Below are 72,089 nucleotides of genomic sequence, written 5' to 3'. Positions count from 1 at the left end.
GCCCTAACTAGATACGATGAGGTAACTCTTTTCACCTCTATCCATGCACACACACACGTTAGTGATAGTTATGTTAATTTTGTTATGTTAATTCTGCAAATTTGCTTTATTTTTTTTTTCTATATGTTTTTTCTATATGCTAGCAATTTTTTTTAAAAGGCCCTATTAATTCCTCTTTGTCTAGATTTACTACTCTAACAAGATGGTTGTTCCTAGACCAAATGTTGTCCTATTGAGACAACAAAGAAAATTAAGTAGATATGATGTTTCTAAAAGTTTAAGATTCTAAATAAATCTAAAAAGCTAAGTATTTTACTTTTTTATGATTAAAAGGGGAAAAATTTTCTTTTGAAAAATGAGTTTCAAAATTTTGTTAGAAAATTTTAAGAGAACTAAAATTTTGTTTGTATCTTTACTTGAAAAGGTGCATCATTAAAGTTTCATTGATGAGAATTGAGAGATTGTGTAAATCAAAAGATGCATAAAACGAGGTGAATGAGATTCTTTTATTATGTGTTTCTATGCATTCAACCATTCATGAATTATTGCATTCAAGGAAAAATGGTCTTTTGGAGCATAAAGAATTTGATAGTCATGTTTTTCAAAGAATCAAAATTACGCTATCAAGATGAATCAGAGTTTCAAATTTATTCAGATATGTCAGATCAGAGTCACAAAATCTATATAATCAATCTAACTAATCAACAATCTATTAATCCGAGCTCAGATGCTCAAGGGTTCAGACATGCATATGTGCAAATATTTTCAATAAGGCTCGTTTTTAAAGCTAATCAAAGAATCCTAAAAAGAATACAAAAAACATGCAATGTTTCCCACCCCCAACTTAAAGATGGAACATTGTCCTCAATGTTTAGAATAAGCAAATGAGTTCAAGAAACAAGAGGTAAAGGATGTAGAGAGAAACTTCCCTGGTTTTTGTGATTGATCATTTATTTGCTTGAGGTAGAATTCCTTGCTTTTGTTTTGTTTTTCTGAGAGCTTTTTTTTTTTTTTTTTTTATTGATAACCTACAAAGAAAAGAAAAATAATGAATTGTCCTATCTTTACAAATTTTCAATGTCGTTTGCTTAACATTAGTGAAGAGGGGTGTCACATGTATGGGAGATTAGTCAAACACAAGTCCAATTGGACTTGGTTTACATGTCCTTCATTGTAGATTTTGAGTATGTGCCCGTTCACCTTGAAGATTTTTCCTGTTTCAAGACTTTTTATTTCAACTACGTCATAAGAGAAAACATTAGTAATTTCAAAATGACCTAGCTATTTGGACTTGAGTTTTTCAGGCATCAATTGTAATCTAGAATTGTAAAGTAAAACTTATTTTCCAATTTTGAAGTCCTTTCTTCTTAAGCCTTTGTCATGAAAAATTTTGGTTTTCTCTTTATAAATTTTTTTTTATTTTCATAAGCATCTTGTTTTAATTCTCCTAATTGTTGTAACTCTAGGAGTCTTCCCTTTCTGGCTTGGGTTACATTCAAATTACATTGTTTTACCGCCCATAACGCTTTATGTTCAACCTCTAGTGGAAGATGGCATGTCTTTCCATATACTGTTCTGTACAGGGTTGTTCCTATGGGCGTCTTAAAAGTGGTTCTGTAAGCCCAAAGCACATCATTAAGTTTAGGACTCCAATTTTTTCTTTTCAAATTTATAGTCTTTTCTAAAATATAAAAACTTCTCTATTGGAAATTTTCGCTTGGCCATTTGTTTGAGGATGATAGAGGTTGCAACACGGCGGTGAACTCCGTATTTCCTCAATAATGTCTCTATGGTCCTATTGCAAAAATGTGTTCCTTGGTTGCTTATGATGACCCTAGGAATTTCAAATCTAGAAAAGATATTATTTTTGAGAAAATTTGAAACAATAAAAGAATCATTTGTTCTAGTGGGGATTGCCTCAACCCATTTGGAAATATGGTCTACTCAAAGCAAAATGTATAACCAAATGAAGAAGGAAATGGACCCATGAAATCTAAGCCCCACACGTCAAATATTTCACAAACAAGAATGGAATTGAGAGGCATTTCATTTCTTTTTTACAAAGATCCAAGTTTTTTACACATTTCACCAGACTTGCTATGAATACGAATCAGCAAAAAGAGAATTCCAAAATAGTCCTGAATGTAAAACTTTTCTAGCAGTTCGTTTAAGACTAAAATGACCTCCACATGCATGCTCCTGACAAAACGACAAAACGGACTCAAATTCTTCGTTTCTCCTAATGATTTGATCTAAACAAAATTTTCATAGATAAGAAGGATCTTATACAAAGTATTTAGAGTCACTTTTTAGTTTAGACCTTCTAGATGAAGACATGTAAAGGAAAACTCACCAATCATAAGGTAACTAACCATGTCGGCGTACCATGGTAGGAAAGCAACCTTGAAAATGTGTTCATCAGGAAAGTCTTCTCTAATTGGAATTAACTCTTCTTCTTGCATGATTCGACTTAGATGGTCGACCACTGAATTCTCGGATCCTTTTTTGCCTTTGATAGTCAAGTTGAACTCTTGCAAAAGAAGGATCCATCTTACAAGTCTGAGCTTGGATTCTTTTTTCGTCATGAGATACCTAAGAGCAACGTGGTCAGTGTAAACAATTATTGAAAAATCGAGAATGTAAGATCTAAATTTATCTAATGCAAAAATAATTGAACGAAATTCTTTTTCTGTCGTTAAATAATTGATCCGAGATGAATTGAGTGTTCTAGATGCGAAACAGATCACATGGCACTTCTTGTCAACTCTTTGTCTTAATACCACCCTTACTACTAGGTTGCTAGCGTCGCACATGATCTCAAATGGCAAGTCCCATCGAGGTGGTTGAAGGATTGAAGTTGATGTCAACTTCTCTTTGAGTGTGTCAACGGCTTCTTTGCATTCCTTATTGAAATCAAATGTGGCATCTTTTTTATGTAGGTTTGACAAAGGAAGTGCAATTTTTTAAAAGTCTTTAATGAACCTCCTGTAGAATCCTGCACTACCAAGAAAATAGCGTACTTCCTTAATGTTTTTAGGATAGGGAAGGTTAGCAATGACAATTATTTTTGTTTTATCAACTTCTATACCTTTAGAAGATAAAAGGTGTCCTAAAACAATTCTATGAGAAGCCTTGAAATGACATTTTTCATAATTCAAAACTAAATTTGCTTCAATGCATCTTTTCAAAATCAAACTTAAATTCTGCAAACAATCTTTAAAAGAATTATCATACACAGTGAAGTCATCCATGAAAATTTCTATGTACTTTTCTACGTAGTCGGAGAAAATGCTCATCATTCATCCATCTGAGGCATTACATATCCAAATGGAATTCTCCTAATTTACCATAAGTGCATATAAAAATAGTCTTTTCTTGATCTTCCTATGCTATTGGTATTTGATAAAATCTAAATAAACCATCAAGAAAACAAAAATATGGCTTCCCAGCTAGCTGTTCAACCATTTGGTCAATAAAATGTATAGGAAAGTGATCTTTTTTTTTTTACTACCTCGTTGAGTCTTCTGAAATCTATACACATTCTCCAATCATTTTTCTCTCTCATTAGAATCATCTCACCTTTTTCAATTTTTACAATGGTCAATCCGATTTTCTTTGGTATCACATGTATCGGACTTACTCATTGGCTATCTGGGACTGAGTATATTATTCTAGCTTCAAGTAGCTTGAGGAATTCCTCGTGAACAATTTCTTTCACGGTTGGATTTAGTCTTCTTTGAGGTTGAATGATTGCCTTGGCTCCATCCTCTAGAATGATTCTGTGCATGCAAAGGTACGGGCTTATCCCTTTGATATCTTCCAAACTCCAACCAATTGCTTTCTTGTGGTCCTTCAATGTTTCTACTAGTGAGCATTCTTAAGAAGATGTGAGTTCTCTAGATATGATCACAAGAAAAGCTTTTTCTTCTCCCAGGAAAACATACTTGAGGTGAGAAGGAAGAGCCTTAAGCTCATCCTTTATACCTGAGATTCCACAATATCATTATGAGAAGAATTATCATTCAAATCAAAATTATTAGAAGTAAACAAAGAGTCAATCTAAGAGTTATCATCATCAAGATCAAAGGAGGGGGCAACCAAACAATCCAAATTTTCATCAATAGAAAACAACAATTCATCAAACATGTCGCATGTATTTATGGAACAAATAGACAAATACTCCTCTGGAAATTTCATGGCATCATAAATGTTGAAAAACTTTACCTCTCCATCAAATTCTACTGATAAATACCCCTTATCTACATCGATTCTAGTTTTTATTGTTTTCATGAAGGGACTACCAAGTAAAATATTAGACAAAAAAGTAGAGTGTGGTTCATCGATTTTCAAAATATAAAAATCGACTGGAAAGATTAATTCACCAACTCTCAACAAGACATCCTCTACTATGCCTAGAGGTAGTATGTATGACCTATCGGCTAGTTGTACGCAAACATCCATTTTTTCGTAGGCAATTCAATTTAAGGTCTAAACATGAAAAAGGTATAACATTTATTGAAGCATCTAAATCTAGTATAGTATGAGTAGTAATTCTATCTCCTATTTTGCATGGCAAAGTGAACATTCTTGGATCTCTACTTATTTGGGCATATCCTTTTTTAACAAAGCAGAAATATTCTTGCTAACAGTTATTCTCTTCTCTTCCTTCTCTTTTCTTTTCTTAACACATACATCTTTTAAAAATTTAGCATACCTAGTTGTTTGTTGTATAGCATTAAGCAAAGGGATGTTGATTTGTACCATTTTTAACATCTCAACAAGCTCTAGGTTAGTATCTTCTACCTTAGGTCTTGCTAATCTACTAGGGAATGGTGCCTTAGGCACATATGACACTACTTTAGAAGGAGAGTAATCACATACCTCGAGAAAAATAGGAATCCCCTTTGGTTAACTTACCTTGCTCTCGTGTTCTTTCATTACCTTTTCTTGCTTATTGGGAAGGGATTGAACCGAATTTGCATCTTGAGAGGAGGAGGAGATTTCTTTACCACTTCTGAGAGTGATTGCGCTTACATTTGCATGCTATGGTTGTGTGGGGAGCTTTCCAGAGGATTTACTCTTAAGCTTGCTTACCACAATTGCAAGTTGTGTAATTTGTGTGCCCAAGTTTGAGAAGCCTTCTCTAGTCTCTTGTTGAAAGGATTTGGTGTCTTGTTGAAGTTGTTTGGTTTCTTGTTGAAGTTGTAGTCTTTTTGCAAATTGTGGAGTTCCTGTTGAAATTTCAAAGAGTGGTCAGCAAGGGATTTCACTACATCCTCGAGAGACATACCTGAGGACCTTGAAGAAGATTGATTTTGGTTCTCATATTGCCCTTGAGATCCCCATTTGAAATTGGGATGATCTCACCACCCTTGGTATGTTTACCCGTTAGGGTCGTACTTCCTTTGGAAACCTCCTATTGCATTCACTTGAGGTTTATCTTGTGGGCAAGCTTCGAAAGCATGTCCAACCACACCATACGCTCTACATGTTTTAATTTGAGGGAGTCCTCCTTGAGCGACCTGAGTAAAAAGGGAAACTAGATTAGATACTTGAGTTCTCAACTCACTAACCTCTTTAGCCTGAACAACATCGTATTCGAGAGTCCTATGATCCAAAATTCTGTGAATTCTCTGTCATGGTTGATTAGCTCACTAGTTTTAATGGATGTTTTGTCAGCTAGAGCTACACTGGCAGCGGCATCAATATTGCTCCTCTCAGATGGAAATAATCATAGAAATACTGAATAAGGTATTGGGGTTAGAAATTTGATGAGGCAAAGGAAGCAAAAAATTATTTATACCTCTCCCAATACTCATATAGGGACTCTCCTACTAATTGCTTTATTCTATATATTTCTTTTCTTAACGTTTACCTCAAAAAGTAGGTAAAAGATGAACTAAACCAAGTTTCAATTCAAAAGGTATCGTAGTCTCCGGATATATTATACATAACGATTGTTGAGTGTAATCCAGTTCAGCAAGCTCTCTTAACGTTTGCTCTCTTGCTTCAGCCATAGTGTTTATTTGTGTTGGTTCTTCTTCTTGACTCGATTCTTCAAATTCTCCTTCTTCTCTTCTTATTCTTTCCTTTCGTAGTCTCCTCTCCTCATGGTTAATATTTACAACAAAATCACAAAGCACAAAAGGAAAGTTTAATCAAACTAACTATTTTTGTTTTTATTTCGTTTATGTTTTTGTTATTTTTTCTTCTTAAAAGAAATTCAATTATTCTAAAAGGCCAATTGCACGGTTCCTCAGCAATGACATCAATTTGTTTAGTACAAAATAGGTGTCTTCAATTCTATCTTACCCAAGCAAAAGAAATCTATAATGCTTAAACAACTAATAAAACTAATATGTAGTTAAAGTGGAAGTAGGAGGTCAATCCCAAGGGAACCTTTATTAATTGGCCAAAAATAACCTTTCAATTAAAAAAGATAGCAATTTGGGGAGGGGGGATTTGTTTGTAAAGAAACTAAGAACTAACTAGAATGAAGATGAAAGCAATATGTAATTCAATCTTACTATTTTATTTTTTTTATATGAGAATTGATAGAAAAAGATTCTTGGGAAATCTTGTTACTTGGTTTAACCCTATCATTGTTCTTGAACAATTACTTGAAAACTCAACATCCCATAATCCAATAAGAAAAGACCCTTAAAGGCCCATATAGCTAATTAGCATGAATCATATCAATTAGCCCTAATCCAAGTCAAAAACACTTCCATATAGCATTTATCGTGTTCTTTTCTTAGATTGCTTTAAAGACAAGGGTTATCATGATTATGACATTCAAGAAACACATTAGAGTAAATTTTAAGAATGGTTGAATGAATGTTCTAAATTAAGAGATTCAAGAGTTAAATTTGAAAAAAATCCTAATTAACACATCAAAACTTAATTTTTATAACCTATCTCACCATTATGCAATAGTGCCAAGCAAGAATTACATTCAAGAAATCAATAAAATCAAAACGTCAATTATCCTCCATTAATTTCTATTCAAATTCAGACCAAGAACATTCAAGAATGTAGAAAGTTCAAGAAAATATACAAAATAACTCAAGAATGTAAACCTAGAATTAACATTTCCCAAGAAATACAATTACCTAGCCATAGAATTGAGAAGTCTTGAAAGAAATCCTTGAACAATTGATGTAATCCATGAATAATTTCACAAAGAAGACTGTGAAATTGTAAGAAATCTCTCAATACAAGAACGAAATCATGGAATTTCTTTAATTTTGGTCTAAGGCTCTCTCTATCAACAAATGTGAATTTTTTTCGTTCTCCCCTCTCTGCTGAAAATGAAAGAATAGTTTAAATCTACGGGTGTAGCGTGCGATGATAGCATTGCAATGCAACAGTTGGGTCAAGGTCTTGACACTAGGTTGCATAAGGCACGCGCACGCGCTCGGACGATTCCGTCAATCTTCAGAGCGTTGCGACTCTGGGTGAAGCATTGCAGCACTACCCTACTTTGTAGCAAATTGGTGCATTCTGTCCTTCAACGTTGAGCTAGCGTCAGGTTTAGTTGTGTGAAGAGTGTTGCGATGCTCCAAGTATTGTTGAAGCTTGTTGATTTGTTCCTTTTGAGGGGCAATATGGTAATTTGTCATGGTTCTACTTCTAAAGTGATTTTTTAGTGTAGTTTAGCTCGATTTAGCTCCAAATTCTTCGAAATAACTCCATTTGTGTCGGGAATGAAAGGTACCTATAAAATAGACAATTTAAGCAAAGAACTAAAGTATAATTGAGGGAATTAACATACTTACATAGCTCTTTTAAGACCTATCAAGTGGAGTCAGATGGGGTTACAACGCTCTCGCCTGGGCCATTTTTGTCTTTTTTTCTACCTCCATTTGACCTAATTGCTTCTTTGGGCCTCCAAATTGATCAATTTTAGCTCCATTTTTCTACCACTTGACTCCACCTCTTGAATATCCTATGTATAAAATAAGCAATTAAACACATTAAATAGCATAAAGATTTTGGTTTAAGCTGAGCAAAATAGCACATTTTAGGTGCTATCAACGCCTTCACTAGCTCTATGTAAGAAAAGGAAAGTATAGGCTTACCATCAGGATTTATGAGCTTACCACTAGGATTTGAAATTGACCTTGGAAAGAACAAAATATGTCAACTAAAGAAGCCTCTATACGGACTCAAACATTCTTCTAAAGCATGGTTTGGACATTTGGGAAAGTAGTTATAAGTTTTGGGTTCCTTCAAAGTCAAGCTGATCATACCATTTTTTATAAGCAATTTGCAAATAACAAAATTCCTATTTTGATTCTTGATGTGAATTTAACCATTGAATCATTGCATCTACCTAAAGAACTAATTACAAGAAGCAAAGAAAAGAAGATTCAAGAGGCATTCACACTACATCTTCAAAAAGTAGAAAATTCAAAAGAAACGATAAATAATTTTGAGACCAAAGTTTTATATAATGTTAGTTCAATGAGTCAAGAAGATTATGACATGAAGATAGCATGGAAAAAGTCCTATAGTTTGGAATATGACACAATGGTAAAAAAAAATGTGCAGATTTTATGAAGAAAATGTTGTCAAGTGTGCACTGCATGGGAAAATGTGATGTCAAACCTTATCAAACGTGCACATCTACTTTGCCGCTTCCTAGAGTAGATATTTAAGACAATTTGAAGACTTTCTACATTTCTAATTTTTCATTTTGACTTATAATTTAGTATGCAATTAAGTTTCAAGTTTCTAGGTTTTATTTTCTATAATTTGCAATTAATTGTATTTGAATGACTTTTGAGTTTCTTTGTCTATCTATGATCATTTGGCCTATAAAGTGGCTTGTAATTCTCTTCAAAACTTAGATTATCCATAGTAAAAAAACTTGTGTTTATTCAACCCTTTGGTGTTGTTTTTTCTTTCAAATCTTGCTTTAGATTTGATGTTTAAATCAATTCATTGGATTAGTCTTGATCAAGCTAATTTTAGAGTGAGTTTTCTTAGGATCTAAGAGTGACCATCATAGATTCTAAGTTCGGTCTAAGTTAGCTTTCTTTGTGAGTGTTTATAAGGATCCTAGAAGGACCTCTAGCTTTGCATTCAACAAGCATTGCGGCGCTTATCAATTCTATATGTAGTCGACGTTATTCTTACAGGTGATGACTAAGTAAAATTGACAACTTTAAACAAAAACTTGCAAGTGTGTTTTAATCATGGACATAGGAACATTAATGTACTTCCTACGGTGAAGTTTGCAAGATCTAAAAAAGGTATCTTCCTGGAACAAAGAAAATATGTTATCGATTTACTTAGAGAAATAAGTTTTCTCGGGTGTAAGGTAGCTAAGACACCTATTGAACCAAATTTAAAACTAGAAGCTACGAAAGATGAAGAAGTAAAGGATAAGAATGGAACCGAAGACTGGTAGGACAACTCATTTTTTTGTCCCACACATGTTCAAATATTGCTTTTGTAGTAAGTATGGTAAGTCAATTTATGCACTCGCTAGAATTAGTTCATTTTGAAGCAGCATATAGAATCTTGAGATATTTGAAGGGAACTCCATGAAAATGCATATTGTTTAAAAGATAACCATTTTCAAGTCGAAGTTTATATCGATGCCAATTAGGCTGGAAGTATTGCAGATGGAAGATCTAGTTCAAGCTATTGTTCATTTGTTGACGATGACTTAGTCACTTGGCATAGTAAAAAGCAAGATGTGGTGGCCAGAAGTAGTGCTAAAGTAGAGTTTAGAGCTCTAACTCGTGGTATATGTGAAGGAATATGGATAAAAAGATTACTTGAAGAATGGAATATATCCCAAAAGGCACTTATACGTGTATGTTATGACAACAAAGTTGCTATCTCTATAGCCCATAACCCAGTTCTACATGATAGGATAAAGTATATTGAAATCGATAAACACTTCATAAAGGAGAGACTTGAAATTTGTGTCATTCGTATTCCATACCTTCCAATACGGAAAAAATTGTTGATGTGTTGACTAAAGGGCTACCAAAAGTACAGTTCGATAGAATGATATCCAAGCTACCAATGGAAGATATATTTATCAGCTTGAGGGGGAGTGTTAATTGTAAATTAGATAATTTTAGTTGTAAATTATCTATGATTATATTTTATTCTCATTAGAATTTTCTTTCCTGTTTGGTTATGTTTTTCTCTCTCGTCTCGTTTGGCCCCTTCTTTATGGGGTTGGTTTTTTTATTTCGTTGCTTGGCATTCTTTTGCTTTATCCCTCTAGAGTTGTTGCTTGGTTTGTGGTGGCCTGTGTTTTTTGGCTTGTCTCTTTGTTCTTGTGATTAGCTTTGTTAGTCATTGTGCCGTGACCCCGAATTGAGGGCCTTCCTTGTTATATAATTGAATATCTTTTAAAAAAAAAATCTTTCCTTTTATTTATTAAGTCTTTCTCCTATATAAGAAAGTTGTGTATCTTATAATTTAATTATTGTAATACAAAATATTCTATTCCATTCAAATCTACAAAAGACGTTCTCCTAATCGATCTTCCAAACACAAAAAATGGCCGAAATCTGTAAAGGTTAACCCATTTGTGAATAGTGAAGAAGAAAATCGCAGAAGAATTGGGCAAAGAAAATCGTTGAATAAATCACGCAGGAAACCTTTTTCAAATTAAAAATGGCAGTTTTGAAATTTTTAAGAAATCAAAATGTTTTTGCCAAATTTGAAATATCTTTCCATCAAATTTGTGATACAAATCAAATCACCTCCTCCTCCTCTTCCTCCTCTTCCTCCTCTTCCTCCTCTTCCTCTTCTCTTCCCCCTCTCTTCCTCCTCCTCCTCTTCCTCCTCCTCTCTTCCTCTTCTTCTTCTTCCTCTTCTCCTCTTCCTCCTCCTCCTCCTCCTCCTCCTCGTCTTCTTCATCTTCCTCTTCCTCCTCTCAAACTTTCCTCAAAAAAATTAAAGAAAAGAAAGCTATACTCTCAAACTTCTCCCACTTCAATTCTTTAAAGTCGAGACTATATAGAGAGCTCCCAACTCAAACATGTTCCAACATGTAAATGCATGTTCAAGAGTGCTTTTGAAATTGTTAAAATCTTTCCAAAATATGTTTATAATATGTTTAATTTCACTTTTAAATGTAAATATTATATCATCAAAATTTGTTTTGAATGATTAAAATTATGTTTCATAATTATTTTAAAATTATTAAAAGTGATCTTAATCATTTAGAATCACATCCAAACATGTTCTAAATCCAATAGTATAGTTTCCAGCCCAAATCATTGACCAATTCAAATCCTCAAGTAAATTAAGATTACGGAAAAATAAAAATTGAATTGAAACAAAAACTTGATTGGTTGACAATCTAAAACCAAATTTTGAAAACAAGAGATACAATCATATATCATGCTTTTAGATTTGTGTTTGGTAGTAATTTCAATTGTAGTTTAAACAATAATTCAAAATGTGTTATAATATATTTATAAATCACACCAGGTTGAATATAAATTTTTAATAATTAATTTATAAGCTCATCTGCTTAAAACATTGTACGATCAAATATTATATCACACATTTTAATTAAACATAAATGAAAATTAATTGAATTTTTGTTATAGATATTATATTTATTAAAGTATTTTCTATATATAAATCTATATTTTTCAAATTCAAAATTTGAATCCAATGAAAATACAAATAATGACAAAGTCTGTAAATAAATTTTAAAAACACATTTATCAAGCCAATGCGTAATCGTTCAACTCAATGAATTCGATAATATGATATGAGATCGAATTAATTACATCATGTAAGAGATGTAGCTAAATATTAATATACAATCTAATACCCATTGGCGGATTTATGAAAATGAAACTTCTTTTCTTAAATTAGCTTTACTAAATTCTTTTCTTTTCTTTTCTTTTTTTTTCTTTTTCCTTTTTCTTTCTGCTGTCTACAAAAGAGAAACTTCATTAATAGCACCATCATCCCACAGATGTTTACAGCAAACATTTCAAACTTTAACATGCATCTAAAAGAAAGCTAACATTTAGATGAACCAATGATTATGGAGAAATGAAGAACCTCTGAATCATATATCCCATCTCTTTTTGACCCTGAACAATAGAGCTGCAGACCTAATGTCATCTTGTGGAACTTGTAACATGAATTGTACTTTCATCTTCATTGGAGCTGTTTTTGCTTTCCCGCCTTCATCTCCCACCTGAAAGTCATGGTTTGTGATTGCCTCAACTACTAGCTTAGCTCAAAACCTTGTTTGATAACTATTATACTATTATTTTTTAGGTTAAAATTCAGTTTTCGTTGTTAAACGTTCGTAAAAGTAACAATCTAGTCCTTGAATGTTAGTTTGTAACGATTTAATCCTTGTATTTTCAGTTTTGTTACAGTTTAGTCCTTGAACTTTTAATATTTAATAATTTAGACCTTATTTGATAACCATTTCATTTTTTGGTTCTGATTTTTGAAAATTAACTTATTTACTCATATTTTCTTACAAGGGTTAGTATCTTTTCTTGAGTATAAGAGTGAAACTCTTAGCCAAATTCAGAAAACAAAAACAAATTTTCAAAAACTACTTTTTTTAGTTTTCAAATTTTGGCTTCGTTTTTTAAAACATGGGTAAAAAGTAGATAAGAAAGCAAGAAATTTAGAGGTGAGAGAGGTGTTTATAGACTTAATTTTCTAACTAAAAACCAAAACCAAATGGTTGTCAAACGAGATCCTAGTTCTTGTACTTTAAAATTTGTAACGATAGGCCCTATGGTACAAATTAGTGTTAAGTTTTAATGAGAATTCCTCCATAAAAAAATCGATAACCTAATTAGAAACTTAATATAATAAAATACAAAATCTACATCATAAAATAATAAAAATTGACATCTAATTTGATGAAATCTTTTAAGTTAGAGACTATTATTACAAATTTGAAGTATATACTAAAGTTTAGAGACTAAATTGTTACAAATTTAAAAGTCCAAGGGTTAAATCGTTACAAATCAGAATTCAATGATCACTTTTATTATAGTTTAAGGATCAATAGTGTTATCTAACCTATTTTTTATGTTATATCCCTTCAACTAGATTTGTTTGATAGTGTGACCATTAGTATTCTTTCAGAAAATTACATAATAGCTGAAACAACTTACCCACAGAGAAGCCCAGCTGAGTCGCTCCTTTGTATCATAACCAGCTTTAAGTTTCAAATCTTTCCCATATGTGTGCTTGTACACCGCACTCCAGTCGTTAGAATCCAAATCATACCAATAGCTGACAAAGTCGATTGCGAAATTATAGATTTGGGACAAAGGTTTTAAGCTATATCTTAAATGGACTACAATGAACAAAAAGAATTAGCCATCAAACACCCTTTACAGAGTTCGAAACCTAACCTCAATTTATCAGAAGGACCAAACCGACGCTTGAATGCAAATGACAATGCATTTGAAGGCCAAGAAACTTTTGGAATAAACGAAAGTGCCTCATCCTGCAATGAGTTCAGAGGCTCGCTAAACATTGTCGAGAGTAAAAGAACAGCAAGCAATTCAGAACAAGCCATGCTTGCATCTTTTTGGTCATAGTAAGTCCAAGATACAAGGCAACAATAACTTTGATATTTTAAAATCATTTTTTGTCTCTAAACTTTTATAGAAGTAACAATTTAGTCCATGAGTCCGACTAATTTGTTACTTTCTTGAAAATTCAGGGACCAAAAGTACTTTTTAACTGATATTATATTCTAACCTTGTAGCTGTATCTCAGTTCCAATTCTTCATCTTTATAGTGAGCAGCACAGGTGCCATTCAGAAATTGCCCTTTAAGAACACCATTTATTGACATTCCCCGGTTCACTTCCTCCTCTTCTCTTTCTTCCAAAGAAACTTCACCCATGGGAAACTTAAAAGTTGCTCTTGGCTAAAGAATATCAATATTGGTCAAAGTATAGTCAATTTTAACAGCCCAATAAAAGGTTCCCAGTGACAAAATACCAAAACCATTCGGCAAAAGCAAAGTAATATAGTACAGTCCATATAAACATTTGCAGTGTCACTGAGGATTAAGATTCCCAATTCACTAAAACTCACCATTCCAATAGCAGGAACAGGTGAAGACAATTCCAAGGAGTAACCAGGATCAGCAATTTTAGCAACCACACCAAGCTCTCCTTGTTGAGCCTGAAACAAAACATATCTAAGCTCATAAACCATCGCATCTAAGGCACAATCCAGCATCCCAAGAGATATAAAAGCTTCAAAAGTAAACCATAACCAGACCTGTTCTAGGCTTCTATAGCACACACTCCGGCAAAAGAAAAATGAGAAATCCAGTTTACATTCTAAATTGACTATTTCTCAGACATGTAGTCATATTTGCTTGAAATAGATGGTTGGGCACCAAGAAAAACACAAACAAAACTAATTGAAACCTAGAAAAAGCAGGGGAAAGAACCTTAATATCATGAGCAGCCCGGAATTGCAACTTAGGGCCAACATCGATGAAAGAACGGAGGAGAGCATTGTGTTCGTCAGGATCATAGTGAATGGAGAGATACTTGGAACGGAATTGCAACTGGGAATCGGTGATTTGGCCCTTGTTATTGTTCTGGAAGGAGAGCTTGATCTTGGCGAGGTTGTCGAGGAGCTTGCATGAGACCTTGTGGAAGAAAATGGAGGATTCACTGTCGAATTCGGAAGTGACTCGAATGGCAGGTCTCTTGGGAAAAGGGAAAAAGGGGCGAATTGGAGGAGGAGGAGGATCGAGAGATGGAGACGGGGGAAGTGAGAGAAGGTAATTGGAATTGGGAGGTTGAGGAGCGGAGGATTCAAAGTCCGCCATTGAAGTAGCCAAGGATTAGGATATTTGAAGCAGAAGAAGCCGAAGAGAGGAAATGAAGAATGGGATTTTGAGATTTGGGCGGAACCGTTGATGGGGAAATCTGAACGAATGACGCCCCTTTCCTTTCTTTTCTTCCGGATTTTAAATTCAAAAACTCCGTATATTTCAATTTTCTTTTTTCAATTTTTACTCGAAAATATGTTAAAATATCATTTACGTACCTCCCCCTAATTTTTATAATTTCAGTTTATGTCCTCTTATTGAGACTTCAAAAGAACTAGTCATTGTGGTTGACTTTTTAAATATAGATTTAGTTTGACTAAATTATAAAAAATATTGTGTCAAGAAAATATTCGTAAGTTTTAAAAGTTTCAAAAATATCATTAAATTTTTAAAACCATTGAATGGCAAAATTATAACGAAATTTTGCAAGTGTATCTACCATGTTTGAAATTTTACAAAAATGACAAAATATTTCACGTTTGAAATTTTGTTTAGTTTGTCTTCAAAGTTTACCCTTTTAACAATCTAGCACTTTTATTTTCTTTTCCTCCCACATTTTTTCTCCTCTATTATTTTTCTTTGCATTCTTTCTCCTTCTTTTGAAACTGTGTACTACTCGGTTGATCACAATCTTAAGCATTTTCATCTTTTTTATCTTTTTCGTCTTAAGATCATCACCATGATCTATGGTTTGTCGCACCGTTAGAGGTTTGTTTATGTTCCTAAGAGTTTCTTTTTTTTTCTTTTTTTTTTTTCTTCATTTGGTTGATCACTCGTTTAAGATCCTACGAATCTTTCATTACCATTCCATGACCATTCCAATTTATTTCTCATTAACATTATCACAAATTTTTACCCCATTTTTTTTCTTCAAGTCTCCCAATAATTAAATAATTCATCTCTCAAAAGTTCATTTGTTTGTTTTTAATTCATATCCTTGGTGTTTCTTATTTCATTTTCATCTCGTTTATACCACAGTTATTTCTTTGAATTAGTTTAATTTATCTCCTTCTTGTTGTTTCTTATTTTTGTGTTTTCTTGTCTATATTAAGTATCAAGCATATCGGTTGGACTAGTGAATGAAGTTAATGAGTCTAGAATTAATATGTTGGAGTTAATAAGTTTGTATTTTAGGTGTCTGTAAGATGGAGTCCCTTGATAATTATGAAAAGTATATTAATAGTGGAAGTTTGAGACTTGTGTTATTCAATAAATGTGAAAAAGTAGAGATAGAGAGAAAAATTGAGTTATTCGATAAATGTGAAAAGTAGAAATGATGGAAATATGAAGTTACTTGACAAAAGTGCAAACTTCATTAGTGTAAACTATTGAAGTTGAGTTGTTTACACCAATTTATAAAGTTGGTGGGCCAAATGGGCCCTTAGAGTAATTTAATTGTACAATTGCTATACAAAATATTAAGTATATAAGTTATGTAATTTTGAGTCTTAGTCACATTCATTTTCTTCGTTGGATATTAGATATGAGTATACCAGACATCAATAAGTAAATACTTGCAACTTATTTTGAAGTAAAGTATGTATGTTTCGTTTATACGCATGGTATTCCAAGTATACCAGCAGTATATCAAATATAAAACAACAGTGCATCAAACATCAAACAATAAATACTTTGAGGGCAAGACATGAGTGTATGAGAAGTACAACAATCAACATTCTAAGGTATCGACAACACATTTAACAACAATCAACATCCAATCATAAGCATATTTTCAAGTAAAGTATGCTTGTTTCATTTTATAAGCATGATATTTCAAGTGCATCAACAATATATTAGATATAAGACATGAGTAAATTAGAAATCAATCAGTAAATACTTGAAGTAAAATATGAGTGTATTACCAACACTACATGTGTATCAGCTAACATATCACTTTTAAGTATATAAACATTATATTAGCAAATATATATCAAACAACTTTCAAGATAATAGTATATCAGTAGTATATTATATACTAATCTGAAAGAATATTTACTTAGTAATTGGTGACTTAAACCAATAACTCTCAGTAAAATAGTTAGTTAGTTACAAGAATTTGTTTCTATAAATACCCCGTAATCGTGAGAAAATTTTTCATCTTAGAGAGTGTGTCTCACACTCCCTCTCAGATTACCTTCTTCACCTAGAAAGAGATGTGAAAACAGTATATGTCAACCTTTTTATGACACCCACTGCCCATCTCAACTCCTAATACTTGCTTCCACAACATCTATTGTATCTGATAAACAGTTAATATACATACACTCAACCAAATTTCCAACATGCAACTTAGCTAACCACAAATGCACACGTCATAAACATATACAAGCCCGAATAACTTACATAAGTTTTACAATAGCGGTTCCATCTAGGGTTTTACCCTCGCCCCCTAATATGTACATAATGAGTTAACATTTAGACAACAAGAGATGGACCGCCTAAACTTCTTTTCTTCCTTCAGAACTTTAAGTATGTGGCAGACTGGCAGATCAGCAAGGCTCGGGGGAATCGACCGCTACCTAGGAAAGTAAATACATTTGAAAAGGATGAGCTAAATTGCCTAGTGAATGACTTTCCTTTAAACATATTGGTTTAGTAAATATAGCCTACAATACCATCGCATCATATTAGTTTGCAACATATCCCCCCTCTCGGCTGGCGTGTCCGATTACATCCTGCCATCACTACTTAAGCCCATGCGTTAATGCATGTTGCACATCAACACTTCTGAGCCTCGACTACACTCTCCATATTCCTCTTAAGCTTATGAGTACGCTTTTGTCAGCCGCATAAGCCTCCACCCTTCGGCCAACGCCTCACAAGCCCAATGCCTAGGCTTGGTCTTCAATCAACCCGTCTTTGTGTCTCATTGCCCCATCTTGCCACTGATTTAGCGTCTCTCCTACCCTTCCTTAAATAAGGTAGGTTGCCACATCATCCTCACAACTTGGCCTCCAACAAGCTCATCATGGCTCTAAACACTTAGCTCACACTTAGTCATTTCTCTCTCTTGCCATTAGGCATCACCTTACACTCCTTTTACTCTAGAGCCTAAGCTTCAATACTTAGAATATTTTCCTTCTAAACTCCTAAGCCTTATCCTACACATGACATTCATACAACATAATCAACTACTCTTCAATACATTAACTTAGACATACTTAGGTAGGAAAAATTAAGGCCTAGGGTTTATAGAAAACTTGTTAAGTAAAACGGTTAAAATATTTTGATCTAATCAGGGTGGAGAATACATGGATTTAACATTCCAAGACTAACATGAAATCCAATCCCAACTTTCAATACCCGATACACCTCAATAAAATGGTGTATCAGAAAGAAGAAATAGAACATTGTTAAACATGGTTCGTTCTATGATGAGCTATGCTCTTGCCTAGCTCGTTTTAAGGATATTCAATAGAGACTGCATTTTATATCTTAAATAATATTACATTATAAATCATATTATAACCACAATTCAATTTTTTTTAATTAAAATATGTATTATGTAATACATTATATGATGTTACAAAATAATCATTATTCAAATTTTTTATAATAGTTAATTGTCAACTAATATCTAATAGATAACGAAAACTAATTTATAATTTATAAATATAGTATCAACACATTTTATAGAGTTGCTTAGATTATAATCCAATTTTTAAATCAACCACAAAAAACATATCTAAAATTATGTAATACGATTTTATTTTAATTGAATCAATTGTTTTAAAATTTACAGAAAAGATCTTGATAAAGAAATTATAAGAAAACAAGCATAATTTGTAAAAAACCAAAACCAAAAACCAAATAGCTATCAAATGAGAGCATTAGTTTTTCATATGCTCTCAGTTTTTCATTCTTTATTATTAAAATATTAACTTATAGACACTATTTCCATCCACAAGTTTTCATATTTTATTATCTACTTCCTACTTAATTTTTCAAAACTAAGTCAAATTTTGAAAACTAAAATATATATAAATGTAAAGAATAGTTTTGGAATTCTTGTTTTTGTTTTTGTTTTCAGAGGTTGACTATGAACTAAAATGTTTCTTTGAGGTCAAAAATATAATAGAAAAACGGAGCGAACCAAACACAAATATATAAAATAAAATCCTTATCAAACAAAACCTACCTGAAATAAAATAAATGAATAGCGGGGGAGAGAGAAAATTAGAAACTCAATGAGCAGGTTTGCATTATACAAGGCAAGTTGAGTCACCAACTGCGTATTAGCGAAGTGTTGCCAACTTCCCCATTGGTTTTCACATATTACTTTAAAATAATAATCGTTGCTTCTTCACATTAATTAATGAATCCCTAAACGAAAGAGGAGATAAGAAAGCGGGGGATGGGGACGACACCTTTTTTTTTTTAATCCAAATACATTAAAAACTAAAACTCTTACTCTTCTTGAACCAAAGCACCCATTCATTTTGTAATTACAATGGTTTTTGATAGCCCTACAAAAACCCTGCTATCAACGAACCATTGTTTTGCTTTGCCTTTGCCTTTGCTTTTTGCCCTATTAATTAGACAGCTTCCATCCACACCATACTCTTTCTTCTACTCATACAGACAGACAGAGACACTCCCCTCCATCTATTTTTCATTCTCAAGTAACTTGGTTTTCATGCCATATTCACAGTCACCGGCTTGCCCCGCCCCATCGCAAAGCCTCTTGTTCCATCTGGCATTCGTGGCCCCGGAGGCTGCTGCTTCATTGTACCTGCCTGCTCGATGGTGGTAGAACTACTCGAAGGAGGAGTTCCCACATGGTTCCCATGGTTATGGTTATTATTGTGATTATGGTGGTATTGTGATCGACCACGTCCTTTACCGCGTACCCTATTTCGGACTCTTCTCTGCCCACCACCATCCTTCTCATTTCCCTGCTCTTCTCGCTGCAATAAACATAGTAGTAGTAAATAGAACGAAACACATTTTCCATGATAGAACAAGTATAATATACCTCAAGTTATCAAGAAGTAAAAAGTCAATTGTGTCGTTCTCTCCTTTTATTTGCTAGGTGGGGTGGGGAATCATAAGTTTGGCAATCCTTTTTTTCCAAAGTTTGGAGAATTTGGAGAATTATGGACCGAGTAAGATAGCCATAATATAGCTTCATATCACTAGTTTTTTTTTCCTTCAAAACTATTTTTACAACTCAAGGACATAATTGTAGTTTTACAACCTGCATAACAGTTCCGTTCGGGTAAGGTTGCCGTTTCTTTTTTTCCACAACTATCTGCCTCCCTATGATACCATTTTTCCTCATAACAATATGCACAATATGACATTAGAAAATTAACTTATTTCCATTCGCTGCACCAATCAGGACAAAAACTACTAAACTTCTTTGATTAATAGTGTACATGATTTACTACAGCAATTTTTCTTAACACCAATTGAGCAATTAGAAGTTTTGGCTAGAAGTACAAAAGTAATAGCTGAAATTTTCTGGGAGGTCTTTTGTTTTTCGTCCCTCGACTTTTCTGGAATTCTGGGAGCTTTTACTTTGCCCAATTTAACTTCCCCAATCCCTCAATTAAGGCTGCCACCATATACTTTGCACTCCCTCCGACTTTATTGCCTTATGAGATTGTTCTCCAAACTTCTTATTCAAGTAGACAAATTCTCGATTAGACCCTTTATAGCCAATGAAGTTATAGAAGATTACAGGAGGGACAAAAAGTGATTGTTAAAATCGACTTTGTAAAACCATGGACTTGACTTTCATGGATAAGGTTTTAGAAAAGAAGGTTTTTAGTACAAATGGAAGATGTGGATGTGGGTTGTGTGAGTGGTGTGAGTTATTTTAAGGTTTAGGGTTTAGGATGCCCTACGGGTAAAATCTTGGCCTCTAGAGACCTTAAATAGGGACGCTGTATCCCACTTTCTTTTCTTGCTTATTGGTGTACTGAGAGTTTGTAAGTGAGCTAATTAAAATAGGTAGTTGGTTAGTTTATTATTCTACAAGCTTGTAATCATTTCATCTATAAATAAAGCATTTTCCCTCATTTTGAGGAAAAGAAATTACATACAGTCAAATTCAGTCCTTTGATATTACATCAAATTGGTATCAAAGCACTCCAATGATCCAAGCTGATGGCGAGAAGAATGGCTGCCCACCCGAGAGGAGGAGACAACCTGTGGCAACATCAAGAGGTGGAATAAACCCCCACCCTCTCCAAGAACTACAACACGACGCTTATTGTCTGTTGAGAACTCTTTGGAGGGAATTCATGGAATAGTGACTAGCCTTCAAGAAAGTATGGAAACCCTCACTCGTAGGGTTGAGAGGTTGGCAGTAGCACCTCAAAATCGGGAGAATGCTCAACCATTCGGGCAAGAATGGGGAAAAGAGGTAAACGTGGTGCTGGACAACCAAGAAATTTCCAATTTCAGAAAGAAATTCATCAACAACGAGCTTCAAGATTACATAGACAGCTCCAAGAAGATCCGGGAAGACATTTGAATAGGCAAGAATGGTAGAAAGAATTCCAAGATTGTGATTCTAAGAGTGAGTATGATCAAGAAGAAGAGTTATATGCTCCAAGGAGGCGACGAGAAGAGAGGTATGGAGATAGAGGTTATTCATATAACAAAATGAAGATTGACTAGCCGACTTTCAATGAGAAGCATGACATCGATATAGATCAAGAACACCGAGAATTTTTTCGATTATATGAATATATCAGATCACAAGAAGGTACGTTTGGTAGCCTTCAAGTTGAAAGGGGGAGCTCCCACTTTTTGGGATCAATTGGAGATCAATCGGCGATGGCAAGACAAGAGGCCAATTCGAACATGGGAAAAATTAAGCGATTGATGAAACAAAGGTTCCTTCCTCCCAATTATGAGCAGACCCTTTAAAATCAATACCAAAATGGTAGATAAGGGCCTCGACAAGTGGCAGATTATTTGGAAAAATACCACCGATTGGGGCAACTTACAAGTAGACATCAAAGAGAAGGTGAAATTACACCACTTATATATTTTGGATAACAGAGGAGTTGAATGATTTATGCTCCAAGAAAACTTCAAGAAAAGCTGCTTCAGATGCTTCTGTAAGTAGAAGAGAAAACAGTACCTTGAACCATTCTACTCCACCAATTTCATCCACAGAAAAAGACAAAAAAAAAAAAAAAAAAAAAAAAAAAAAAAGAGAGGTTGGTGAGAAGGAAACAGAGATTGTTTACAAGCAGAAAGTTCAAAATCCTTATAACTGGCCTATATTGGGAAAATGTTTGAGGCATGGCCAAGTGGGGCACTTGTCTAATGAGTGGCCCCAACAAAAAACAGTAGCTATGTGGATGAAAAAGATGATTCGTTGGCTGGATGCATGATAGAATACCAAACTAGAAATGAAATTTTATTGAATTCCACCACGCCTAATACAGAGATAACGCAAAAGAACAAAAAAATACTACTGCCCTCCCTCACAATCCAACAGAAAAGCCCTACCCAATGTCAAGGCTCCAACTATATGGCAATATCAAAAGAAAATAAAAGAGGATAAAAAGAATAAAAGAGAAAAGGGGAAGCCAACGGTTGAGGCGGTTGAGAGTTGTTGTCAAGATGGTTGGGAGAGGTTGAGGTTTAAAAGAGGAGAAAGCAAACAGAAGAGTGGTGTGGAAATTAAGGTGTGAGGAAGAGGAGCTCTCGAGAGTGGGAGTTTGGACGGCACTATCGTGGAGACGCCATCGCAGCGTGTCGCTCATCATCTATTTCCACTAGACGATAGTATAGTAAAGCTAAGCGTTCATGCAGCAGTTGGTAGACGATCGTATAGTAAAAGGTAATCGATCGTATAGTAAAAGGTAAACGATCGTATAGGTTCTGGTAGACGATCGTGTAATAGTGAAAGCTCAGCAATCATGAAGGAGTTTGTATGCGATCGTGAAGGATTTAGTAGACGATCGTTTAGCACTTCTGGGCAATCGTGTAATAGATTGTAAACGATCTTTTAGCGTCTGGAAAACGATTGAGAGATCATTTGTAGGCGACCGCTTGGTCTTGTTGATTCCATTCGTTTAATAAAGAATTTGTTCACAGTTTAACCGCTTTATTGGATATTATATCCATTTGTTACGTTATCAAGAACTTCAAGAATCAGTTTCCTAACAAATTGGTATCAGAGCAAAATTACCTGGGCAAGCATGGTTCAAAAGCGTTTTGAAGAAAAACTGAAATTACTAGAACAAGAGCTTTCAGGATTCAAAGTCGAAATACAGAAATTACCGACCATAGAGAACTTGGCGTTGTTGGCGAAGAGCGTAGAAAATCTAGGATTGCAAGCAGAGAAGCATCAACAGATGCTCTTATCTCACGTTACGAAACTGGCCAAGGGAAAGGGAAAAGTGACGGAAGAAGGAGAAAGATCTAATACCCGTAATGTGTGCGAAGCAAATAGTTCCGCTAAAGCCACCAGAGAAGATGTGATCAGCGACCGAACCAAATTTAAGAAAGTCGAAATGCCAATATTTAGCAGAAGCGATCCAGATGCGTGGTTATTCAGATCAGACCGCTATTTTCAAATTCATAAGTTGACGGAAAGTGAGAAGATGACAGTGGCAATGGTGAGTTTCGACGACGCCGCATTAGATTGGTACCAATCGAAAGAGGGCAGAGAACCATTCAAGGACTGGGAAGACTTGAAGAAAAGGATGCTGGTGCGATTCCGATCTTTAAGAGAGGGGTCAATATGTGGAAGATTTCAAGCTATTAAACAAGAAACAACAGTGGAAGCATATCGGAATTTGTTCGATAAGTTAGTGGCACCGTTGTCGCATCTACCGAATGAGGTCCTTGGAGACATTTATGAATGGTTTGGCACCATGGATAAAGACGGAAGTTGAATGCTGGGAACCCACCGGATTAGTGCAAATGATGTCGCTGGCACAGCGAGTTGAAGACAGAGAAAATGCACGAGCAGAAGCCGGACGAGCGCAAACGTATGGGGGTAAGTTCCACAATTCGAATATTTCCAGATCCAATATTGACAATGTGAATAAATCAATAAAAGGGAATGATTTGAAAGAAAGGGAGAAAATCGGAGAGTCGCTTCCGATGAGGACCATTACATTGCGAGGAACATCGGGTAATGATAATCGGAGAGAAATTCCAGCAAGAAGATTAATAGATGCTGAATTTCAATTGAAGAGAGAAAAACGGCTCTGTTTCTGATGCGATAAAAAATACACTATTGGACATCGATGCAAAGGGTGAGAGTCGAGAGAATTGAGATTGCTGGTAGTACAGGCATCCGGAGAGGAGTGGGAGCTGCATGAGGAAGACGAAACTGGTGAAACGACGTTGGAATTGCGTGTGTTGACACTGAGTAAGGAAATTTCATCTGTTACAGAATTGGCGGTGAATTCAGTGGTGGGGTTGACGACCCCACGGACAATGAAGATCGGAGGGGATATCAAAGGAGAATCGGCAGTGGTATTGATAGATTGTGGATCGACACATAATTTCATCTCAGAAAGTTTAGCGAACCGACTGCAGTTGAACGTCACAGCCACGACAGAATAGTTTTGGGATCGAAACCTGCACTGCGAAGCCAAAGAGTGCTAAAATGTAGAAATGAGGCTGGGGGATTAGAGAATGTGTGACAGTTTCATTCTGCTAGATTTGGAACGTGTTGACGTAATTTTGGGGATGCAATGGTTGCACTATTTGGGAAAAACTGAGGTCGATTGGCAGAATCTGACAATATCATTTGTTCGTGAAGGGCGAAAGATTACTTTACAAGAGAACCCGAGTCGGACAGAGGCCGACGTTAATCCAAAATGTATGATGGGAATATGGAATGAGGCTCGACGAGTACTGCAAAAGTGTTGGAAGATGACTCGAGAAAATGAAGAAGACTGGCAAAGAGACAGCTGAACAAATAGAGCTTTACCTTGAGGACAAGGTAAAAGTGGAGGGCGGGGGTAATGTTAGAGCTCCAACTATATGGCAATATCAAAAGAAAATAAAAGAGGATAAAGAGAATAAAAGAGAAAAGGGGAAGTCGACAGTTGAGGCGGTTGAGAGTTGTAGTCAAAATGGTTAGGAGAGGTTAAGGTTTAAAAGAGGAGAAAGCAAACAGAAGAATGGTGTGGAAATTAAGGTGTGAGGAAGAGGAGCTCTCGAGAGTGGGAGTTCGGAAGGCGCTGTCGTGGAGAAGCCATCGCAGCGTGCTGCTCATCGTCTATTTCAACTAGGCGATAGTATAGTAAAGCTCAACGTTCGTGTAGCAGTTCGTAGACAATCGTATAGTAAAAGGTAGTCGATCGTATAGTAAAAGGTAGACGATCGTATAGGTTCTAGTAGACGATCGTGTAATAGTGATAGCTCAGCAATCGTGAAGGAGTTTGTATGCGATCGTGGAGGATTTAGTAAACGATCGTTGAGCACTTCTGGACGATCGTGTAATCTAGATTGTAAACGATCGTTTAGCGTCTGGAAAACAATCAAGAGATCATTTGTAGGCGACCGCTTGGTTTTGTTGATTCCATTCGTTTAATAAAGAATTTGTTCACAATTTAACCTCTTTGTGGAAGATTATATCCATCTATTACGTTATCAAGAACTTCAAGAATCAGCTTCCAAACACCCAACCATTTTCTACTCAAAATATCCTCCCCCCTCCTTAACAGCTCTCCCCCTTTTATACGTCTTCTAATTCCTCTAACTAACTAAAGATGGTCCCCCACAGGAGTGGTCCCCTCCTTCTCAACACAAACATATCCGTCCTTTCCTTCCTTTCCCTTTTTACCACTGCTCTTCCTTCTTTGATACTGAATTAGTATTGGTGGCCTATCAATACAGTGAAGATAATGAGGAAGAAGCCAATTATATTGACACGGATGAAGGTGATAGAGTGTCTTGTGTTCTCCAAACGATGCCAATTGCTCCAAAAGGAGATTTTAATCCTCAAATACATTGCAAAATGTTTGTTAAAGAAAGAGAGACTTATATATTGGGTCTTGTAGCTGAAAAGACAAAAAATACAAAAAACCGAAGAGACGTTCAACACCTTATTGACTTGGTTTCGAGTGCTATAATCCTCCATCTTCCTCACTATAGAATGAGTCTTAAGGAATATGAGATCCTCCACCAACATATTGAAGAATTATTGAAAAAGGGGCACAATCAACCAAGCTTTAGCACATGTACGGTGCTAATTCTACTTATCCCTAAAAGAGAGGGTTGTTGGAGGATGTATGTTGATAATTGAACTATCAACCAGACTACAGTGAGGTATAGCTTCCCAATCTCTAGAATAGGTGATTTACTTCATCAACTTGGAGGAGCCTTGATCTTTTTCAAAAGAAGACTTGAAGAGTGAATACCACCAGATTTGAATGAGGTCGAGGGATGAGTGGAAAACTGCATTTAAGCCTACTTCTCCTTCGCAGACCGATGGCCAAACCAAGTTACCACATCGAGTTACCTTATAACCTACATATTTATCCAATATTCAATGTTGCCAATGTCAAACCTTATTTTCCCCCCAATGACTACCAGCTGGCGTCCTAATTGTCATCCTCGAGATCGAGTCTGATTTTAGCAAGGTGGAATATGGTGTACCGAGAGTTTGTAAGTGAGCTAAGAGTGAGTTAATTAAAATAGGTTGTAGTTAGTCTGTTATTCTAAAAGCTTGTAATCATTAGCAACTCCCCTCATTTTGAGGAAGAGAATTACATGCATTCAAATACAGTCCTTTGGTATTACATCACTTATTATTGATGTTTTAAGTAGAGTTTGTCTCCAAGAATGCTGAAAAAAAAATCAATGAAACCTTTGATGTCGGACAGGAAAATGCAATTCTCTCACCTTCAATTTGTTGATACAACTATTTCCGTTTGTTCTAGGAATAGGCTTCATTCTTAACCTTGAAACCGGTGCTCTTTGAACATTTTTCTGAACATAGGATTATGTTAGGAACCAAGGTAGTATGGGATGTCTTTGTCCCACATTGGTTAGAATGGGATGGACTAATGAGGTACTTAAGTGGCTTGGCTCTCCCATTCCAATAGCTAGCTTTTGGGGAGTGGTTCTCCAAGGTTCTAACAATGGTATTAGAGCCAGTTGTTGACGGTCCGGAGTGGAACTGTCAGAGACTTCTGATCGGGTGTGACCGAGTGAAGTACTGTCAAAGTAGCCACTGGGATGTCGACGTTCCAGGGATGGGGAGTTCGAAACCAAGGTAGTATGGGATGTGTTTGTCCCATATTGATTAGAATGGGATGACCGTGTGGTACTTAAGTGACTTGGCTCTCCCACCCCAATAGCTAGCTTTTGGGGTGTGGTTCTCCAAGGTGCTTAGGTACCTAACAGATTAACATGAGTAAATTGTCAGGTTATAAGGCTCAATTGTGATCATGAGAAGCTTAGGAGTTGCATAGCTGGTTGGAGTGTGAAAGTTGGACCCATGCCCTCTTCCTACCTTAGGCCTCCCTCTTGGAAGTAACCCCAAATCCATTTCTTTTTTGAACCAAGGGGTGGACAAAATTAGGAAAATATGAGCATCTTGAAAGAAAAGTTCTCTTTGAAATTCATGAACTAACTATGATATGATTGGTTTTGAGTAATATTCTTATCTATTCTCTCCCTTTTTAAAGGTCTTTGCACGGTTTGTAAGAATATTGAGAAGCTTATGTGCATTTCCTTTAAGAAAGGGTGGATGAGGAAAAATGATAGCACTTGCTTAGGTACGAGATTATAGAGAGGCTAAGTTACTTGGGGTTAGAAATTGGGAATTTGAAGAACCATAACAGATTTTTGTTAGCCAAATAGTTTGGCATTTCTCCCTTGAACTCAACTCTTTGAATTACCGCAAGCTTGTTTGGCCCTCATCCTTTTGAATGGTTGTAGAGTAGGACTTAAAAGCACTTACCAATGTTTTAAAAAGCTATTATCTCACCTTGAGGCAAGGCTCTAAGTTTTAGCCTCAAGACGTACACCTTTGTTAAACCATAAGAGGCTTATGCTTCTCACAAAAGAGGCTTGCGCCAGTGTGAAATCGCACTGAGGCTTAAAATCTCTATGCCTCGCCTAGTGATTAGAAAAATTATAGTGATTTGCCTACTTAAAATATATTAAAGTTTGAGGTGTGACAATTTGAACTAAGACTGTTATTACCGTTGTGACCTTACGAATGCTGAAGGCAAATATTTATAGTATAAATCAATCCAATTAATGATTCTAGTTACTTAGTAGAGATAATCAAGATGTCTTTTTAGAATTTTTTATTAAGTGAAAATTGTGGTGGTGAAGTTTCTTTTTACACTTTTATATGATTATTATGTTTAGTAGTACTTGGTTAAACCAATTTAGGTTTTGTAAAATGTTTTTAATTCACTATTTGAGGCTTACGCCACACCTCTTGAAGAGAAAAAACCTCAAGGCCATCTTTAGCCTTTTAAAACATTGGCACTTACTGAAATTTATGGAAGGATATATCTTTTGAACTCCCTTCTTTTACTCACTTGGTTCATTGTGTCATGGGGGAGGAGAAGGAAACATACTTTTGGGGAAATCATTGGGCTGGAGCTAGCCCCTTTTAACTCTGCATTCCCATGCCTTATCATTTTTCTTCCTTTAAAAATCATCAAGTGTCTAGAAGCTTAGTAAGTGGTTTCTTTGTTGTCTGAGTTCCATTAACCAATAGGGAAGTGATAGATGTTGTCTCTCTCCTAGCCTTTCTTATCAAAGTGTTTAAACTTGGGAGAAGGGATTTTCATGTGTGGAGCCCTAACCCTTCTAACTATTTCTCCTATAAATCACTTTTTCGTTTCCGTGAAAATTTGAGGCAAGCGGAATAACAAAGTGTTTACTAGCTTGGCTGGATCTCAGTGAGGTTCGGTCCCTTGTTAGATTTCATGTTTCTTTTTTAGGCTTCGATTTCAAAAATCTTTGTAATTATGTCTTAGACACTATTTTGTATACCTTGTGACCCTTTCTTTAATGGGGCTTTCTTTTGTGGGCTGTGTTTTTTCTTAAGCTTTTTTTTAAAAAAAAAGGCAATGGAACTTTTCGTTGAGAAAAATGAGAAGAGACTAATGGTCAAAATACAAAGATACCAAAAACATAACAAAAATAAGAGACAATAGAAAGGAAATTAAGCTGGAAAAATAAATGTGTTTGATGCAAACAATGGTCTTGAATAGAAAAATCTACAAAATGCTAGTATATAAAACACCAAGATGAAGCTTTTAAGGAGAGCAGAATGCCAATGATCCATCCAAGGAAGGGGTTTATCATGAAATATCCATTTGTAGTCCTTAATGCTCTTAATTGATTACTAACAAAGTTCCTCCTCCATCATTGAAGGCCAAAAGGACGTTTGTGCGATGATCAGAGAGTTCCTCCTCCATCCGCCTTTCAGTGAGAAAGGTCATTTTATGTGGTTTGTTAGGGCGTGTCTAAAGTGGGATGTTTGAGGAGAGAGGAACAATAGTGTTTAGAGATGTGGAAAAGGACCCTAGTGAGGTTTGATCCTGAGTGGGTTTCATGTTTAGCTTTTTTGTAATTATTCCCTAGGTGGATCTTACTTGGTTGGAAATCTTTTCTTTAGAGGGGGTGTTTTTGTGGGCTTGATTTTGGTATGCCCTTGTGTTTTTTCACTTTTTCTCAATGAAAGTTGTTAATTCTAGATTGTGTGGCAGTATCAATTAGCATTGTTTGTTTAATTAGATGAAGATCAATCATATTTAAAAATAATAATTGATGAGGTAAGTTTTCTCACTACTCTCTCCTCTCTCCTCTCTCCTCTCTCCTCCCTCCCCTCCTTTCCTTTCCGATCTTCCTCCGACAACTTTCCCTTCTTCCTAACACCATTCCTTCCATTAGAGTTATTCTATTCAAGTTACTCTCAATGGAAATCGAAAGCTGTAAGAGAAATGGCTACTCCTACTGTATTTGGACTGAGTTGAATCAGTACTTCATTGAGGACATGGAAGCTTGTAGGGTGTTGTCCCTCTCAAGGGCACAACTGTTATGGCTGATAGAGCAGCCATCTAAGCTAGCAGCAAACTCGAGTAATCATTATTTCCTCAGCAAGGACAGAGGCTGCGATGGAGTTACAAGTTTATCCGAGTTCAAGGATATCTCAGGCTGGGTTATGGGGTTTGTTGTGTGGCCTTCAATCAAAGGTCGGTGTTATATTCATGTCCCAAAAGGTCCAAAGCATCAAGGTTGGTTTTCCTTCATCGGTATGATCAAAAGTTTCTTTAAAAAAAAGTGAGGATTCAAGTCTGCTATCAAAGAAGAACTATTCAGCCCCAAAATTTCCCAACAAAGCTACAGTGCCAAATCCTCAAGTCAGAATTGGAACAAGTTTTGCGGATGTGGTAAAAGGAAAAGAAGACCTCAAATGGATTACTTCAATCTTCTAAGATGGACAACAAACAGAAGCATCCCTCAACTCCAACCTCCTTTAAACAGAGCAAGAAGGTAGTTTCGGTTCAAAAGAATTCTGAAGTGCTCAAGGAAGACTTCAACAACTTATGGATTATTTCGAGGCTATTTGTTTTCAATGATTGGAAGGAAATTTCAAAAGTGTTGAAACAGGCCTTTCATTCGGATGTCATTATTAACCCTTTATTTGCAGACAAAGCTCTTATCAAATTAAACCAAGGATCCCTTGAAAAGCTGATCGATGAACCAGGCAAGTGGCAATTAATCGGTCCCGACCATTTACTCTTTGAAAAATGGAACAAAATCAAGCACGGTAGGCCTTTGGTTATGGAAGTTTTTGGGGGGTGGATCTCAATAAAAAATCTATCTTTGGATTTTTGGAACAGAAGCATCTTTGAAACTATTGGAGCCTACTTTGGAGGGCTTGAAAAAATTGCATTAGACACTCTTAACCTTACCAATTGTGTTGATGCAAGAATTCAGGTCGCTAGAAATTTGTGTGGTTTCATGCCAGTAACGATTGAAATAAAAGATGAAATTAGAGGGAATATCTTCTTGAATTTTGGGGATATAGAATGTCTAAACCCTCCCACAATAGTCAAAGATGAGTTATTTATACACAATTTTTCAAATTCGATTGATTTAGTCCGCTAAAATCAAGTAATGAAGAACGAAGGAGTCGTGGTCAACAAGCTGGAGAATGAATGGTCATTCCTTGAATCCAAGCAGTCCAAGTGAGATTTCTCAAGGGATCCCTCTGCTTTTCTAGAAAAAGCTCCGCAATAGCTGCTTAATTGACACACAACTCTCTGAGGAAGATGAAGAGTCCTCTCTGAAAAGGACACAGAAGCCAGATCGACCACCCTGTGTTGAAATGATTCCCGGTTCGACAGCGGAAAGGCCCTCTTTTGAAAAAATGCAGAATACGAAGCATCACCCTCATGTGGAAGACACACCTTGCTCAGAAGAAGCCGAAGAGTCACCTGTCTTAAAGAAAAAAGAAAAAGCAGACGATTCATGTACTATTCGGCCCCTCTCTCCCCCTTTGGGCAGTAAAAAGTCCAAATTAATTATTAGCACTCCAGCGCACGACTTTAATGAGGCAGCTGTTAATTTGGAGAATATAGACAGCCAGGCCTTTGGATTCAGCCTTACTCTGCAGATCATTTTATTTCCCCAACAGCTCAAAAGTCTCTGAAGGATTTGGAAGTTGATTCAGCCTCATTCTCCAAGCGGAGCACGCACCTCCTCAAACAATTCCCCAAACACTTTGCAAGAAGACGAAGCTCCTCTTTTAAATCATGGTCCCTAATTACTAATTCAGACTTTCTGGAGGACTGTTGCGCCAGGATTCAACTTCCAATTGCTAAGACGGAAAGGTTAGTAATTCCTCCTCCTAATCATTCTTCACATACTCCTCATTTTGTCAAAAATTCAGAACCGTCTTTCCCTTCCGTGCAAGGCTCCTCCTTCATTGAGTCTCTCAATCCAAAAAGACTCTCACAAGGCTTTGATGAAATCTCAGTCGTCAGTGTCAGCAGTGAAGAGTTGGAAATTGAGGAACATGATCTCAACCTCAAGGATAATGAAGACCAAGCCGAAGCTGGATATAAACTTGAGCCTTCTTTTTCACAGTGAAGAGGTTCAAGAGACAGAGGATCTAAAAGCACCTACCCCCCCCTCCAAAAAAAAAAAAAAACCTTTTTTGACTTGCCACAGGAGCTCAATTCCTTCTTGAAAATTTGTGAGATTGTCCTGGTTTAATCATGATTGGAATTCTGCCACTTCTACTAATTTTCTGATTTAAAAGGCTCAAATGAAGATCATCTCATTGAATACTAGGGGCTTTGGTGATAAAACAAAAAGATTGGTTATAAAGAGACTCCTGAAAAAAGTGAATTCGGACATTGTTTTGCTTAAAGAATCAAAAAAGGATAGCTTCAACCTTCCATTCATAAAAAGCTTATGGAGTTCAAAGGATGTGGGTTGGACTTTCGTGGAAGCATAAGGCAGATCAGGGGGCATCAAGACTTTGTGGGATGAAAGCAAGATTTCGGTCTCTGAGATTGTTGAGGCAAAATTCTCATTAATGGCATACCATTTGTAAGAAAGTGTGTTGGATAACAAATGTTTATGGTCCAAACAACCACAAGGAAAGAGAGATTGTGGTCCGAATTAACTTCCTTAGCAGAAAGCTGTGAAGATGCTTGGTGTCTTGGTGGGGACTTTAACTACATTCAAAGAAGACAAGAAAGATTTCTAATGGGAAGAGCAACTAAAGAAATCAGGCACTTTAACAACTTCATTATGAATTCAAACTTACTTGAAATTCCAATGTCAAATGGAAGATACTCTTGGTCACGAGAAGGTGAAACAACTGCAAGATCGCTCATTGACAGATTCTTCATCTCAAACATATGGGATGATCTCTTTGAAAACTCGAGAGTTTCAAGACAAGCTAGGCCAATTTCTGACCATTTTCCACTATTGTTTGAAGTTGGAGCTTTCGAATGGGGACCTTCTCCATTTAGATTTTGTAATAGTTGGTTACTTAACAAGGATTGTTGTAGAATAATCGAAAGATCCTTAAGTATGGGAAGTCAACAAGGGTGAGCTGGTTTTGTCTTTTCAGACAGATTAAGAAGATTGAAACAAGCCTAAAAAGATGGTTACTGGAAGAAACAAAAACGACAGAAAGCTAATGATGATGCACTTTTGGAAGAAATAAAAAGAAGAGATTTGGTAGTGTAGAGTCGAGAAGAGCCCTTAATAGAGGAGGATTTAAGAATCTCCTTAAAAGCAGACTTAATATCCCTTTATCAAACAGAGGAAAGAGATCATATACAAAAAAGTAAGTTGAATTGGTTACAATTGGGGGATAAGAATACAGCTTTTTTCCATTGTTTCCTTGCAGCCAAAAAAAAAAAAAAAAAAAAAAGCTTAATTACCAAGTTGATTAATGATCAAGGAGAACCAACAAAGTCTTTCAAAGAAGTAGAAGCCTTAATATTGGGTTTCTATAGTAGTCTTTACTCTAAAAACTGGCTCACGTTCACTTCCTCATAATTTGGGTTGGCCAAGGGTTTCTACCAATCAGAAATAGGCAGCTGATTTCCAGTTTTAACCTAGCAGAAATTAAGGAAGCAATAAAGATGGAACAAAGCACCAGGTCCGGATGGCTTTACCATTGAATTTATACTAAAATTCTGAAACTTATTAAAAGACAATCTGAAGGGATCTTCGATGAGTTTTACCAAAATGGAAAGCTCAATTCATGTATCAAATAAAACTTCATTTGCCTAATCCAAAAGAAAACATAGGCAGTCTCAGTAAAAGATTTCAGACCTATCAGTTTACTACTATAGTCTATAAGATTATAGCCAAAGTTCTTGCGAAGACTTAAGAAAGTAATGTCTAGCCTAATAAGTCCAACTCAAAGTGCATTCATTGAAGGTAGGCAAATCCTTGACCCGATCTTAATAGCCAACGAGGCAGTAGAAGACTACAGAAGCAAGAAGAGAAAAGGCTGGATTCTAAAACTTGATCTTGAAAAAGCTTTTGAAAGAGTGGATTAGGAGTTTCTTGAAAAAACCCTTCATGAAAGGAACTTGCACCCTAAATGGATTTCTTGGATTTTGGGTTGTATCTCTAATCCAATGTTCTCCATCTTCATAAATGGAAGACCAAGAAGTAGAATTAAAGCTACAAGGGGACCCCCTCTATCCCTTTCTTTTTTTTTTGGTTAGTGATTAGCTAAGTGTGTTGGTTGACAGAACCCGGGAAAAAGGATTGTTCGAAGGCTTTGTGGTTGGAAAAGACAAGGTACAACTTTCCATTCTTCAATTTGCTGATGATACTTTGTTTTTTTATAAGTATGACGATGACATGCTAGACACTCTTAGAAAAACCATTGCACTTTTTGAGTGGTGTTCCAGCCAGAAGGTTAATTGGGAAAAATCTGCCATTTGTGGGATTAATATTGAAGATTTCAAGTTGAGGGTAGTAGCTTCAAGGCTGAATTGTCAACTAGCACACCTTCCCTTCTTATATTTGGGCCTTCCCCTTGGGGGGGGGGCATCCAAAAAAAGTGGATTTTTGGTAGCCGGTTATTGATAAAGTGCATAAGAAACGTGACAAGTGGAGAAGATATAATCTATCAAGGAGTGGAAGAGCTACTTTATGTAAATCAGTCTTTCAAAACCTACCAACCTACATGTCCTCTTTTTTTATGCCTGAAAAAGTGATATCAGCCTTAGAAAGGACTATCAGAAATTTCTTCTAGGAAGGCCACAAAGGTGGTAAGACCATCTTTTGAAGTGGGAGCTAGTATCTAAAAAACAAGAAGATGGGGATCTCAGGCTAGGAGGACTGAAAGCTAAAAACTTGGCCTTTTTAGCCAAATGGGGCTGGCGATTTATGAAAGAACAAACCTCCTTGTGGAATCAAGTCATCACAAGTATTCATGGTAGCAGCCACTTTGGTTGGCACACATCCGGCAAGGTTCATTGTAGTCTCCGCAGTCCTTGGGTATTTCAAGATTAGACGGTTTTCAGTGCTGGTTATCTAGTTACAGAAACGACCCCATAGGCTTTCGCTTTCGCGTCTCTCTAAAATTGCAGTCATGGTAGAATCTTAGTTTATTTAATCATTAATCATCATGGACTCCCAAGCAATGGTTGAAAGTTGAGAATTTGGCAGCCTTTAAATTGGGAAATGGAAACAGAATTGCATTTTGGCAAGACCCTTGGCTGGATTCTTCTCCTTTAAAAGACAGATTCCCTTCCTTGTTTGATTTAACCACCAACCCCAATGGTTCAGTCTCAAACTATTGGGACTCTCATACTTCTTCATGGTCCATCAACTTCAAAAGAGCCTTAAAGGAAGAGGAGATCCTAGAATTCCAAATCTTATTAGCTTTGTTGGTCAAGAAAGAAGTAAATAGTAGGTAAGACACTCGCATTTGGTCCCTTGAAACTAATGGCTCCTTCTCAGTTAAATCACTGGTAAACCACCTTTCTTTGGCCCCACTCTCAGCTAGCCTTCAAAAGGGTCTTTGGAAGTCCATCTTCCCAAGGCGAGTTAATATAACAATTTGGATAATGCTTTTTGGAGCCCTTAACTACTCCTCTGTGTTGCAACGAAAGCTGCCTTCTTTTTATATCTCCCCCAATTGGTGGGTACTATGCAAATCAGCTGAGGAAGATCTTCAACACCTCTTCTTCGATTGTATTTTTGCAATTAATTGCTAGAGAGCACTTCTCAACCGCTTTACCACTTCTTGGGTCTTCGACAATTCCTTCAAAAGCAATGTACAACAACTACTTTCTGGACCAACTCTCAAGAAAAACTCAAATTTACTTTGGATTAATGGAACAAAAGCAGTGTTGGCTGAAATTTAGTTTGAAAGAAACCAAAGAGTGTTCAACAGTAAGGAAACTCCTTGGTTTGCTCGATTTGAGGCGGCAAAGCTCAATGCTTCTCTTTGGTGCTCCCTCTCTAAATGTTTTGAAGCTTACTCCTTATAAGACATAAGTTTAAATTGGCAGGCATTCATTCAAATGGAAGCCTAGCTGGTGGCTCTTCTAGCTCGATTGTTCGATGTGGCAGCATCTCTAGTTTTTTGTCACCTTTGTTGTAATTGTTATCTTGTTGTGTTCTTGGATTTATGCAGCTTCAGCTTGTGAAGCATTTGATTGTTCTCTTTTCATTGTTGTTGACCTTATCGCTAGTTTTATAAGGGAATAAGGTTCCCTCAGTTTTGTTGGATATGATGAGGGCGCTATGGGGGTGTCAACCTAGTTGAGATGCCCGAGTGCGCCTGCTGGTCCTTTGGTTTCAATTTTGGTTATTTGTATTTGCCATTATTTTCAAGTACACATCTCCTGTACTATATATTAATGATTAATAAAGACCATTTCCTTTTTAAAAAAAAAAAAAAAAAAACTAGATGAAGATCAAACCAAGTGGCTAGTTACGCGTAACCTACTTGTCATTTGTCTTAGCGTTTTCCCTAAATCTTAATACTGTTAACATTAGTATTTTGCATGTGCTACATCTTATTATATTGGTTAATTAGTTGTTTTAGACTTTCGTTCAGCACTACTGGATGTGTTGGCTAAGCATAGGCAAAGATAGAAATAAAATTGTATAAATTCAATGATCAAGCAAGCAATAGGAGATATCTCCAAAAACTAGGATAGGTTGCTTTTAGAACAAAATAACTGAGGAATATCTTTTAAAATACCCAACCAAATTGAAACCCTTGACCTTGATTGAGCTGCCAAAAATCCACTGAAAGTGAAAAAAAGGTGAACCAACGCCCACAAATACTGCACTCGCTGAAAGACTCACTAAAAGGCTTCAACCCAAAAAACTTCCAATGACAAAAAACTGAAGAAGATTAACAAAACAACTTAAAATCATATCCCAAACCCTCGGTTAAATCTTGATTTGTAGTGATTGAGACCTGATTTCTATCATCTGTAAACCACATACCTTAATTAAGAAATGAAATTTAGAAGGAATTGATGGGTACTTTTCCGCCGATGCTACTAAGTAAAACCTTATCTAAGACCTTTCTATCATCAATTGAGAATAAATCACCAAAAGCTTCTGCAAGAGAATCTTCAATAGGAAGATCATCTAATACTTCATCATCAAACTACTCTTTGATCTCCTCATGGCTTATACTAACCTTGGATGCAAAATCGGAGTCCTCATCATGCACAAGATTGAGTGGAGGTAGCAATGGAAGGAGACAAAATATCTTTGTAAATACAACATTTGACGTGGAGGAGTGGACTCTGAATAAGTGTACAAATCTGAAAGATGTGAAGGAGATTAAGATTAGCTTTGGAGATGAAGTGATGACCCGAACACAAGCTTCTTCCAACATATATGCATTAGTCTCCAAGTTTTCGAAGAAACCAGAGCAAGTAATCTTTCTAGTGTAATAAAAGGGGTAGGATTCGATAAGCCGAAAAGTCGAAATAGAGTCGGGAATTGTAGGGTTGAACAAGGTTGTGAAGACTGACCACATTCAGAAGAAGGGTGATTAGCCTAAAGGTCATCTTGTAAAAAGGAACTAGCTAATTTCTGCAAATGAGCATTCTTAGAAAAAGAGTTCAGAACAACAAAGTTAACCTTGAAGGACGCAGATGACACACTAAAGTCTTCATCAATCATTACTTGAGTTACTCTCTTACGGACCGTTTGGTTTGAGAGAATAGAGGGTGAGAATGGACACGGATATATAAAACCCTTATTTGGTTGGACAATTTGAGTTATTTACCTGGGAAAACATTTTTCCCAGGCATCAAAGGATGCCTCTCTTAGCATGCTTTTTGTTCCAACTATAATCAGTGGGTTTGTAATAAACCCCCACTTTTGTTTCTTTTTTCCTCCGTCTTTTATTCCTTTTTCCATCTGTTTTTTTTTTCTCTCTTCTTTTCATATTTATTATTTCGACTTTTTTAATCATTTTTTCTGTTTTATGTGATATTCAATGAATAGAACTCAAGTCAACGGTATGATAGACAACGCTGCCTTAATTAATTTCCTTTCTTTCAGTTATTCCTTTCTCCTTTCTTCCTAGTCTATTATTTACATTGTTTTTCTTTTCTATTTTTTCTTTAATGTATTTATTTTATTTATTTTTCCCTTCTTCATTCTATTTATTATTCATCTTTTTCTATTTTTATTTTTTCTTTCAATTTTATTATTTTATTTTCTTTCATTCTTATAAAGATTAAATTAAATTATTTTGTTTAGAATTATCATGGTGTAAATTAATTATTGAAAGGTAAATTTGGTTGAATTTAATACTTTATAATTGCTCATTATTCTAGTAACTTTAATTATTACTCATTTTACAAATACTTGTAATTAATAATTTTATTATTATTATTATTTGATTGTTAAATAATTATTTTTTTCAAAATTTTGAATTGAATTTATTTTTTAACAATTAATCTATAAAATTTTATGGAGTTGTCACAATTAAGTTTATAAATTAAATACAAAGATAATTTATTCTCATAAAATTCAGATAGTATTTCTATGCACAACCAAACACAGTCACCCTTGATTCCCATCAATCTTATTCCCAGACATCCTTAATTCATGGCCTAGAACAACCACTGAATTAGAAAATTTGAAGAAAGACAAATCCCCATGATCCAGTGCAGGGTGGATCCAAAGGGCAAAGACCCCAAAACAAAGAGAAATATTGCCAAACTTCCCATTTGTTATGTCAATCTCATTGGGGATGAATCCACAAATTCTCTACACTTCAATTACAGCATACGTACAATCAAGAAGATCAAGTGTATAAGAGAAAATATTAACCAAGCCTCCAAAATCCTAACTAATTGCTTCAAAACATGAACGTTTCCAGTATCACAGAAATCCAACCACCATAGCCTTCAATAAATTATGGATGGGAATGTTCTTCATGCATCCATTTCTCAATTTTTAAGTGGAAATCACTAATAAATTTCCCATTAACCAAACCAGAAAAATCGTCCCTCAAATGCAATAACACTTTATCTGCCATAAATGGGTTAATAGAAACCTTGGATTGAAAAGTCTCTTGAACATCCAACCAAGAGTTGTGAGCTTACAGTCTTGAACGTACTAAAAGAGAATTAAAACTTAGATCCACTACCTCTTTTTCTTTCCTCACCCAAAAGGTGGAAGCATCTAAACTCTGCATGTACAACCCACACACAATATTGTTGTGGGGATGATTATTATTCATCATCTCTGGAGAGGGGAGTCTCATATATATATATATAATGAAGGGTGAGTGATGAAAATTCACTTTACTCCAGAAAATCTTGAATCATATCTAAAAAGACGAACCAACCTTTCTTTTCAACAGTAACTAGAACAAGTAATCTCTTTCTACCACCAGTAGGTGGCCACACAACACATTCAGTTTTTCAACCAAGAGAGGATTTAAACTTAGCCAAACAGATAGTGCCAGAATCATCCCTGAACTTCCTTCGGAAATAAACATCCGGGAATTTGCAAAACTACAGCCAAAGAATTCTCAACCCAACTCAAATGAGATAAAGTGAGGGGAAGCTTCATTTTTTTTCTTTTAAGTCTTCAACAAAACCCAAGTCAGCTTCCAACTGAACTTTGAAATAAATATTACTTTTACAGCAGTTCAAAGAATCCATGAAGACTGTAAAAAACAAGGGAGAAGTTGAGCAAAGAAAATGAGAGGGGATGGAAGCAAACAACAATCAGAGAACAAACGGGAAGAAATGGACAAATATTCTAAGGGAAAAGATGGAAAATGAAGGGTCGAAGCAAAGGCTGGGCAAAGGTATGGGCAAAGACGGAGATGAAGTTGGGTTTTGGTAACGATGGGAAAAGAATGGAATGGATCTCCATGAGAAAAAGAACACGTGAGGAAAAAGAACGGAACGAAAGAAGGGGAAGAAGGGGAAGAACAAAGACGTCTGGGATGACCATCCATTGAAATGAAGAAAAATGAACCACCGGAGATTGGAACAGACTAGGATTTCGACGAGCAAAGGAACACTAGCAGCCACCGAGGATGAATGAGAGAGGTTGACAGAGATGAAAGTGGCGAACAGAGACTAGTCAGAAGGGGCGGTGAATGAACAGAAAGGTGGGAGGAGAAGTGTCATGAAGAGAGAGAACAATTGAACTGTACTCTAGTGAAATTGTAAGATTTGAAGTCAACCAGACTACAGTTTTCAATGTCTAGTGCTAAGATTATACCACTCAACATTTCTACAACCACAAAAATATGATCTAGTGCTAAGATGTCTTTAATGGTCGATCTACCCAAAGAAAATTCAAATAGTTCCAAAGCTAAAAAGTGGTGGTCATTTTAGCTCTAAACATCTATGCAGGATGAATATAGTATGATGGTGTCATCAATAAATTGAAAGTGCATTACTTGGATTTTATATCCTTACATTTTAATCAGACCTCTAACTACACCCAAAATTCATTAACCTTACGTAGCACATCCCCAACAATATCTAACCAAAATTATTGGATTTTGTTCATTTCCTCTTCAGCAATGTTTTGATCCCTTTACTCCTAAGCCTATCATCAATATCAATACATGTGATTCGTTAAGACAAAAATGTTAAGGATGATCCTAAAAGCTTTTCTTCTTGAATAGACCAACCAAAGATACATGTATAATCAACTATTACCAAATATTAAGTTCTTTTAAGGAAAAAAAAGAGAGGGAAAAAATCACCCTTTGAACAACAAAGGATATTTTGAACAACTTAATCCCTGGGTTCATTGATGATAGTAATGATGGAAATAATTTTCCCTTTCAATTATCAATATTCGATATATTGGCGTGGCTTGTGAAAATTGATTGTTATAGGGGCCCGGTGCTCAAAGATGTGTCCGTTCAAGTGGCTTACTTTTTTTTATTTTTATCTTCGTTTTCGTTTTAAAACTCAAGGACGAGTTTTTTTGGTAGGGATAGAATGATGTAATAGGATTAGGATAAGTTAGGGTATTATGGTTAAATCAATTGATTACGCTTGGGATTAGTTTCCATGATTGATTAGAATTAGGAATAGTTTTCTTGGTTTATTAGGATTAGGATTAGTTTTTTTGACTAATTTGGATTAGGATTAGTTTCTTTGATTAATAAGAATTAGGATCAACAACTTTTGATTCATGATAAAGATTTTGATTTTATTATTGGAGATTTCTCTTCTTTTATCTTCTAGGCTACATCACTTTCATGATAAATCACTACCTTGGATGGATTGTTTTGATAAATCACATCTTGGTGCACTCTTTCCAAGCCTTTTATGGATTTTTCCATTCAAGATTTATGCTTGAATTGGAATGCCATCATTTTTCCAACTAAGGGATAATGTGATATTATGTTTTGGTGCTTATGTTCTTTTATTGGCACTTCTATTGCTTGAACTTTATGGATCTTGTATTCTGAGTATTAGTCTCTTTTCATCTACTCAATGAAAATATTTGTTACCTTTTCAATAAAAGTTCAAAGTGTATTAGCATAAGCCTCAAAATTCTGTTTGTAATCCTCAAGCCTCCCACCTTAAACTGACTGCCCCCTTAGGGCCGACTCAAATTCATTTTGAACAATTTATCTTTTAAGAATTATCAACTATTTCCCTCGATACACTTTCAGCATTCCTAACGCCCTCTGAACATTTTTCCTTCCTTTTCTTCCCTTTCTATCTTGATGGCAGACATGTTTTATCTTTTCTCATTCCTAATCATTCCTAACGCCCTCTGAACATTTTTCCTTCCTTTTCTTTCCTTTCTATCTTGATGGCAGACATGTTTTATCTTTTCTCATTCCTAATATCCTCGGTTTCATAGTAATAATCAGTCCTTCTCTTCACTCCTTCCATTAAAAAATAATTTAAGAAAAAAAATAAAGAGAAAATGCATTAATTTTAGAGGGTCCAGAGGAATCTAAAGCTTAGAGGGAGTTCGATTGTACTTGTTCATGCGGATGAACATCAACTTGATCAGAAAGATCGTCTACATGCTTCTCAATATGCGGTTGTTCAGAGATATCATCATCTTTGCAGTTCATCTCCCCATTATGTCCCTTCTTCCCACGAGCTGGAGCAGATTTTGACTGTGAACAATAATGAATTTTTAATTACAACACACGCACAAACAAAATAAATCAAGAACAAAGATTCAAATTTAGGATTTGGAACTACACATTTTTACATACATAAAGCAAAAAAATGCTTAAAAATGTAAAAAAGCACCTTACCATAGCCAGTGTGTTTGTTTGGAACTGTCTTTTAATAAGAGAGTAAATAAACCCATGCAATCCAATCAGACACAGGAAATGCAGTATATAGTATATTAAGCTGTGTAGCAGAAAGCAAATCAAATACATGGAAAAAGCATTCGTATCATCCACTTTGGAAGTCATCCTGATTTAGTATTTGTATCATCCTCTTTGGAATGGGAAAAATCAGTTCACTTTATCCTGTCGGAATTTAAAGAGGCTGAAATATGTAAAATGGATAACAAAAAGTTTATTCCAGCTTTTCCTAAGCCTTATTCTCAAAAAGGTGCTTCAATTCATGTATCTAAGGCAATAGAAGTTAATTCTTATCTCATTGAAGAAGATTGCACTCATGCGCAGCCAGCTTTAGTTTCGTCAAAGCCTTGTCTTAACTCTTCAAAGATTCGTTCCCATTCACACGATTTTAGGCATTCGACTCTCTCTTCTAGATTCGAAGATTCAATTTATGTGGGGAGTGCCTTGTCGTTAACATTCAAAGAGCCCCTCAATTCAAGATGATTCAGATGATGATTCGGTTGTTAGCATGAGCAACGAAGAGCTTGATGTTCACATTTTGGTTTCAAATTCAGATGAAAAGTTTACTGACAATGATCATAGAGAAGCTTTTGCTCGCCTGTTTCAAAGGTCTAGTGAGGGGGAGATAATCAGCTTCCAAATGTAAGTTTTACTCCCTCTGTCTCCATCTTAAATTCCTTCAAAATTCTCTTCCATTATTGCATTTTGTGGCCTACAATTATGTAAAGCTTACCATGCATCTTAAATTCCTTCAAAATTCTCTTCCATTATTGCATTTTGTGGCCTACAATTATGTAAAGCTTACCATGCATCTACGATGTAAGCTGATTTTGTAAGGATGAAAATTATCTAATGGAAAATCAAGGTCTTGGAGACAGCTAAGAGTATTGTATTAAAAAGTTTTTTCAAAATTCAGGAAACAAAAAGAGAAGAATTTGACATTCATTTTCTCAATTCTAGGTGAAGTTCAAAGGACTTTAGTTGGACTGTTGTTGAATCATTTGAAAAATTGGATCTTTTAGTAATATGGATGGGATACTCATTAGCAGTAAACCTCACGAAAACTTGATAGAAAAGATTTCTTCAGAATCATAATTATCATTAGTTTTATTTCAGAAGATAAAAGGGAGAATTACAACCTAAGTTTCATCAATTCCTTGTGGAGTTGCAAGGAGATTCGATGATCTTTTGTGGAGTATGTTGGTAAATCAGGAGGCCTTTTAATTGGATGGTCCTTTGTCAACTTTTCGGTGATAGAAACTCTTAAAGGAGGTTATTCTTTATCCTTGTAGCGTATATCTCACTGTAAGAAGTTTCATTGAGTAACTAATGTCTATGGTCTGAATGATTACGTGAAAATAAGTTTTTGTGGCCTGATTTGATGTCTTTGTCAGATTATTGTGTTGAATCTTGGTACATTCGGAGATGTCTTTAATTTTACTCATTGGGCTAGTGAGCATTCCCCATTGGGTAGACCTTCGAAAGGAATGAAGATTTAATTATTTTTTTGACAATTCAGTGCATGATTCGGTATCTGATCATTGGGATGTAAATAATTTACTGGGTTCTTTATTGGTTGTATTTGGCTGTAATGGATGTAATTGCTTTATTTTTATTTCATTGTACTTTGAGCATTAGTTATCTTCATTTTATCAATGAAAAGTCTTTTTTCCTTTTTTCAGAAAAAAATACATGGAAAAGTACACTAGTCTTAGATTAAGTACCGTGCTTGAAAGCATCAAACGAAGCCTAAGTGCATTTCTCCAATTCCCTTCATCATTTAGTTCTACCACCTGAAAAATTATGGAACTTCTTAAACATCTGAATCCCCTTTACAAGAATGAAAAGAACTGTCATGCGTGAATGAAAAGAAAGCACTCACAGCCTTCTCCGCCAGCTCCACTGATTCATACTCCACGAATGCATGCAACTGAAACAGAAAATGTTAAGTTATTCTTTCTGACTTAGAATCAATCCAAAAGCTTAAGCTATTGACTAAGGTAAATTTAATTTTATCAATACTTTAATACTGTGGGCTTAGAAATTTGTAGAAGGGCCCACAAGTGGATATCATCAATATTAATTGAGAAACTACTTTGATACCATAACATCACCAATCAATCCAAAAGTTTAACCTTTTGGGTTAATTGGTGACTTTACATTCCTTCAATAAAGAATGAGAATTATTGTAGTGAATTTAAAATCTCATGGACGTTGATGTTCAGCAGTAGTTTGAGTTGCCTGGCTACAAAGTTATGTTACTCAAAAGGTATATGATTATTCGCGATTCAGAAGCCCATCGATATAGGGACATTTTACATTGGCATCAGTTATACTATAAAAATTCCCATGGAGTAGATGTTTGGTTATGAATCTGATACACATAAATCTTCTAAAAAAACATGCTCATCTACAAACAAATAGTTCAGAAAAAAAATTTACTGCCGGCATTTATGCAAATCAGGGGGCTGGGGAAAAAACAAAAAAAGATCAAAATTTTTTGTCGAATTAGGCAATGGAAAAATATGCAGATCAAATACCCAAAGCGATCTCTATATTTACTTGATCAAATATTTTAGTTTTTAAGAAACAATATCATTGATGAAATTTGAAAAGCATATACAATCCATGGAATTACAAGAAGCTTTCCCAATTGTTAAGAAGGTAAGCATATGACTAAGATGCAAATAAATTAGAGGTTTTACACCAGGAAATAGTATAAAAAATGACAAGGTTGAGAAAATGGCAAATGGTTGATCCTTCTCCATGAAGACTCTTTGATTTCTTTCCTTCCATAATACCCAAAAGAAAGCTCGAACAATATGAAGCCACAAAAGAGCTTTTGCATTAATGAAATGGTGGCCCAAGACAATGGAGCAAAGATGAGTTAACATCTCTTGGAAACACCACAGACCAACCGAAAGCAGTGCAAATCTTACTCCAAAATTTACGGGTACTTGATCGAATATGAGAGAGACCAACTCAATCATTGGGGTTATTTAAAAAATTAAGGGTTAACACAACGTGTATGAATGATTTTTAACCATTCCTTTAAGATGTTAAAAACTGGCAATCCAATATGGGAACCATCAATCTTGATTCAAAAATTTCTGGCTTTATGAGATGAATTTCCAAAATTGGTTGAAAAATGAAGAGGAAAATTTTAGAGACAAGCTAGGTTTTCAACTGACGAAAAAGATCAAGAAACTTGAAAGGAACATCAAGGGGTAGAATAAAAATCCCCGTGGAAGTTGAGGAAAAGAAAAGAGATTCAGAAAAGGAAGGGAGCAGCTTTTGATGCAATGGAGGTTGCTGGTTTATCTTTTGGGGAATAGAGTGGACATGGTCATATTGATCAAGTTCTTGAGTAAGTTTTATACTAGAAGAAAATTCAATCAAAGGTATCCAGACCAGATTGTTCACCCTTCACAAGGCCAATCAGAGACTTCAACAAATGAAACTTGTAATTCTTCTTCCATGCCTACTCCTCCAACTATCCAAAGTACTTTATCAGTCAAGTTTTATCGATGTTCCCATAGCCAATAGAAAAGGTATTCGAAGTTGTACCAAATATCCTATTGCAAAATTCATGTCATATCAAAAATTATCAAATAGCCATATAGTCTTCACATCTACAATAGATGACTTACTTGTTCCAAAGAATTTACTCAGCTTTAGAAGATCCAAATTGGAAGTAGCAGTTATGGAGAAGATGAATGCTCTAAAATAAAATGGAACTTGGGAAATAGTAGAGTTACCTAAAAATAAGAAACTAGTGGTCTGTAAAAATGGGTGCTTATCTTAAAATGTAATGCAGTTGGTAGTATTGAGAGATGTAAGGCCAAACATCACTTAAAGGACACACTCAGACTTACGAAATTGATTATCAGGGCACGGAAGAAGATCCGTAAGGATAATGATGCCGAACCCTTAGAATTTGAGGAAACTGTTGCTCAGACATTGTTTTATTTGAAAAAACACCATGATAAGGAAATAATGGAAATAAGGGGCAATCATAAGGAGCTGGCCAATGTAGGAAATATTGAGATTCTAGAAGATGAAAGTGAAGCTCAACGATCTCAAACCAGCTCAATTGAAGCTCGTGGTAAAAATCATTGTAAGAACTTTCCAAGTCAACCTAATCATGAGGCAATCTTTATGCCACAAGGACCAATGGAGCTAATGTTGAATGACTTCAAGAGAGATTAAATGCTTGCTTCCAAGCTAAATTTCCAGCCCATCATGAAATGTTGCAATCCTTGAAGCTCCAAGAGTCATTTGATCATCCAAAAGTCATAATGAATCTGAAAATTCAAATTCATTTTAATGTCCTATGTACTTAATTAATGTATTTGCATTTATTAAATGTTCATGTATTTAGTTGATTGATGAAAGGTTACATCCTTTCATAGTGTCTTTTCATTTAGTATATATAGTGCTGTATTTTTTACATTTGGAAGATAGAAGAAGATTTCGAAATATAGAATCTTAGGTTTACCTTGAAAGCTTTTAAGCTTTCTTTCTTATGTGTTCTTGTGATAGAATGCATGAATATTTTGAGCATTCAAGTGAGAGTTGATCTGTCTTGCTTGTGGAGTGCTTTGAAGATCTGGTTGATGGGAGTTTCTAACTTTGTTCGATCCTTAGTTCATTAGATCATCTAAGTAATCTGTCATCTAGCCTATCTTAGGGGTTGAGATCAAATTGATTATGGGGTATGTTAGGATTGAGTTCTTTGGGTCTTGTTTTTCAACATGGTTCTTAGATCCGATTCTCGAAGGTTCCATAACATGTGGGTATCAGAGCAAAAGAACCCCTTGAACATCGGATCCAAGACCCAAGAACTCAATCCCAACATACCCCATAACCAATTTGATCTCAACCCCTAATATAGGCTAGATGACAGATTACTTAGATGATCTAATGAACCAATGATCGGACAAAGTTAGAAACTCCCATCAACCCTTGATCTTCAAAGCACTACACAAGCAAGACAGATCAACTCTCACTTGAATGCTCCAAATATTCATGCATTCTATCACAAGAACACACAAGAAACAAAGCTTAAAAGCTTTCAAGGTTTTAAAACCTAAGATTCTACATTTCGAAATCTTCTTCTATCTTCCAAATGTAAAAAATACAGCACTATATGTACTAAATGAAAAGACACTATGAAAGGATGCAACCTTTCATCTATCAACTAAATACATGAATATTTAATAAATGCAAATACATTAATTAAGTAGATACATAGGACATTAAAATGAATCTGAATTTTTAGATTCATTATGACTCTTGGAGCTTCAAGGGTTGCAACTCTTCATGATGGGCTGGAAATTTGGCTTGGAAGCAAGCATTTAATCTCTCTTGAAGTCATTCAACATTAGCTCCATTGGTCCTTGTGGCATAATGATTGCCTCATGATTAGGTTGACTTGGAAAGTTCTTACAATAATTTTCACCACGAGCTTCAATTGAGTTGGTTTGAGATTGTTGAGCTTCACTTTCATCTTGTAGAAGCTCAATATTTCCTACATTGGCCAGCTCCTTACAATTGCCACTTATTTCCTTATCACACCAACTCCGAGCTTAAAGGTGACCTGAAGGATCTTTACATTAATTTTGCAATTCAAGTTGATGTTTCTAGAAACCACAAGGCAGTTGTGCTCTATGTCCCTTACAGATTGAGGAAGGCCTACCACAAGGTTCATCTGCGGCTTGTTCGAGAGCTTGAGAAGAAATTTAGTGGAAAAGATGTAGCTCTGATGACTAGGAGGATTTTGAGGCCTCCAAAGAAAGGATCAACAGCTCAGAGGCCCCCTACCCATACTCTAACTTCTATGCACGAGATAATGCTTGAGGATGTTGTATTGCCCGCTGAGATATGTTGGAAAGCGTGTTAGATACAGAGTTGATGGATCAAAGATCATGAAGATGTTCTTGGACCCTAAAGAACGGAATAACACCGAGGACAAATTGGAGAGCTTCGCTACCGTTTATAGGAAGCTTTCTAGGAAAGACATCGTTTCGAGTACCCAATTAGTGAGGCTTAAGACACCTTGTGCGTTATTCCAATGCCTATAACCACCCCATATCCATTGGTGACGGGCAACGGAAGCTCAGTTTCGATAACCACTTTCTTTGTGATAAAATTATGGTTAGCCCTGCTATTAATTAAAATTATTACCTCACAGGAATTAATCCATCATTTCATCTACATATTTTTGGGGAATCCAAGCCCACCATTGGATTTAGAGACAATTATGATGTATTCACATCTTTAGCGATATCATGGCCCTCATCTCCATCTCCATCTCCATTGGTTCTTATTCTTCTTCATTCAAGTCGTCATCTTCATCGTGTACAGTTATCACATTCAACTCTTTTCTTCTACAAATGTGGCCAAGTGTAAATTTATCATTGCATTTAAAACAGAGGCCCTTTTCCACTTGACTTGTAACTCACTTTCTATCAGTCGCTTGAAGGTGTTCATCAGATATTGGTTAATTCCCGAATTTGAAAAAATTGTTGAATTCTTTTTTCCTGTGAAGCTTTGATCAGGTGTCAATTGATTGGCATTTATTGTTATTGTTTGTGCACGATTTGGCCCATAACTAGTGGATTTTAATGAAGTCACTAGGCCCATAATGGTTTGATTTTTATCTCCCAGCTTTTGAGTTGTTTCCATCTACCTTGATGTCTTCCTTTGATCCATATACGAATTTTCCTCTAATATTTTGTCGGGTATACAAGGGAAAGGCACTACATATGGCTCAAATAAACATCCATAATCTTTCACCATCGTCATCTACTTCAAGGATATAAATTTTTCAAAAGTGTTTCTTCTTGGGTATGTCAAAATCACTCAGGAAAAAGTTGTTGGGGTTCCACCAATCTCTAATCAGGTCATCCCTCGATCCATTGAAGAGAGCATCTTCTTCTAAGCACAGTTATACAACCTCCAATTTTTCAGCATCTATTCACCGATTAGCTGTGAAATAAAGCTCAATTCGATGCAGCCAACCATAAGGTTCACCGCCTTTGAAAATCAGAACTTCCAACTTCATCATCCTTCAATTAATTAGAGGATATGTTTCCTTTGCTGGTTTCCCTTGTTTCACCTTGAATCCCACTTCCTCCGGTGATTTCGATTTCAATTGGAGCTTTTCCACGATCGTCATTTAATTTTCTCTATTCTGATAGGACCTTCCTCTTTCCATAATAATTGCTCCAAACTCCAATAACCTTTAGGAATTTGCTAAATTTGTTGTTCAACAAGCTTTGTAAAACCAACTTTTCCTTTACTGCTTCAATCTTTCCTTCCATCTTAATTACCTTCCTCGATCATACCACTCTAATACCAATTTGATAGGATTTGGTAAGAGTTGTGATATAATTTAAGGGGCATTTCAGAGTCCCTTTTCTCTCATGTGATTACAAATCAAGAAAATAAGCATGCCTTTACACTTGTTTCTACTGGTATTTACAATAGTACCTACCCAACCCTTCATATTCTTACTTAATGACTAAGGATTAACTTTCCACACTTTCCATTCTTAATTTATTACTACACAATTCCCCATATCTTGATCCCCACTCTTCTCCTTCTTAAATTCTCGATTATCTCCCTTTTTCTTTCTTGCGTAAACTATTATGATAGGGATCCATCACCTCCATACCTTCCCGATACACTTCCAATTCAACCACCTATCTGTTATATTTATTTAAGAAGGAAAAAGGACAACAACATCAATCTCTTGGAGGAAGTTGAACGAGGATGAAAGTTGTTTTCTGCCATGTTGGGTCTAGAAAATTAGAAGTTATATGTTTATGTGTGGTATCTGGATTAGTAATTAAGTAAAGTAGAGTTACATATGTGAAAACTATCTCTTTGCCTTGTTTTATGAGAGAGAGTCCAAACCGCTTGGATGTTTGGGTTAATGAACTATCTTGATGTGAATATTCTGAGATTTCTATCCAGGTGTGTAGGTGTGTAACACCTTCCCAAAAAAAAAGGAGTCATCAATCTTTCCATTTTCCGACTAACTTTAGGGTGCATTAAAAAGATTGACATATGATAAAGTTGTATGCATGATTTGACTACCACATTTCATATTGCAAAGTTGCTTGGTCTATGAAAAACACCCATGTCGATGGTGAATTGGAAGTCCTAATTGTTGAGAGAATGTCCTCCAAGAGGATCCCATATGGGAATTGGCTTCTTCTATTGATGTTAATTTTTGAACTTCCACCTTGAGGAAAAGGTAACTCTTTAGGGCAGGAAATGATAAGCTCTCAATTATGGAAGTGTATACATGTAAGCGAGTGGGAAGGGGGTTGGGGTCCCTGAGAAAAAAGATGAGCGTATTGGTGGGCCCAAAGTAATATGAAAAAGGGCTAGCTATGAGTTTTTTTTGGGGAGGCTTCCTTTAGCAAATTGTGTTGTGTCCATTCTCAGTAAGAAATGGGAATGAGTCTTTTCTGGGGCTTTTTGCAAATTGTTTTGCCGCATTCTTGGTAAGAATTAGGAAAGATGGGAAGCATTTTCAACTTCCCTTCCTATCTTGCTATCCAAATATAAATAAAGTTGTTGGGTGAGGCCTATCAAAAAAAAACTCCTTAGAAGAAATTTGACATAGTTCGCTCCTTTGATGAGCTCAAAAAATCATAGATAGTGTTGTGGCTCAACCTCTCCCTCTGAATTGATTAGCAAATCCCTCCAAATTGAGTAGCAAATTTTGAATGGATTGAGGAGCAAAAAGTCCTTTTACTACACGTCCAAAGAGTGGAGATATTTTGTTGTTCTTTGACCATGGGGAAGCGACGGATGTTGCATCTCTCTTGGCCTTTCTTGGGGAGGTCATTGTTAGGCTTGGGTGAAAGGATTTTCACGTGTGAAGTTCCCAACCCTCTGGAGGACCTCTTGCAAATTTTTTTTCGCAATTTGTTGGACCCTTCTCCCATCCATGGGTCAATTTCTTCTACTTTTTGAAGGATTAAGATTCCGAGGAAAGTGAAGTTCGTCACCTGGAAAGTGTTACATGGTTGAGCTAACACCATGGACCGACTTGAGAGAAAGTTGTCTTCATTAGTTGGTCTGTTCCGTTATATTTTCTGTCAAAAGGCAGAGGAAGACTGGGACACATTCTTTTTGTGAATTTCATCTGGAATCTTTTCGTTTAGACTTTTGGCCGTTCGTTTGCTTAGCACGGGATTAGTCATTTGATGGAGAAATTCCTCTTCCTACTCCATCCACCTTTTTGTGAAAAGGGTCGACCCTTATGGCTTGTTGGGGTATGTTCTATTTAGTGGGATCTTTCTAGTGAGTGGAGGAATAATAGAGTGTTTAAACGATTATAAAAGGATCCTACTCAGGTTTGGCCCTCGTTGGATATCTTTTTTAAAAAAAATGGAAACAACAATTTTCATTGATATGATGAAAAAAGCAAAAGCTCAAGATACAATATTATATGAAACAAAAATTAAATGTAATATTGTATATCACATGTAATCTCTTATAAGACTTCATGTTTCTCTTTTTTAAGAGAAGAATATCGTGTTTCTTTTTTAGACTTTGATTTTGAAGATCTTTCGTAATTACTCTTTAGACTCTATTTTGTATAGTTGAAATCCTTGCCTATAATGAGGTGTTCTTTTGTGGACTTGGTTTTTTGTATGCATTAATCTTCATTCATTTTCTTTCTCAACAGAAGTTGTAAAAAGATGTCTTTTGCCCTCAAGCTAATGTTTAGTTGGTTGGCAACCTATTGTAAAAGCGTATTTAAGCAAGGGTAACAATGGGTATATCACCCTAAGAGTTAGCTAGCTAAGGGCAGGCACACATGCTATACATAGTTAGAAAAAGGTTTGTTTTTGTCATTCATGTACAGTGTGTGACCTACTTGGTCCACTATAATCATCCAATAGAGCTGATACTATAAAAGACACCCATCAAATTGCTGAAACGAAAATGGATTGCCAGGGGGGACATCCCCAAAAGAACAAATAAGGGAAAAATGTTCCCCGTCCTTCAAACCAAGTGTTTCCCACCTCATTTGGAACACGTTCTTATGTGTTAAGGGTTTGAACCAGTGTTCCCCATTTGATTTGGAACCAACCCTTATGCAATATTTTGGATAATCCTACAGCAGACTTTATGATATAAACCAAGCCATCTTACTCACGTATTGAAGATTACAACAAAAAAAAATGTTGCATTAAATGAAGTCAAGTGAAATCAAGCTCCTTAAATGACAAAGACTTCAAGCTACTTCCAATTGGGTTTCATTTACTCTTCAATGGTTACAATCCTTGGAACATTGATGGAAAACAAATAATATCAGATTTATGTTGACTAGTAAATGTAATTTCAGTTCTAAGTTCTTTTATGTATTATTTAGGTTACATTTACATGGTCATAAAGATGGAATGTTACAACTCTTGAAATGCCTCATAGAAGGTTCTAGGATTTTATTTTGAGGCCTATATTATGTAATTTGTCTTTACAAGGAAGACTTGGAAAATGTAGTAAAAAAGAGCCTTTGAGCTTTCTTTTAGCCTAGAGCTATGTCTCCTTTGCAATTCTATGACATTTAGGTTGCATGTTCAAAATCATTCAAGCTGACTTGTTCGATCTTGCTTGTGGAGTGATTCAAAGATCAAAGGTTGATGGGAGCTACAACCTTTGTCTAATCCCTGGTTTAATTGATCTTCTAAGTAATCCATAATCTAGCCATTCTTAGGGGTTTATGGCCATCTTGATTTGGGGTTTTCAAGTATTTGATCTAAAGGTTTTGTTCCTCAACTAAGCTGTTAGATCCATTTTCTCAAGGGTTACTTATCACTTTAACGAAATCATGCATTGTCCCTACAATGCTAGAAGTTAATGGAAAAAAAGATTGCACCAGAAAGCCCAGATACCCCATGCTACAGCAAATAGGTATACCTTGTTACTGTAATGCATTCCATCAGCTTTTGCGGATTTAGATGTTGAAGAAGCTCCACTATCTGAGATTTGAGGTTGACAAGTTCGAATATTCTTAACACTGGCAAAGAGTCAAGCAGCATTATAATTCAATATAACTTTAGCAAGCTGCTGAAGAACATGCAACAAAATCATGCAATACTTGTACCTCCCAGCAGCAGAAAATATCTTCATGAGGTTTTGGTGGCAATGATCCTCAGGTAAGTTCTCCGCAATTACTATGCGAGACTGACAGGGGCAAGAAAAACAAGAGACAACATGCAAAGTTTTAATGCATTGGTTTGTAAATCAATAATATATTATTCTGGACACAACCATCACACATATTGTAATTCAAAACAGAACCGATCCACAAGGTTTAAAATTTTTATTTAAATATATATAATATAAAACTCATTTTTACAAAATTTATTAATACATTAAATTTAAAATAAAATAAATAAACAAACCCTACTTGCAGCTCCTCCATATCTGACTCAGAAAGTGGTTGCTTACGTTTGACTTTCTTTCCATCTTCACTAACCATCTACAGCATATTGAACCAAAAAACATGAGGTGGACAAAACTGGAAAGACAATTGAGAATAACTCAAGAACAACAATGGTAAAGAAGGAACAAATGAAATACTCACAAGCTTAGAAGAGTTCCGCAAAATATTGGCTAGCTGAGAGTGACTATTAATGAGAGCCTTAATCTTCTTGAATGATGCCACAACCGATATAGGAACTGAATTAAAATGGACCTTACTCAGGTAAAGTGTTCATAAGAGAGAGGTGGAGGAGGAAGTCCAGATGACTAATTCTAAAAGGTCATTCTAAATTACCATTAAGTTGTGAATTTAACATCAAAGCAATCCCCCTGTGGTGGGATGGTAAAAGCAGGAGTTCGACACATCAACTTGTGGAATTCAAATAAAGATGCCATGAGAGGATCTTACCATATCCATCGGGATCTTTATTGATAAACCTCATCAAATGATCAGTAGTTGCCAAGTTTAAATCACTGAAATAATATTCCACCTAAAAACCATGATTTCACAAAGAATTCAATGAAGTGAATAAGGCTAAATAAAAAGTAGGTATAGAAAGCAATATCCAATTAATATTGAACATTTAAAAACAAAGTCAGCACCCAACCTACTAAATCAACCATTCAACTTTGAATCAACAACCATTGTAAGAGTCCTGGCAAACTTATATACCTTTCTACTAATTTCAAAGTATATTTGTAGAAAAGTAATATCCTAGATGGACAGTCACAAACATTTAAATTTATCATTTCTAAGTCATCAAAGAAAAATGCCAAAATTAACACAATACTTAAACTGATCCTTGCTGAGAAGGGATAGTGAGCACCACAAGCTTTAAGGAATAATCCAGCTTACTAAAACTGGCAATCATTAGCAACCTTCACCATAAATTTACTTCAATAGTAACAGAAGTAACACCCAGGGACTGAATGTTAAAAACCTCAAAATGTTGGATTCTGTTGGCACGGCAAGCATTATAATTCAGAAAATTTCAGCTTCAAGATCCTTAAACAACAAGTAGTAGCTACCTTTTCTTTTTAGAATAGAAACATTTCATTGAATAAATGAAATAAGGGAAGACCCCAAGCACCTAAAGGTTCACACAAGAGATTTGCTATTGGCAAGTACTAGCTGCCTTTTGTTATTAATTACGACTATTCAATTTCCAAATGTAAGCGGTTGTTTTCTAGTCATGTAGCGCCGTTACTTAATTATTTCAATGATACCGACCTCGGCACAGTTACACAACCAATTGGAGAAGCGCCATACCAAGGAGATAAATACAAGTAACTCCTTGTTTTAAGAATTACATCATAACCTTGACATAGAAAGTACAGTTCACTGACAGCAACTTTAAACTAAGAATATCCAAGTACTTTTGTCCATTGTTCCACAACCCTCTTCCATTTTCTTTTTTTTTCTTTTTTTTTCTTTTTTACCTTTAGTAGCAGGTTTCATAGGAACAGACAAAACTTTATTAGGTCTTTCCAACCTCCCTACTTATTATATGTCATCTTTCTTAATGCCTGAGAAAGTGATTGACTGATTTCAATTTTGGAATGCATTATGAGGAACTTTTTCTGGGAATGGCATAAAGGGAGTAAAATGAACCATTTGGTTAAATGGGACTTAAGTCTCTCGATCTCAAGAAGATGGGGGACTCGACTTTGGGGGACGGAAAGCTAGAAATTTGGCCTTGTTAGCCAAGTGGGGTTGGAGATAGTTCAATGAAGAAAATTCTCTTTGGTGCCAAGTAGTCAGGAGTATTCATGGTAAGCATAATCTCAATTGGCATACGGCCGATAAGGCTAGCCTTAGCTTACGTAGCCCTTCAATAAGCATTTCTAGAACATGGTTGAAAGTTGATGCGTTGGCTGGTTTTAAGCTTGGTAATGGTAGTAGAATAGTTTTTTGGCTTGATCCGTGGATTGACTTAGTTCCTTTGAGTTTATGCTTTCTTAGTTTATTTAGGATTGCTCTTCATCCATAAGGTTCGGTTTCAGATCACTGGGATGTGTCCTCTTCCTCATGGTCTATCTTCTTTCATCAATTACTAATGAGGAAGAGATTATTGAGTTTCAAAATCTTCTTGGGCTGATTTCAGATAAAAGGGTGGTTCAGTGCTCAGATGCAATGTGGTCTTTAGAAGCAAATGGTGACTTCTCAATTAAGTCTCTCTCTATTCACTTGACCTCTTCATGCCCTTTGGATAAAGGGTTAGCTAAAGTTCTTCGGAAGTCTAGGAGCCCAAGATGAGTTAATATCCTTGTTTGGATAATGATGTTTGGATATTTAAATTGTTCTTCGGTCATGCAATGGAAGCTTCCCTCACATTCTTTGTCACCAATTGACCAATATGTTCTCTTTGTATGGCTGAAAGTGAGGATTTGCAACACATTTTCTAAAATTGTTGTTGTGTTAAACAGTGTTGGTGGTGTTTATTCTATTCTTTTAACATAAGTTGGGCCTTTGGTAATGTTTTTCGAGACAATGTTTTGCAGATTTTGGTTGGTCCATCCTTGAAGTCCGGCCCAATTGATTTGGTTTAATGCAGTCAAAGCGTTGCTTGCTAAATTTTGTTTTGAGAGGAACCAAAAGGTCTTTCATGATAAATCAACTACTTGACCATTTTGAAATTGCTTGGCTCAACGCTTCTTCATGGTGAACTCTTTCTAAATCATCTACAGATTTCTCCATTCAAGATCTTTGCTTAAATTGGAGAGCATTTATTTTTCCAGCTTAATGGCTTTTTCGACTTATATTGTCAACCTCTTGAATAGGTTTATGATCTTTTGATTGTATTATATTCTGAACTTCAATTTTGGTTGTCTTTTGGATAGGAATATGATGAGGGCGCTAAGGATGTGTCAACCTAAGAAGCACGGCCAAGGACATGGACACGCGACACGCCCATTTCTACAAATGTAGGACACACCATGTTGGATTATATATATTATATATTTAAAAAATAATAATAATACATGTGATAATACTTCGAGATAAATTAACCATACATATTAAACATAACAATAGTTTTAAAGGTACCATATAATAAAGAAAATTGAATGGATGGGTTGAAAAAAATATAATCTCACTTTATGGATGTAGAATGCTTGGTGCCTGAGATGAAATTAGTTTGCTTGTGATCCATGATAAGCTACTTGGGTGAGTATTTTGAAAAGGCAGAGAGGTTTGGTAGGGCATATGTGACAATGGGAGTTGGGTCAAAGCTTCTAGTTCTGGAGGAGGTTGGTTGGATGAACCAGTGGGTAAAGGGTTGGATGCCGTGAAGGAGCAGGAAGCCAAAGGACAAGAAGGTCCCATTGGGAAAAAGACTTCATCAGATGAGGTACAATGAAGAGACGTATCAGTGGAAGAAAAACAGGAAGCAGGTCTGTTATATGGGGGATGCTGACAGGTTGTTCTGATCGTAGCACTTCTGTCAAGTACAATTTTTGAGTTTTTCGAGTAGCTACAGTTACTTTCAATACTAAAATAATAAAGTGGGTTTGGGTTTACTTCAACCAAGTGAAAATATATATATATGTCCCTCAGCGCGTCAGATCGTATTCTGGCATGTCTGATTAATCCCAAAAAAAAAGACATAAAATTGCGTGTCAGACATGTCCAAAGCGTGTCGGCATCGGACACGTGGCCGACACTGACACTTCATCCAAAATGAAGTGTTCGTGCTTCCTAGGTGTCAACCTAGTAGAGACATTTGGGTGCGTCCACTAACCCTTCGTTCTTTATATGCTCTTCTTGAAGTTGTAATAAGAGTATTAGTCTCTTTTCATTACATCAATGAAAAGTTATGTTTCCGTTCAAAAAAAAAATGATATGCAACCATCGTGGTCTTCATGTTCAGTCCCTTCTATAAGCAAAAGATATCGATATACCGACAACTTCGAGCCTTCCAAAACATCAGCATATTGAAGTAGATCAATAATTAAACAATGTTGGATTCTAGATGCCCTAGTCAATTAAGGGATTAAAAGAGAAAGGGATGTGTTTGGGTGAGAGTTTAGATTTGGGTGGCATGTTTGACAGGTTAGTTTGTCAAGCTTGGAGTTTATTGGATAAACTCATGGCATCAATGGTGCCCCAAACCTATTCCCCATCTCCTGGACCAAAGGATTTTCGCCATAGCATTTTATTGAGAGCCTTCAACTAACTATAGAAAGGCATTTAAAGCTTTCTTGGGCCAACACCACTACATTTTGAACAAGCTAAATAGTCTCTCCCAACAATCATCAACAAAGGGACAAAAGAAATAAAGGTGCATCAAAGACACTTCACTGTTTTTACAAAGAACAAATGAATAAGGAGAGAGAACATAATTTCAAAGGATGCTCTAGATTCTACGACTGGTGTTTAGCCATTCAAAAGAGAAGATCCACAAGAAAACCTATATTTTCTAAGGACAAAAGGCCTCAAAGCCCTGCTTAAGCCTATGTGACCTAAGCTGCAAAGAAATGAATTTTCTTCACCTTCCTAAGCCTGAGGCAGGAGCATGCTTTATTGAGAACTAGGTTTTTCATTCGTTTCATCAAATGGGTGAGACCAAGCATGTAATTGTCTGCCTTGGAGGATAGACCTTCTATCTATGCCACATAGAGAAACATAACGTAGTTTGGTGGCAGAATAGGGTTTTTCATCTCCTACAGACTCCGCGACACCTGATGCTCAAGCTTAAAAAAGACACTCTAGGAAAGACATGTCTTACTTGCCTACAGTTATTGTGTAGTTTTGTATGAGTGTTACCTCGACTAAAAAAAAGGTAGCAACTAGTTTCGAGATAGAGAACACCCCTTTTCTATCCTAAGATCCATCAGAGAAGGCAAACTTCTTTTCACTGGAGATTTATGAGATAACATCTTATTCAAGTTTAGCAACCATTAATTTCTTTTTTTAAGCATCCTTTATCAATATTTTCAAAAATATGGAATTGAGTACCACACTTCCTTCCTATTGGAGGATCCCTGCTCGATTCTCTAGACTATATTTCCTTTTCTTTTCCGCCTTTGTTTATTGGCTAGGCTAACTCTTTTGCCTTTCCAAAGCTATTTGTTTCACTATGAGCATGGGAGAGACAGAGTTAATTGAAAAGGAGTCCATTTTCTAGCAACCACAATTTTTGTATGTTTGTCTTTGATAATGAAAGTTATGTTTCTTAGCAAAATAAATAAATAAATAAAAACGAAATGAAAACCCTGCTCCAAATTACATGTATACATGGGTTTGAAGCGTATCAATGTGTACATATCCAACAGCAACAATTTGGGCATGAAAGAGTGTCCATAGCTCCTAGCCTACTAAAATTGTTCAATACAGGAAATGTGCATGCTCCGTGCTCACAAGAACCAGCAAACGTTTTTAGTGTTTGCTTCAATATCGTGTGCAATATATAGTTGGCTTCCAATGTTGTTAATCAACATATTTAGCTATGCCTAGTTTACCATTTATCTACAGTCTCAAGCAAACATAAATTTTGCAGATATTGACAATATTAGTACAACAGGAAAAGCGAGTCCAAAACAGAATTCCCAGCAAGTTCTCTAAAACCTTTCAAGTAACCATGACTTCCAGCTAACTCAATGTGTGCCTATAGAGGCAACAGGATTCTCAGGCTCAAAACACAATAGCTCCATTAGTTAAGGTGCTTCACAAAATAATGAAATTCATCTTCATGCCAGAGTAAATATTGAATAAGCAAGCAGACAACAAAATCTTGGGATAGAGAGAAGAGCATAAACATAAAGGATCTAGTCAAAAGAAAAAGGCAACCTGATTCAAAAGCTTTTGAGAGACTTCCTCGGTGAGTTTACTCCTAGATGGAGCAGCATAATCGGACTCAACCAGAGGCTTCTGAGGTTGCTGCACAACCGCCGTGTCGGGGTCATGAAATCCGCCATTGTCGGCATAATACTGAGGATTATGAGGGTGATAAAGCACAGGAACGTGATGGGAATGATGGTGGTGACGATGATGAGGATGATAATGATGATTCTGAATAGAAACGACATGAGTGGGGACGGGGACGGGGGTCTGAATGGGAACATGGAAAGGAGATCCCGGGGGCGGAGGATAAACATGCATCATGGCCGGCGGAGGAGGAGGAGAAGGGATCAAAATACGAGGCGATTGCTTCGGAGGAGGAGGAGGAGGAGGGCCAGGGGCGGACTGCGGTGGTTGTAGATCGGAACGAGTCGAGGGACGGGTGGGAACGAACTCAGGAGCCTGAGCGTTGAGACGACTGAGAGAAGAGTTTCGAGAAAGGGATGGATCGGATTGGGAAGAGGAAGAATGTTGTGCCATCTGGTCGGAGGAAAGGGATGGCTATGGAGTTTGAGATCGACTCCGAGAGGAACAGAGAGTGTCCTCTGCCTCTGACAGAGAAGAAGAAGAAGAAGAAAGTAAAAATTAAAATATATAAAAAATAAATCTAAAAATTAAAAAATAATAATAATAATAATATATAGGGAATAAAGGAATAAGCCCAGTGAGGGCGAAGATGGCAACTAAGGTCTCCGAGGGAGAAGATTTCTCAATTCAAAAGGAATCACTTCACTACTATTTATACTACTTTTTCTTCCTATCCATGGCCTTTCTTTTTTTTTTTCCTTTCACAAAAATACTCTCAAATTAATGCTACGATCTTTTTTTTTTTTCGTTTTGTTTTTCTTTCCTTCCTGGGAAACTTTAAAATTGCAAATACCAAAGGGGAATTGCCATGGGCGGCAGGGAAAACACAAGTGTAAGTATCTAAATCTATCCATAATTTTCTAAATTTATAAATATAGCAAAAAATTTAAATATGATTTTTTTGTTTTTTGTTTTGTTATTTCAAATTTATCATCATTTATGTATTAATTATCTTATATAATTTATATTTGTCTGATCATTTATACAATTAATATACCATGACGTTTAATTATACTATACACTAAAGGGTAAAATTGAGCGAGGTCTTTCAACCTTTAACTCTATCATTTGCGATTTATCAGGTTTAAGTTTAGGATCTTCCTAGCCTCAACTACTGGTTCTACTCATGGCTCAAGATCCATGTTGTGATCCTCACAATTAAAGTACATTACCTCACGATTGGGCGACTCAGTAACCTATATGATACTAGTGGAATCCTCAAGCCTTCTAACTGAGTTGGCGATTTGAGTGAGCTTGTCACTTAAACGATGCATCTCAACTCTAATCTCCGCCTCGAACTGGAGATCTTCCTATTGTAAACGAAGACTTTGCTGTTGGAAATAAAGATAGACCTGCTTTATAGAGAAACTTTGGTTTGATAGTATATCAGTTTATATTTTGGTTATAGTTTGTTAGTTTGTTATAAATAAGTTAATTATTCTCTCTCTTACTATTGTGATCTCATTGTTATATAAATATGTGAGATTTATTCAATAATAAAATTAAGAGGAGTTTTATTTACTCTTAGATTCTTTATGGTATAGAGCTCTCCGATTAACTATTAAAACGATCCTTCTTGATCATGATTTTGCCCTATTGTTTTTCCTTCGTGATCCCTTGCGACTCATTCTCCAGTCAATCGTTGATTGTTCATCATCGATTCAAGATGCAGAATAAAGAATCTTCAAACACTTCAGTCTCACTTCTCACAAATATCTGCAATTTGGTAACTGTGTGGCTCGATTCAACAAATTATGTTCTATGGCGTTTTCAAATTTCTCCTCTTTTTAAAGCACACAAACTCTACAGATTTGTTGATGGATCGTACCCTACTCCTTCGAAAATTGTACGCAGTGAAGGCCAACTTCCTTCCCCCAATTATGAATATGATAAGTGGTTTGATCGCGATCAAGCCCTAATTACTCTTCTAAATGCAACACTATCGCAAAATGTGCATATGTGATTGGATGTCAAACTACCAAGGAAATCTGGGATTCTCTCTAGAAACCTTTCTCTTCATCATCAAGAACAAATATCGTAAACCTCAAGACCGAATTGCAATCAATAACAAAAAAATCAGGTGAGAACGTTGATTCCTATATTCATCTAATTAAAGAGATTGTAAAAAACTTGGTTGTTGTATCTGTGATTGTTGATTCATAGGATCTAAACATCTATACTACGAATGGACTTCCATTGTCTTTTAATCCTTTCAAGATTGCTATTTGAGCAAGGTTTCAGGCAGTTACTTTTGATGAACTACATGCCCTGCTAATTACCAAAGAACTTTAATGGAAAAGGAATCTTTGAAGAATCTAATGTTATTTTCTCTTGCAAATTAGTTGAGGGGGTCGATTATGAGGAGACTTTTTTACCTGTTGCCATGTTGAAGTCTATTTAGATCTTTCTATCCATTACCTCATATTATGACTATGAGATTTGGCAAATGGACGTCAAGACTCCCTTTCTGAATGACAATCTTGAGGAGACCATTTATATATAGCAACTTGAGGGATTCATAGCCCAAGGTCAAGAGCAAAAGGTTTATAAGCTTAATCGGTCCATTTATGGATTGAAGCAAGCTTCTCGATCTTGAAATATAAAATTTGATACTGTGATCAAATCTTACGGCTTTGATTAAAATATTGATGAGCTTTGTGTGTACAAGAGAATCATCAATAGTTTAGTAACTTTTCTAGTATTGTATGCAGACGATATCCTACTCGTTGGAAATGATATAGGTCTACTGACTGAAATTAAAAAATAGTCAGCGACTCAATTCCAAATGAAATATTTGGGAGAGGAGCAGTTTGTTCTGGGTATTCAGACCTTTAGAAATCAAAAGAACAAAACGCTAGTCATGTCTTAGGCATCGTACATTGATAAAATGTTTGCTAAGTTTTTTATGTAGAACTTCAAGAGAGGTTTAGTCCCTTTTAGGAATGGAGTTATTTTGTCTAAGGAACAATGTCCTAAGACACCTCAAGAAGTTTAGGAAATGAGATGGATCCCCTATGGATTAGTTGTTGGTAGCCTGGTGTATGTGATGTTATGTACTAGATCTGACATCTACTATGTCATAGGGATAGTCGGTAGATATCAGTCTAATCTAGGATTTGAGCACTGGACCATTGTTAAGAACATCCTCAAGTATCTACAGAGAACAAAGGACCACATGCTCGTATATGATTCTAAGGATTTGATTCTTACAGGATATACAGACTCTGATTTTCAGACTAATAAGGACTATAGGAAATCCACATCAGGATCAATGTTCACTTTTAACGGTTGCATTAAGTAGGGGTGCATTCGTGACTCCACTATGGAGGCTGGGTATATAACTTGTGAAGCTACTAAGGAAGTTGTATGGCTTAGGAAATTTCTGACTGAACTGGAAGTGATTCCAGACATGTTTAAGCCCATCACTCTTTATTGGGATAATAGTGGTGTTGTGGCTAATTCTCGAGAGCCTAAGAGTCATAAACGCATAAAACACGTAGAGCAGAAGTATCATCTCATCTGAGAGATTGCACATCAAGGGGACATGATCGTCACACAGATAGCTTCGAAGCACAATGTTGCCGATCCATTTACAAAAGCCCTCACGACTAAGGTGTTTGAGGGTCACCTGCAAAGTATGGGTCTATGGGACAGGCCACATTTAGTTCAAGGCAAGTGAGAGATTCTGTACTAGGCGCGTATTATGCCCTAGTTTATTTTTTTTATATATACTTTTATATTAACATGACTTCTATATTATACACCTCACTAGCTTTAGAACAAGTGGGAGATTGTTGGGGTTGATGCCCTAATCTCGTGGGTCCTGTAGTATGTAATTATAATGTACATACATGTTATTTATTAATGAAGTATGAGATGTTTTATTCGACATTTAGTAGCATTAACCTACAAACCAATAAACTAACATCCAAGGTTATCTTCTGTAGCTTAAACCTATATGTAAAGACATACAGTTGGATCATGTTTAAGTGATAACCTAAATGGTCTGTAGTAGATGGATAAGGCTAAGTACCTTATCCTGGTGACGCTACAAATACGACCTGTTTTGTAGGTGTTACAATTGTTATAAAGTGCTACAAATGATCCGATCCTGATCATTCATATGGAGACACGTGAGGGAGGATATTCTATCCAAAGGGATTTGTATAAGACCGGACCATGAAATTACTAGTCTCATTATATAACATCGTTCATAATAGAGACTTACGTTTCACTAGAATGACCATAGGTGACATGACCTGAATCCTAAGTAAGTTGTGAACTCCTGCTCGTGAAGGCGATCCTTTCATTTGTATGGGTGAGAGTGGCCAAATCGCCGACTCAATAAGCCTACGATTTTGGGGATTCATCGAATTGGAAAGCTGGGAACATAACTATACAAGATGAAATTCACTCCTAAACGTCTGAGTAAGTAGATAAATTACTCCCTTAAGGGTTGATTCTGGGGCTTGAATAATGTGGCGCCACACTCTCTCATAGATCAAAAGGGGTATGGTCATAGTTGAACTATGACTTATTGTTCATTAGAGGGATCAATGGTACTTAAGGAGTTAGATGTAGCTATAGAGGGAAAACAATAATTTTGGCCCAGTTATACTTATGAGCAATTTTGTGAAGGTCATCGCACTGTTAACTGGTTGTATCCAATGAACACAAAAACATATATGTAGTTAGTGGAGTGATCGTCAGTTAACGGATGTTGAATATTTTAATTAAAGGAGTTCAATTAATTATTCAAGAACCATTGAAGCTTCAATCTACAGGTCCATAAGATACTCTCTGTAGCTCAATTGGGATTGTTCATAATTAATTTTGGATTAATTTGAATTGTTCAAATTAATTGAGGGAATTAATTATATGTGATATAATTAATTTAACTTAATTATATGTGATATAATTAATCTAACTTAATTATATGTGATATAATTAATTTAACTTAATTATATATGATATAATTAATATAATATATTTGATACATTATAATATAACGTTTAATTGAGAGGAAATAAATATTTGAATATGATTCAAATATTAATTATATGGACGAGATTCACATAATTAAATTTATTATAAATGCGATTTATATTAAATACCATACACGTATGAGAGAAAAAAAACTATAGGTTATATTGTATTTGATATAATATAAACTATGGGTTATGTGTTATATTTTGATATCATATATATATATATATATATATATATATATATATATATCAAACTAAATTTATTAAGTTAATGTTAGGTCCATTTTTAAATATAGAAAAATAAAAGAAAATATTTACAAAAATAGCAAAATTTTAGAACTATCAATGATAGATACTGATAGAAGTCTATCAGTGTCTATCATTGATAATTTTAAAATTCTACTATATTTTGTAAATATTTTCAATAGTTTTACCATTTGAAATAATCTCCCTTAATTTTAAATTTCAAAATTAAAGGGAGGGAGTACTAGGGGTGGACAAAAAAACTGCTCAAACCGAACCGAATTGCAAAATTGAACCGATTTATAAGCAAAATCGAATTTTTCGGTTCAATGTGGTTCGTTGGACTGTTGAAATCGAATTTAAATGGTTCGGTTCGGTTCAAAGCTTAAAAACTGATTTCTAAACCGAACTGAATCGTTTATATATATATATATATATATATATATATATAATATTAATATTCATTTAATAATAAATCAATAACCTAATTTAAACTCACTTTACCTTCAACACTCGAGCGCCATCCACCCTCCTTACGGCTCATGCTATCGATTTCGCAATCGTCTTCCCCTTCGCCAATCAGATCTGTACCAACTAGGGTTTCTACCGCCATTCTTCTTCGTCGACTGTCACCGTTCTTCTTCGTTACCAGACCGCACCATTCGTCTTCGTTACCAGACCACCTTGCGAAATCAAATCTGTACCAGAGTTCTTATTTCGTTTGGTTTTTCTTCGTCAATGACTTGACCAGACCATCTGGTTATTCTTTGTTGACCAGGCCGTTCACTTCTTTTTTCGTAGAACCAGAGTTCACTTCTTCTTTCTGCCATCGTTCTTCTTCGTCGAACAGAGGTAAATAACTAAAATAAAATTATTGAAATGTAAATGATTTTATTTGTTGAAATTTTGAAATTTTAGGTAACTAAAATAAAATTTTAGATAAATAATTTGTTGTTGTTGTGTTTGAATTTTTAGTTTAAGTAAAATGTAAATGATTTTGTTTGATGGTAATAAGTTCTCTCTATTTTCCCCTTTATAGGTACCATCCGTATATCACAATGAGCTTGAGCAAGAGCAACGATTCCAACGATGATGTTGTTGTGATGCCATCACTACCACCACCACCACGAAAAAACGAAAGTGAGGAGACAGTTTCAAAGCATACAAGTGGACAAAAGAGGAAAAAATCATCTATGGTATGGGATCACTTTATTAAATGTTTTGAATATAGTGATGACGATCCGCATGCTAAATGTAACTATCGTGGTATGGTGTATGCATGTCATCCTATAAGGAATGGAAATTGAACTATGAGAATGCATATTGAACACTACTGTAAAAAAAATCCTTATCGGATTAACAAGTCTAAGTTGGCTTTTAAGAACAAGGAGGGATCTGGAGATAATTCACAATCACATTCATCCCTTAGTTACAAGATGTTTACTATTGAGAGTGCTCGTATACTACTTGATGAGATGATTATTATAGATGAGTTTCCATTTAAATTCGTGGAGAATCAAGGGTTTAGGAGGTTTGTGAATGAGATTTTGACGTTAGTAGAATCTAATTTTGTTCTTCCTTCTCAAAAAACAATTGTTAAGGATATTTTGGGAAATTATGATAGCACAAAAGAGATGTTGAAAGGCATTTTTGTGAAAGAAGGATATAGAGTGTCACTCACAACCGATACGTGGTCATCAATCCAAAATATGAACTATTTGGTTTTGATTGTACACTTTATTGATAAAGATTGGAAATTACATAAGAGAATTCTTAATTTCACCCAAATTGAGAATCATAGAGGGGAGACGATAGGAAAAGAGGTTGAGACATGTCTAAAAAAGTGGGGTATCGAAAAGGTTATGACATTGACAGTTGATAATGCTTCGTCAAATGATACTGCCATTACTTATTTGAAGAAATGTTTTAAGCATGGGTTGGTGTTAGATGGTGAGTTCTTCCATGTTAGATGTTGTGCACATATATTGAACTTAATTGTATGCGATGGCCTAAAAGATATTAATGATTCATTGGTTCGAATTCGAGATGTTGTGAAGTTTGTTAGATCTTCTTCTGCTAGACTTGTCACATTTAAGAAGTGTATCACAGAGGAGAACATAGATAGTAAAAGTATGTTGTGTCTTGATGTTCCAACTAGATGGAATTCTACCTATTTGATGCTTAAGGTCGCTGTAAAATTTGAAAAGACATTTGAGAGGTTAGAAGACTACGGCACAGTCTACATGAATGAGGAGAAAAAACCAACTACCAGGGATTGGGAAATTGCAAGAATATTTACCAAATACTTGTTAGTGTTCTATGAAGTAACTGTTAGGCTTTCAGGGTCTTTGTATATTACTTCCAATACAATCTTGCATGAGATTAGTATTGTTCAAAATTGCATAAAAAAATATCCAAGTACAACTAGTCCTAATGATGTGATTTTGCAAGAAATGACAATGAAAATGCAAGAAAAGTTTGATAAGTATCGGGGAAAGAGAGATAGAACAAATTTATTCTTGTATGTTGCCTTTGTTTTGGACCCTAGTTATAAGATGAAATTTCTTTTGAATTGCCTAAATCAATTATTTGATGTTGATGTGGCAAAAACCATAGGAAAGTAAGGTAGAGGGTGTTTTGAGAGCATTGTTCAATGAATACAATTTGTCACTATCAGTTTCTAATAAGGGTCAATCTTCATGTACCATTAAAAGTTCTCCATTTAGAACTCCAAGTGCAAGTGCTTCAAAGATTTTCTGTTTTGACTTTGAAGATTTGGATGAAGATGATTCGCAAAGTGTGGATTCAGAAGTTGATATTTACTTACTGGAGCCTCGTGTTAAACGTGAAGATAACTTTGATATCTTAGATTGGTGGAAGGGGAATTCTTCTAGATATAAGATTCTTAGCAAAATTGCACGAGATCTTTTAGCAGTTTCGGTATCCACAGTTACTTATGGGTCCGTATTCAACACTAGTGGGAGAGTAATTGATCCTTTTCGTACCTCATTATCTCCAACCACTGTTGAGGCACTTGTATGTGCACAAAATTGGTTACGTTCTGAACAAATTAGCACTGGTTTACGACAATACTTGGAGGAAATTGAAGATGAAGAGGAAGGTTCGCATATTCTAAACATATTTATATATATATATATATAATTAACATATTTATTCATATATTTATTATAGTAACTACTAACAAGTTTATGATTTGTTTCTTAGTTTTCATAACGGGATTGAATGGAGCAGCAAGAAACAAGGAGAAGGAGAATCATAATTGACAAGCGAACAAATTTGTTTGTATTGATTGGACTTTTGGAATTCAGCACTAGTGTTTTAGCTTGTTATTTGCTTTTATGTGACTTGTGTATTGTGAAACTTTGGAGAACTTTTTAGTTTTTAACTTTTTATTGTAGTCATTTGGATTGAAATGTTGTTATGAGTTATTGTGGATTGATTTAATATGTTTTTATGAGTTGTTGTGGATTGATATGTTTTTATGAGTTATTGTGGATTGATATATTTTTATGAGTTATTGTGAATGTGGATTGATATTTAAGAAATTTGTGCTATGTGTACTTTGGAGAACTTTTAGGTTTTAACTTTTTATTGTAGTCAATTGGACTGTGATAGAGATTTGTGTTATGTGACATGTTCTTATTGTGGATTACTAGATTGATATTTAAATTATGTTTAGAGTATATATAAAAAAAAATGGAACTTGGAAGGAAGAAGAAAAAAAAGGTTTTATAAAAAGGCAAAAAAAAAAAAGGGAAAAAAAAGCTCAAACTGATTCTTGAAATCGAACCGCACAAACGGTTCGGTTCGATTTCATGTATAAACAAAAGTGGTTCAGTTCGGTTTGGCCATCAAACCGAACCGAACCGATTCCACCCCTAGGGAGTACAACTCCCTAACTCCCCCCCCCTAATTTTCTCTCATCAGACGTGGGAGAGGGGGTAGTTTTGTTTTTTGGGTGATCATCTTTTTCATAGAAGATTTTAGTTTTTTCTCTCTCGAAAAACATACAGAAGACTCCCTACAACAAAAAATCTTCTCTCTCTCTCTCAAACTCTTTCTCTCTTTCAGAATCTCAGAGCACACACACTCTTAAGAAATTCTCATCCCAAAAGAAAATGCAGAGGTCTCACTTGTCGTGGTGGCTATTTTGGATCGCGATTGTTTGAGAAGGAATTTCGTGAAGAAATTGGTTTATTCAAGGGTATGTATTTCTTCCAACCCCGTCTTTTTTTTTATTATTTTTAAGATGCATGTTGTAAATTCTTCATTAATGCATACTTGTATGCTCTATAAAATTTTTGTTCTATGAAAATAAAAATTGGGTTGATCCCTGCTTCTGCTACGAAACTTCATAGTTCCTTTAGTAATGACATTTCTCTAATATCTTCCTGATGACGCACACAAACCATCAATTATTTTCTTGTTTTAAAGAGAGCCAAAGGAGATATTTATAAAGAAACAATCCCATCATTCGAACTACTTTATGTATTTTTGTCAGTCATTGTTCCAGAGGACATAAGTAATTAATGTTAAGAAGTGGTGAATCATTGACATTTTTGACATGGTTCAAAATGTTTTTCTATTGAACTTTGCTTTGAAGTGTCTTTCTTTCTCCTTTTACTATTGTGTAGGCTTTTATAGCAAGTAAAAATGAGAAATTGGAGAGATGGGCCTAAAGTTATGCTTTTTGATTTTGATTATGATTGTGATTATTAACATTATATATAATGAAAGTGTTAAATGATATATAATTAAATTTACTTTCACCCAAAAGTTTGACTTTTTGGGTCAATTGGTGATTTAACATTATATAGGAGTAGATTGGTTAAATATGTCATGTGTTCAACTCTTTGCAATATTATTTCCTCCCCAATAGTATTATTTCCACTTATTTAGAGTGACTCATTAATGCTTACAACAAAGTATCAGAGCATAAGGTTGGAAGATGTCATCTAACAACATGTTGCAACCTTAACTTTCCTGTTTTGAGGGAAAAACTATAGATGGTGGAGTCAACAGATGAAGGCTCTTTATGGATCTCGAGATCTCTGGGATATTGGAGATAGAGGATATTTGGAGCCTAAAAGTGATAAGGTCTTTCACTAACTCGATGAGTTGAGAGAGGCTAGAAAGAAAGATAAAAAGGCATTATTTTTTATCTACCAAGTTATAAATGAAAATATTTTTAGAAGGATATCAAGAGTCGAAGTTGATATTTACTTACTGGAGCCTCGTGTTAAACGTGAAGATAACTTTGATATCTTAGATTGGTGGAAGGGGAATTCTTCTAGATATAAGATTCTTAGCAAAATTGCACGAGATCTTTTAGCAGTTTCGGTATCCACAGTTACTTATGGGTCCGTATTCAACACTAGTGGGAGAGTAATTGATCCTTTTCGTACCTCATTATCTCCAACCACTGTTGAGGCACTTGTATGTGCACAAAATTGGTTATGTTCTGAACAAATTAGCACTGGTTTACGACAATACTTGGAGGAAATTGAAGATGAAGAGGAAGGTTCGCATATTCTAAACATATTTATATATATATATATATAATTAACATATTTATTCATATATTTATTATAGTAACTACTAACAAGTTTATGATTTGTTTCTTAGTTTTCATAACGGGATTGAATGGAGCAGCAAAAAACAAGGAGAAGGAGAATCATAATTGACAAGTGAACAAATTTGTTTGTATTGATTGGACTTTTGGAATTCAGCACTAGTGTTTTAGCTTGTTATTTGCTTTTATGTGACTTGTGTATTGTGAAACTTTGGAGAACTTTTTAGTTTTTAACTTTTTATTGTAGTCATTTGGATTGAAATGTTTTTATGAGTTATTGTGGATTGATTTGATATGCTTTTATGAGTTGTTGTGGATTGATATGTTTTTATGAGTTATTGTGGATTGATATATTTTTATGAGTTATTGTGAATGTGGATTGATATTTAAGAAATTTGTGCTATGTGTACTTTGGAGAACTTTTAGTTTTTAACTTTTTATTGTAGTCAATTGGACTGTGATAGAGATTTGTGTTATGTGACATGTTCTTATTGTGGATTACTAGATTGATATTTAAATTATGTTTAGAGTAGGAATAAAAAAAAGTGGATCTTGGAAAAGGAAGGAAGAAGAAAAAAAAGGTTTTATAAAAAGGCAAAAAAAAAAAAAAGTTTTAAAAAAGGCAAAAAAAAGCTCAAACCGATTCTTGAAATCGAACCGCACAAACGGTTCGGTTCGATTTCATGTATAAACAAAAGTGGTTCAGTTCGGTTTGGCCATCAAACCGAACCGAATCCACCCCTAGGGAGTATAACTCCCTAACTCCCCCCCACCCCCCCCCCCCCATAATTTTCTCTCATAAGTGTGGGAGTGGGGGTCAGTTTTGTTTTTTGGCGTGATCATCTTTTTCAATAGAAGATTTAGTTTTTTCTCTCTCGAAAAACATACAGAAGACTCCCTACAACATAACAATTCTTATTCTCTCGCTGCTTCAAACTCTTTCCCTCTTTCAGAATCTCAGAGGAGCCTCAACACACTCTTAAGTAATTCTATCCAAAAAGAAATGCGGGGTCTCTCTTGTCGTTTGGTGGCTATTTTGGATCGCGATTGTTTGAGAAGGATTCGTGAAGAAATTGGTTTCTTCAAGGGCACGTATTTATCCCAACTTTTTTTTTTTTTTTTAAGATGCATGTTGTGAATTCTTCATTAATGCATAATTGTATGTTCTGTAATTTCAATGTTCTGTAAAAATAAAAATTGGGTTTGATCCTGCTTTGACTACGATACTTCATAGTTCCTTTAGTAATGACATTTCTCTAATATCTTCCTGAGGACGCACACAACCCATCAATTTTTTTTCTTGTTTTATTGAGAAACAAGAGAGTTATTTATAAGAAACAATCCCATCATTTTCGAAAAAACTTTAAGTATATTTTTGTTAGTCCATTGTTCCAGAGGACTTTAAGTATATTAATGTTAAGAAGTGGTTGATCATTGACTTTTTGAAATGGTTCAATATGTTTTTCTATTGAACTTTGCTTTGAAGTGTCTTTCTTTCTCCTTTTACTAATAAGTAAGCTTTTATAGCAAATTAAAATGAGAAAATTGGAGAGATGGGCCTAAAGTTATGCTTTTTGATTTTGATTATGATTGTGATTATTAACATTATATATAATGAAAGTGTTAAATGATATATAATTAAATTTACTTTCACCCAAAAGTTTGACTTTTTGGGTCAATTGGTGATTTAACATTATATAGGAGTAGATTGGTTAAATATGTCATGTGTTCAACTCTTTGCAATATTAT

At 35.4% G+C, this 72,089-nt stretch overlaps 2 protein-coding genes and 1 pseudogene across 2 annotated transcripts; 1 reads left to right on the top strand and 2 right to left on the bottom strand.

Annotated features, from left to right (window-relative positions):
• Positions 1–11,829: 11,829 nt before the first annotated feature.
• OEP37 (chloroplast outer envelope protein 37) lies at positions 11,830–15,053 on the bottom strand. The gene is made up of 6 exons (XM_039031359.2): positions 14,440–15,053; positions 14,076–14,165; positions 13,735–13,905; positions 13,383–13,477; positions 13,140–13,260; positions 11,830–12,193 (listed from the first exon to the last, which is right to left on the bottom strand). The coding sequence occupies exons 1-6, from the start codon at positions 14,824–14,826 to the stop codon at positions 12,062–12,064; spliced, it is 996 nt and encodes a 331-aa protein (XP_038887287.1). The 5' UTR covers positions 14,827–15,053; the 3' UTR covers positions 11,830–12,061.
• Positions 15,054–19,005: 3,952 nt separating this feature from the next.
• On the bottom strand, positions 19,006–60,354 carry LARP6B (RNA-binding protein). The gene is made up of 10 exons (XM_039032101.2): positions 59,379–60,354; positions 54,000–54,081; positions 53,694–53,788; positions 53,517–53,588; positions 53,211–53,290; positions 53,024–53,123; positions 43,962–44,009; positions 43,804–43,872; positions 41,738–41,878; positions 19,006–19,736 (listed from the first exon to the last, which is right to left on the bottom strand). The coding sequence occupies exons 1-10, from the start codon at positions 59,907–59,909 to the stop codon at positions 19,464–19,466; spliced, it is 1,491 nt and encodes a 496-aa protein (XP_038888029.1). The 5' UTR covers positions 59,910–60,354; the 3' UTR covers positions 19,006–19,463.
• Positions 45,866–48,131, top strand: LOC120077719 (small ribosomal subunit protein eS7 pseudogene; annotated as a pseudogene).
• Positions 60,355–72,089: the final 11,735 nt, after the last annotated feature.

The sequence above is a fragment of the Benincasa hispida genome, chromosome 5 (assembly GCF_027475165.1).
Source record: "Benincasa hispida cultivar pf3 chromosome 5, pf3_genome.v1.1, whole genome shotgun sequence".
Classification (NCBI taxonomy): domain Eukaryota; kingdom Viridiplantae; phylum Streptophyta; class Magnoliopsida; order Cucurbitales; family Cucurbitaceae; genus Benincasa; species Benincasa hispida.
This window is presented reverse-complemented; position numbering and strand designations above follow the sequence as displayed.

Coding starts and splice junctions, on each gene's coding strand:
- LARP6B (XM_039032101.2), bottom strand. CDS start 59,909: ATGGCACAACATTCTTCCTCTTCCCAATCCGATCCATCCCTTTCTCGA. Junction 44,010..53,023: donor GAATGCATTACAGTAACAAG/GTATACCTATTT, acceptor TTTCTGTTTCAG/TTGCATGCATTCGTGGAGTA. Junction 43,873..43,961: donor TGGAGCTGGCGGAGAAGGCT/GTGAGTGCTTTC, acceptor ATAATTTTTCAG/GTGGTAGAACTAAATGATGA.
- OEP37 (XM_039031359.2), bottom strand. CDS start 14,826: ATGGCGGACTTTGAATCCTCCGCTCCTCAACCTCCCAATTCCAATTAC. Junction 13,478..13,734: donor AACTGAGATACAGCTACAAG/GTTAGAATATAA, acceptor AACTCATTGCAG/GATGAGGCACTTTCGTTTAT. Junction 12,194..13,139: donor TCAGCTGGGCTTCTCTGTGG/GTAAGTTGTTTC, acceptor CATGACTTTCAG/GTGGGAGATGAAGGCGGGAA.